This window comes from Polyodon spathula, chromosome 2 (assembly GCF_017654505.1).
Source record: "Polyodon spathula isolate WHYD16114869_AA chromosome 2, ASM1765450v1, whole genome shotgun sequence".
NCBI lineage: Eukaryota > Metazoa > Chordata > Actinopteri > Acipenseriformes > Polyodontidae > Polyodon > Polyodon spathula.
The window spans coordinates 91008452-91068482 of NC_054535.1; the positions used below are offsets into that span (position 1 = coordinate 91008452).

At 37.7% G+C, this 60031-nt stretch overlaps 1 protein-coding gene across 2 annotated transcripts; it reads right to left on the reverse strand.

Moving 5' to 3' along the window:
• Nucleotides 1-549: 549 nt before the first annotated feature.
• On the reverse strand, nt 550-31144 carry LOC121303558 (MOB kinase activator 3B). Of its 2 annotated transcripts, XM_041234333.1 has the most exons (3): nt 30679-31144; nt 10448-10650; nt 550-1469 (listed from the first exon to the last, which is right to left on the reverse strand). In XM_041234333.1, the coding sequence occupies exons 1-3, from the start codon at nt 31094-31096 to the stop codon at nt 1440-1442; spliced, it is 651 nt and encodes a 216-aa protein (XP_041090267.1). In that variant the 5' UTR covers nt 31097-31144; the 3' UTR covers nt 550-1439. The 2 variants fall into 2 exon arrangements, with proteins under 2 accessions (XP_041090267.1, XP_041090277.1); XM_041234343.1 differs by lacking the exon at nt 10448-10650.
• Between the last annotated feature and the right edge of the window lie 28887 nt (nt 31145-60031).

The window sequence follows — 60031 nt, forward strand, 5'->3', positions numbered from 1 at the left end:
GGGCATAATCTCAAGTAACACTTCTATTACAGTTCATATTTATTCTAAGAGAAAAAATATACCTAATGAATTTCTACCAGTAGGTGGTGCTAATTTAAAGGAAATGTGGAAGAAAAACACACACCTACCCAGAAGGACCAAAGGGGTAATATTGACCCCTTTGAATGAGTTTTGTTTGTAGTGTTTTGTTTAACCCTTTATTTTGTTCCTGTGTTTGTTTTGGTTTATTGTAGAAGTGCTTGAACTGCAGTTCCTGTGTCTGGGTCTACTAATCCACGGGTGCAGACCAGCCTTGCCCAGGACACTACGCCACAGACACAATAACTTGGGAAATGTACATGTGTTTTGTTTTGAAAAAAAAAAAAAAAAAGTATATATATATATATATATATATATATATATATATATATATATATATATATATATATATATATATATATAGAGCAGGAGAGGGTTAATTTAACTTAGCTCCTTGCTAAAAAATAAATAAATAAATAAATAAAATAAATGTGCAAATGCACATTTGTGTTTGTTTAATTGTTTGATTGTTCATTATTCCCCTGCACCTGGCTCTCATTGTAAATGAGAGCCAGGTGCAGGGTATTTAAAGAGAGCAGCCAGACTGTTTAGGGCTATTGTGTGGAGAGCCTGTTTGAGAGTGTGCACAAGTGTAGTGAGAAAAAGGTACTGTGTGAACCTTTTATTGTTTTCTTATTGGTAAGCAGCTTAGCTGCCCAGTTTGTTAGTTTAGTGTTTTGCTTTTGAAAAGTTTAGTTAGTGATCCAGTGGGAGCTAGGTTTTTGTTTCTGTTTTATTTAATCTTTTGTTATTTTAAATAATGAAAGTGCACAACTGCGCTAAATCTGCAAGTTCCTATGTTGGGTCAGTAAGTGAAGCTCGGTTTATATAGTCTGTCTGTCTTAAAATAATTTGTTTTCAGAAGAGGCAGTATTAGAACTATAACACAGAAAACACAGTAAGGGTCAAAATTCCATCTAGGTTCTTCTAGGAAGATAGATTTCCATTCCTAACTAACACTGTATTTCATAATCTTGCATGTAGCCAGATCAATTTCAAATATAAATGGGAGATAAACAGCTAAACTTGCTGTTCCTGTTATTTGCAAGGCACGTGTCCCAAAGATGACAAGGATTACAGGTAAGAGACTATGAAATATGTTTGATATACAGGTAAGACACAGACTTTGTTTCATTGCGGTACCTGCATAGCTCATGCTCTACTAAATAAAGCAGACCAAAACCCATGTATCTCTTTCTTAAGCGTAGCCATAAAGCACTAAATAAATTCTGCTGCTGTTTCTAAATGCTTCTGCTGGTGGTGTTGTAGATGGAACAGTGTATTGGGATCTCTCTGTCAGAAGGTTGGTTCACCTCTGCAGAAAGGTGGAATGTTTCAATTTCATTCTCTCAAGCAGGTCTTCAGTGACACATCCTCAATGTCATCTCTTTCTATAAAACACAAAAAAAATAACCAGTTACTTGACTTACGTACACAGAGTATTCAGTAGCTGTTAGGGTAATATTTTGAGCACATTTGAAAATACAGCAGCCAAGAGTGCAAAGTCTGTTCTATAGATATTCCTAAACATTTATTTAAAAGTTTAACCTTTATTAGCAGTCATTTTTTACGAGGGACAGTTTAAAGTGTTTGTTATTGACATATGGTCTAACAGTTTTGACTGGTATTTAAACCCATGACAGTTCATAGTGGTTCCTAATGTTTTTAGCTTCACAAGACAGTAATATAATGTCATTGGTTGAGCATCTCCTGCTTTCTAGTCATCTGCTCTTACTACTGGAAAATCATCACTATACCCTAATATTCAATGTGTCTAAAACAATGCAGGTGGTACAATAAACATATGTTTGGCTCGGTAGAATTTTATTTCTTCCGGTTGGTGTTTAAATCACCAGTAGATGGTGCTCATTCTTAACCATCACAGAATTAAAAACTTTAGTGCTGTGTAATAACTAGATTAACAGCTGCAGCTGTCCTGAAGGCCTAAGAAAAGGGAATATATATTTAATTACCAGTAAAGAAACATTGACAACACCCTAAGGTCTGACCACACAATCTTTTCAAAAACATAATCGGCTCTACAAATATAACAATGTAATGCTTTTGTCAATATCCTGCCTGTTCTGGTAGTCTACTGTACTTTGGGGTCTATTCCAGCAAAGATATGCTCTAACCTGTGGCCTCAATATATTTGGTCTAATTAAATAGTTTACTATATTAGAATCTGCATAAAGGTGTAATTTGTTCAATTCAACCATACAAGCCGTGGACTAGAAAGGCCTGCCTGTCATTGCTATAATCATTATGAATATAGATGTTCAAAATGCTGTTATAAGCCATTTCCTGCCCAACAACCAACATGAGCATCTGCACTGACTGTACTGAGTTCCAACACAACCTGACAGAAGTACTGGGAATACCCTGCTCTTTTGCTCTATATAACCATTCATTTTAATGTTTCTCCCTCTTGCTTACTCCATCTCTCTCTGCATAGTATTATGTATTTGCATATACTGTACACTATCCTGCAATCAGGGTCCTAACACTGTTCCATTACTTTTTGGAGAGTAGTGCACATAAGCAGGCAGGGTGACAAAACAGGCAATGGTTTCAGGGCCCAACAATAGGCCTTAAACATATACCGGTCCCTTGAACGTATATTCTTAACAGACAACATTACAGTGCACTTATATTAGAAATAACTTAAACAGGTTTTGTTTCATTTCAGTAAGTGGGAAACTACAGTACACACCATAACTATACCAGGAACTTGGAATTGGACATGTTAAGGCACAGGTTTGCTTTGAAGTAGAACAGCAGACTGATGCTTCTGTTGTCTTGTACATGAGGAGACTTGTTTGCATGCCTGTAATGCAAAACTCTTTGGATCCAGCAAGCCATGTGTATAATTGATTAACACATACCTAAGCTAAAGCATGTCGGCTATATCAACTATCTATCTCAGTTTATCTCACTTGCCTTGATTCTTTGGAAGACAATGGATAAACCAGTCTAATACTGACACTGAATGTATTTACTGAGCCACCATCGCAGTTTCAGAGAGAGTTGTTTGGTGGGCTCCTATCCAAACAGTACTCAACTCCTTAACCTCGGATCTAAAAATATGATTCCATACTGGCTCATTTGCTTTTTGCTGTCGGACAAACTTTGTGTGGCCTACCAACTAAAAGTTCGAAGGCAGATAATAAACTTCCATTACTACATTTACCATAATTTACAGTTTGCAAAAACAAAGGAAAGTCGGAATTCACTGAAACAAGTACAAGTTACTGGGATTTATTTAATTAATCAAAACCATTTTGCAGTCTTTAACAACTGGAACCCATGAGTTACAGCCATATGAATAGGGCTCACTGTTTCCAGCACTTTTCTAATACGTGGACTGACTTCTAGCTCTTACCACAGGGAATAAATGGAGAAGCTGGTGAAAGGAGTCAGTGAAAGATTTTTATTATAATAAACAAGGCATTTGTTCAGTGTGATGGATTGTTATTTGCCATATTGGACTGAGCTTTCACTGTTTGTGCCCTCATTTTGTCTGCAAGGAGATAAATAATTTTAGTGTTAACACTATAAGAAAATATTGTATGAACAGAAAGTACATTTTTGTTTCAAAAGTGTAATAGTTACCCTCTCTAAGTAAGTCATCCTAATCCTATCATACAAAGATTACCACTGCTTTCCATTGAGGAGCCAAAAAAAAAAGGACAAAACATGCTGGCAGCATAACTTGAAATTAACTTCTTCTCAAACACTTTTTGTGGCTACATGAATATCATTTTCCCTTGTAGATCATAATAATGTTGTCCAAAAAATTCAAACTCAATTATTAATTTCTTTTTTCCCTAAAAATACTACAGGTTTTCCTTACAATGCTACTGTAACTATGAAGTTCTTGCATCAACATTTCACTTTTTTACAAAATAAATGCGAAAACAAATTAGCACCTTGACAAACATATTTTCATGTTCAAATAACATTTAAAAATCTCTCTAGTGTAAAAAAATTAACCCACTCCCCCTCAAACTGCCAACTATAGAAAAGAAAGAAACTCTCTCCTGTATAGTAAAGTGTTTGTTTATTTCAGAAGTCATTTATGCATTGGTTTACCTATAACTTGTTGATCCAGTGATTTACTTACATTTTGTAATATGAACATATTAATTTTTCCCACCAAATCCATTTGAAGCAGTGGATGTTCACTTATTCAAATTAAATAAACTAAAATGACAGTCCTTTCAATACAGCAAACTGTATTACCTTCCCGACGTGGTCGACCTCCAGACATTAATGCCCTCCAATCAAGCTTCTACTATTTTATTTACAGGAAGTCTCTAAATAAGGTTCTGTTACCAAGTAACTCAAAATAGACCAATACTTTTTTTGTGTGTGTGTTAGATTCATATGTATTTTTCAACTCTAGTTGCAATATTTGTTACTGAGATCAGATATTCTGTGATACTCTTAGAAACAAGCTGTTATTAATGGTGTTACTGTAGATTTTTTTTGTGTGTGTGAGCATTAACTTGTAATGTCAGAAAACCAATGATCGGTCCTCCAACAGTTACATGAGTAAATGTTGACTAAGAAATCAATTTCACTGTACACTTACTACTGTAGAAACACTAAGCCTGGCATGTATCTAACTTTCACATTTGACAATGGTTAACAATTAAGTACAATTCTTAATGTTTAATACTTGGCAAAAGTCTAACGTTGCTATTCTCACATGGAAAAGCATATTAAACTCCAATGCAAATGGTTCTCTCATACTCCTATTCATAATTTTACTCTTGTCAGGCGGTTCCCCCTTTTTATTTCCACAATGGAGAGACAACAGGATACACACTTCTGCAGATATTTGCAAAGATTAACAGCTTTGCACATTCCAAGATTTACATTTGCAATATGACTTGCAAGGTACGTCTTTCTTCTTTAACCTTTGATTTCGTTCTGCAGTGCGTGCCGATGGGGTTCCCTGGGGGACAGATTTGCCTTCATGTGCACTACACAGGGGGAAAAACTAAAGGGATGCTTTCCTCACTTTGTTTATTTCCTTAAGTCATCATATAAACCATTGGTTAAACTATCTTGAATAGGGATTTATTTATTGAAAATGAAGAAATGTGCTGGGAAACTATTTGGGATAATCTAAGCTCGGCTTCCAAAAATCCAAACCATCAGTTGATTTAGTTTTAATTATCTTCATAGAACTTCCTTAACTCCTCGCTGACACTACCAAATGAAAATGTAAAACTTGGGGAATTATTGTATTCAAACTTATTTTTTTTGTATTCTCGCACGATCCTCCACTACAGCAAGTTTACTTTTCTGGTTGATCATGTTGCCTGTAGATCACACTGCCGTTTCTTATAGCCTTTATAACTCGCATTTATACAAACGACAAAATACATGAAAATGATGTCAATATACCATGCATTATCCTCCACCCTGGCTTGGGAGGAAAGAGAAGATGTATAGTGATTCTGGTATTGGAGGCAGAGTTTGAATTACAGTAAGAGGCTAGCCGGGTTTATTTGGGTTAAGCTTTTGCTGCAGAAAGGTAAATGTTTTATCAGAAACCCATAGTACAGTATTTCATCACTAACCTGTACCAATAGGAAGTGAAGGGTTAAGGAATGTAGGGCTGACCAGTAAACAAATCTAGCTGTTCTGATAACCATCTGTACCACAGGCCACCTTCTGTTCCTGCTGTGTATTGTTGACCAGAATTAGATTGACTTAATCACCCATCTGGAGCGGCACAGGGTCGTTGTACTGTTCAGCAAACCGACTGCATAGATAATGATAGAGAGATCTCCACAGTTTGAACACCATTTTACCTTCATCTATTTTCATTGATATAGTATATACTTAAATAGCATAAACATGTAGTACTTTTTTTTTTTTTTTTTTTGCTCAAATAGCTGCCCAACTTTTGTTCACATATCCTTGTCACAAGAAAACAAGGAGTACATTAATCCAGGGGTATCAAGCACTCCCTTAAAACAATCAGAATGAGAAAAATGTAAGAGACGGTCAGTGGAGGAAGCTTTCCACTCCTGTAAGCTTTATACACTGGTAAGGGGCTTGAGAATTGAGACCTATATCCTTGGGCACTCTACGGTGTACTGCCACCTTCAGGATGAAGAGGAGAGGCCAGTATGGTCACTGCCAGAGTGCTCCGTACCCCTGCCAGCCGCATGTCCGGAGTGCCCCGCCCCAATGCCAGCATTTCTGCTGCCAGCATTATTGTTGCTGCCAGCACTGCCGTTGCCAACGTTACCACTGCCAAAATTTCCGCTGCCGGAGTGCCCCGCACCGCTGGCAGCATTTCCACTGCCAGTGTTGCCATTACCGAAGGAAGAGACGAGGGGACCACCTTCACCACAGCCCCAACTACCACCCCTATGTCCCGACCCGGTGCTGATGGATCAGAGCCTTTGATCCAGGCTCCCAGGCACCCGGCATTGGTATCTCGACTATCTCTTGGGATGCTGCATCACCAGGCATAGTCGGCTGCCTGGTCTCCTGCTTAGCTCTCCCTGATGTCCCAGATATTGCTCCGCGGTTGCCGTGGCTATGCCGGCTGCTGCACCTGAGTGCCGGCATGTGCTCCCGGCACCCCCCGCCCATGTCACCTGGGTCCCCTGTCACAGCCTTCCAACCTGCCCACGGAAGCCCATATGGCGAAAGATGGACATGAGGGGAGGTGGGGAGTGAACACTTGCGGCCAGATGTGCTGCACATGGGTGAGAAGAATGTGGCAGGGCAAAAGTGCTGCCAGTATAAGATGTGTCCAGTCACAGGTACATTGGCCCTTGTGCCTTTTTATTTAATATGTTTTGTTTAGTGTACTGTCTTTATTATTAAACGTGTGCAAAAACGCTTAAACTGCAGCTTTTGTGTTGAGTCTTTCTGCCTGCCAAGAACATCCAGGGCTGTGACGCTGCCCTGTCGCATCATGTAACACAACTTGTAACATGTTCCAGACTGGCTGACAACACTGAGGAGGTAAAATAAAACTGTTCATATGGAAACCCAGACACACAACAAAACACAGACTTGTAATCTTTCACTAATCAGTAACATCTTGTAAAGTATTAAGACTACCCTTAAAGATTTTTAAATTGGTAGTCCAGAAATGTAAAACTGTAAACTATAAAAACATTGGGAATTTGTCAGATTTGTTATATAGTTTCTTAAAGCGTGCTTTGCTCCCCATACTGTAGCAAAGCTTGCAGATTGCATTTACTGTAACAGCTGAGTTGCTCAGTTTACACAATGAGTGGCAAGAAGGTTTCATGGAAGGAGAAAAGCCAAAGTCTAGTTTTTAAAGATGAAGTGTATAGACTATATTAAGTCATATCCCCATTGGATCAGTAGCAAAGTACACTTGTAATTAAGAATGGTGTCTCGCGCATAAGATGCAATTACATTTCTTAACATTCAATTGGTTGCCATAGTAACATACAGTAAGTGCTAACATGAAAATGTAAACAGCTAACACTTTAAAACAATTTAAATTACAAGGAAGATAAAATACACATGTGAAAAAAGTAATTCTTAATACAGTGTAGTTATAGATTAAAGGGACAGTCCATCAAAATAGGATAATTCCTAATAGGGCAGTATTTATGGGAAAATGCTGCTTTCAGTGGGAAATTGTCAGCTGGAAGCATCTTGTACATGCAGTATTTTCAAAGCCTGTTTGGTGCTTTTGTAACCCACTGACTTGTTCAGTTTTATGAAAGGTCTGTGGAGACTCTTAATCTTTCACATCACCTCTGCAATTTAAATCCACAAACAGCACAGTGTTGTTTGTTTAATCAGGGTACACTTTCTACTTACCAGCAAAAAAACAAATTTCCCATAATGACTATCCACTTATTGGGCAGAACGTAAGTGAGCCATTAATCATTCAGAAACAATACAATTTACTGTACTATATTACAGTCTATGCTCAAATGATTGCTTCAAAGTTTAAGAATACAGACACATTCCCCCATTTTCAGTTTAAAGCTTAATGCTGTACAAGCAATCACTGTTCATTTGGTTTAGATAATTAGCAAGTGTGATACTTCTTTAAAAGTGTAATGTACTGTAACAGTTCCTGTACCCTACCAAGCAATTTAGTTGTGATTGGTTAGGGAGGCAAATCCGTTAGGGAACTGTGTATTTCTTTTGAAGACATTATATACAGTACAGTAAGGTAGCATCTCCATGACAACAATGCCCACAGGTGTAAAAACACCTCCCTATGCTGGCCCTGTGATTTGTCTCAACTTATAGACACATACAAAATGTGCTTTAAACCTGACTTTTATGGCCAGATCCAAACATCCTTAGCCCTGTGTAAAATGTCGTTTCAAACTACTGATCTTCAAGTTAATATTCTGTTCATAGTATTAGCTCATACAAGGCTAAAGTGTTATCAGATTCCTTACACAGGAGCATGTGAACCTGCAGGATAGCCACCAAGAATCTCCATATAGTGCATACCGATTGAAATATAGCAGGGAAGTACGAAGGTCAAAAGGCCACAGTGCAATGTTGCTGTGGAACACTCATTCACCCCAGGGCTATATAACATGACAGGAAGAGACACTAAATCATGGGCAGCAAGATTCTAGGATTACCAACATGTGCTCTATAGATGACGCCTATGTTTTTTTTTTTTTATTGTATTATCTGCCTAATACGGGCAATGTTAGTCTTGAGGAAGGATTCAATTCAAAACAACAGAATGCAAATAGGTTAGGAATGTTTTTTTTTTGTAATTTAGTAGTCATGTATTTTTTAATATATAACTACAATATAATCAAATCTGAATTGTAAATATGTTTTGAACATCCATTTTATAACCAATGTATGCTTTTCTATAAAACATATGCATTGAATTGGTATCAAATAGTTGCCAAGGCAACATGAAACAAGGGAAACAGCGGTAGCGTTTAAGGTAAGGAAACAAAGTTCTAAATAAGTGCTGATTAACGTAAGGAAAAACACATTTAATATCAACAGTGGGGGCTTTGATGCAAAGCAACTCCATGGGGTTTGTAATATAGTTGAACTAAGCTACTGATAAATGCATGCATAAATTTATAAATAAATAGGGCCTAATGATTCTGTATTCCCTTATCAAATGATCTTCAATGGCAATATATATGGAAAGAATACAAGGAGATGTCTACTGTTGAAAGAGGAATATGGTGCACTGTTATTCAGCGCTATACTGAGGTCAGTGTTCCCAAACCATTTAATACTCTTTATGTGTTTACATTTTTACAGACACCTTAAAGCAAATAATTGTCAGTCCTAAAGCACTCCCAAACTGTGCCATGTCCTACAGCTGCAAACAGTGGTACATCTAAACAGTGCAACCCTTAAGTACTGTTCTCCTCTGGATTTGTATTGTTTAAACTTAGAGTTTAGATTTAAGATATACCCATCTCATAATAAATGCCCATGCATAGGTTAATCAAGAATTTGTGACAATGTCCATACCAAGTTTCATAAAAATATGACGTGTACATAGGTACAGTCCTATGGCCTGAATAAATAAATTTAATATAGTTGTCCTCATTCATTATTATACAAACTGTGGCAGGGCTGAGGCCCTGCACATAGGATTGCATGTTTTTTTTGTATTTTGTTTTGGGTACTTTGGACTGTACTTTGTTTTCTGTGTAAATCGCAAAACAAGCCAGTGTGAGACTTCTCGCCCGCTATGTGTTGACAGGGATTGGCAGCCAGGGACTGGACGGCTGTGGATCCCTGCCTGGCCTCTAGGCGATTCTTGGCAGTGCATCTTGTGACTAAAGGGAACCTAAACAAGGTTGTTCATGCTGTGGAACAGGGCAAAGCCATTTACAGCTACCTATGGATGTAGGAACCTAAGATCTAACCACAGAGTGTGGAACTGGGGTCAGTGTTTATTAATCCTCCTGCACAAGACAATGACTAGTTTTAGGATTTTGAATCCCCTATTCATGGCACCTTTTGTTTTTAGTTGTGTTTTGCAGTGTTCTGTTTTGCCTTTTTCTTTCATTACACTAGTTGTGTATGTGCGCCCATGCATTACTGTTGTTGGAAGCATCACAACCCCAGATGCCACAGTGGTGTTTTCAACGTCAATCCCTCTGACTCTCAATCTCTCGCAGTGGATTCCCACACCACTATTACACAAACGTATACAATTTTTTGGTGTAAATCTGTAAATCATCTGAAAACCTACAATGTACAGGGCTTGAGAACTGAGACCTATATGACAACTGTTTGGTATATTCACCCCCCTCCCCAGAAAACTTTCCAAGGAATAAGATGTAAACTTAATTTGACGAATATTTAAAGCATGCCATCATCAGTGTAATATTGTTTAACTTACCAAGGGTTCTAACTCCTTGCGGTCTATAAGGTTGAGTTCTGTCCCAAAGTAATAAAAGTGCTTGTAACAGGTGTTGACGTGTGCCTCTGCACCCATGACGATGATGCGGTCAAAATGGTGAATGTAGACGTGAACGAAGACCCGGAAAAGTCGGCACACAATCTTCTTGCAGATCTGAATGAAATTCTTTGGAAAAGGAATGCCTAGGAAAAAAAAATGCTCAGATTATGCTTTTGTGGAATCAGTGTGTTGGAGTTACTGCAAAACAGACTAGTGTCCATATCTACTGTCACAAGGTTCAACACAGATAGCCACAAGTTTGTTCAGTTTACTCTCAACGTAGCTCAACAATGCTTCAGTTACCATTTCCTTGACTGTATTTTTACAGGTAATTGGTGTGAGACCACCATAATTTGCTTTAGACAAATCGAAATATACTGTATCTAGGAGGCTTGGTGGTCGAGTGGTTAGAGAAAGGGACTTCAATCCCAGCTCAGCCCCTGCCATTGTGTGTGACCGGGAGCAAGTCACTTAACCTCCTTACTTAGCCTCCTTGTGCTCCATCATTTGGATGAGACATACAACACCTAAACTAAATATAATAATATATATTATTATATAGACATATACTGGAAACACCAACCTTATTCATCCAGCAACTGCCTCCAGCACTACTGCTGCATTGATAATGATGAATAATTGTATGACCCCACTCTGACCTTTCCCACTGGGGCTCTCACACTCCCTTCCCCCCCTTATCATTAAGTGGCAAGGGTACATTTAAAAGAACATTACATTCTATCAACCGCCTGCACATGTAAAAAAAAGAAAGGAGGACTAAAATGTACAGTATGTCTGCCCCTTGACAAAAGATACATTGTAATAATAAAGATTACATTTTAACACATACATTTGATTTTATTTTGTCTATTCTGGTCTAAATTAAAAGTCAAAATCTTAATCTATACTTTGTCTGTAAATTATCACAGTCTGATATTACACTGAAACCACAAACCTGCCAGTGTCTGTCTGCCAACAAGCCTGCCTTGCTATCAAAGCTGCTGACCTCAGCTTCAACAGCATGACAAACACAAGTGCTGCCCCTTAGCTATTAATTTGTACAAGCCAGAGTACACCTTTGAACAAAAGCCAAAACCAAAGCAAACCCCATAAAACACCCCAGTCCAACCCAGTTTTTCAACCACTAATGTTAAGCATAAACAGCTGTAGGCTTGTGTTACAGCTGACAGGTACGTAAGGCTCCTTTTTAACCATACCCTTGTCTACTACTATGAATATACATCCATCAGGGAAAGACTTATTTTATAGTTGTTATTACCTCTTAAAATACTTTTTTAACACATCCATAACTTTAAAACACACAATAGCAAATTATAATAAAATCAAGTAGACAAATGTTTGGTTAATGTAAATCTTGAACTGCACTAAGCAGTCCACTGATGTATTGCTCACAGGACATAGTTTTCTAATTTTTTTTTTATTTAAGATTTTGGCCAGGTTTGGCCACAGTCAATTCTTGGATGCGAAACTTTCAAGGAACTAACATCTTCCCTTGCTGCACTACAACCCAGCATTATATTGCTGTACAGGGGACATTGTACTTTTTTTTTGATATGATAAACCAAACCATGTCTCTTAAGGACACAAAGCTACATTTGAGATCCTTGTCACAAATAAAATATTCGGCCACCATATTGCATTGTTAACACAATTATCAAAATAGCTATAATAGGATTTATCCACATTGTAACATTTTAACTGTAAATAAAATAAGTTTTTTTTTTTTTTTTTTTTTGTGCATCCCTTGAACTAAAAAATGCATGGGAGTTAATTCCACTACACAATATCTTCTAAAAATCTGCATTGTTTTGTATTTTATCTTAAATGTAATGTTGTATTTTTGTTAGAGTTTTTTTTTACATAAATATGAAAAGATACAATTTCTAATTGCAGAGTTTTAAAAGAGTTGGAAAGAAGTTTGATTGCAATGTAAGATATACGATACGGTTTGTACACTCTGTTAGAGAAGATTATCAGAGGAGGAATAGTAACTGGTAAATGCAAGATTGCATTTCATTGCACTGACGACTGCCGTCTGACTGCTGGAATAAACACAATCGCACCTTGCTGGAGGAACTGATGCGCTCAAGACATAACATAGGTTAAGCATAAAGGAACAAAGGGACACACCAAGATAACACCATTTTAGGCAGTGTGAGCCAGAACCAGTTTTCTTTATGACACGTACATGAGACTCTCCACAGGGGATTGCTGGTTGATTGAACCCACAAAAAGAAGAAAGGAGGGTGGGGCTGAGGTCAGTGGCTACTTAATCAAGGTGCGCTCAGCACACTTCTCTCTTTCATTAAGACTAGTATTCAGAACTTGTCGATCGAGAAAGTTCTGGAGGACAAAACCTACAGTATTGCATTTTATTATTTTGTTCTGTTATGTTTTGTTTTGAACTTAAGTTTTGTACTGTGCAGTTTGCATATGAAAGTACTGTTTTGCTTTGAGCGTTCTTTTTGTTTCCAGAATTTAACCTGTACATATCGAATAAACCAAACTTATATCTGAAGAAAAGGACTGTGCATTTCTTTCATCAAGAAACAACTACGCACTACTTTTAACAAACTACGTCACTCCTAATCTGCTATTAACCACAGTACTAGCAGTAGCAGGTCACATGATATGAGCACAGGTTTTAATTGGAAGGATCCAGAGCCTAATTTTCATCAAAGGAGACAAACCTCTGTTACAAACTCTTATCTCCTATAATCGCATACAGTACAATACCAGCAATAGCAGACGACATAATCTGATCCCTGGTTTTAATTGGAGGAGCAACTCAACAGTACTGTGCAAGAGACATCGAGTTCACAGTTGCTCATACAAAATGTGTACAGTGGTACAGATTCAGGCTGAAGACAGCAAGGTACCAAGTTTGCTTCCAGTCCCAGCTTGTGCACTGGATTCCCTCTCCGTCACTCCCTACATCTGCATAAAGAGCCATCTGTGCCCTGTGCTGTCAGAGTAGGATCGACAGGAATAACACAATATGGAGCCTTGCACTCTTCAGCCAAGATCTTCACCAATGTATAAAACAGCCAGGATCATTTGGACAAGAGTTTACAGATTTGATGTATTTATTGCCACCTTGTTTACTAACGCATTTACACAGCATTTAGTGCTAGCTAATGTAGTTTTGGTAGGTTATTTGAAAACTACTCCAGTTGTCTCCTACAGTATCACAGTTTTCATAGTTGAATTATGCTGTGTTTGAGGGTGTTCATTGTGGAAGCCTAGGAAAACAACATTGGTGTTGTAAATAAGCCTATTTGGATCTACAAATGTAAAGTTAATTTGATGAAAGAATATTCAAACTGACAGTCATTCAGAATTGTTATATAGTATAATACTAAAAAGAAACAACTGAATTCCAGATAGGTACTTTTCCTAGGATTTTTTTTTTTTTTTATTTTATTTCATTCCAATTCATTTTATTTCACACATTCAAGTTTGTCATGGTATTAACACCGCTGAAAGCATTAGCAGAACATTTTAGTTTCTTGTAGCTTTTACCACTTCTAGTCAGCAAGACTCACCTGGGTTATAGTACACTGTTATTACTGGGAATGATGCTGCTACATTTTCTCTAGGTACTGTAACTACATTACAATTTGTGGAAAATAAACTGCCTCTCTCTGTATCAATAATGAAGCCCATACCTGACAGCTCACCCCAATAGAGGCTTGTTTCCTGTAACACTGTGAACAGGTCAGCGCCATGGCCCAGGGGTTACCGGCAGGGAGAGACACAGAATTGCTTAGGTTTTAGCACTATTGTGCACTTCTAATAAACAAAACACAAAGAAAAGGAGGCACAGTGGCCAAAATAAACAGTTTAAATAAAACCTAACATAACTATCCAGGCTGGGCAGAGACTTCATTAAACTATACAGAGACAAAAATGGCAGGGATGGGTTTAATCCACCACCAAAACAAATTTATATACAGGGCGGGCCTCTGTCCCACACTGTCCATCTTCTCAAATTCTTCTGGGAGGGTTGGCCCACAGTTCGACGCCTCTATACAGAGACCGAGACCCATGGACAGGGGATCCGGGCACAGTAGATGGGGTATCGGGAGCACAGGTAGACGCAGCCCCAGGCAGAGGTGCGAGCCCAGGCAACTGTTCAGTGATGTCTGGGCCACCAGGGGGAGTGAACCCGGAGATCAGATGACCAACTGTGCCTGGTGGTACAGCGACCCGGGAGTCAGGCCTAGCGACCTGAGGTCCAAACACGAAGGCCTGGTGTCTAGGAGCCCAGGTTTGTGGCACAGGGGTGGTGGTCGGGGCAGTGGTGGATGTGGTCTTCTCACCTCCTCCCCCCTTTTTGTAGCTGGCGGCTCCCACTTCTCAGGCTCTGGCAAGAGAAATTCTGTTTCTGAAAAACTCTGGTTCCGCCGCAGGCAACTCAGGCTCCGGCAACACTACCAGCTGCAACACTGCCAGGTACTCCAACAGTGGCGGTGGTGCTGGCCACTCTGGCAGTCATGGTGCTGACAGCGACAATGCTGACAGCAGCATATGGAACTCCGACAGTGGCTGCGACACTGGTCAGAGCAGGGCTTCTCCTGGTGGTGCTTGAGACAGCAGGGCTTCTCCCTGGGGTGTGGAGACAGCAGGGCTTCTCCTTGATGCACTGGCAGCGGCTTCTCCTCCTCCTCCTCCTCCTGGAGGGGGCAGTTGAAAAAGAAGTGCCCCACTCCCCTCAGATGTGGCACAAATTCCTGGCCTCAACAGCACTGAGGTAATCGTCCCAGCTGCCCTCCCCCTTCAGCATGCAGGGTCAGAGTTCCACCCCTTCTGGCATGCAGGATGGCAGCTCCTGCCCCTCTGGCTCTTGGGCAGGCAACTCCTCCTCCTCCTCTGGCCTTTTGGGCAGACAGCTTCTACTTCTCTGGCAGCTTCAAATTCCCTGGCCTTTGGAGTAGTACTGGCTCCTTTGCTCGCCTCCGGGCATGGCTGCTCCTCCCTTCCTTCCTCTGTTTGGCAGGTGGCAAATCCCCTTCACCCTGAAAGGGGCAGCACCTTGTATTAGTGACCAGGTGAGGCACAGATGAGGAACCAACCTTGGTCCTCGAGGCAAGTGAGAAAGGTCTCCAGGCGGAGGAATGTCATCTCCTTGAAGATTGGGTCCATCCATGGACTCTCCTCGAAACTGTACCCATGGTCCCCACATTCCTCACACAACGAAGCCCGTTTTGCCTCTCGCTGCTCATACAGAGTTTCTTTAAGGCCCATTTTTTTAATCAATTTTTTTAGCTGCCAGGGGCGCTATCCCATTTCTAAAATGTGAACAGGACAGCACCATGGCCCAGGTGTTACTGACAGGGACAGTGACTCAGGCAGAGAACTGTTTTAGCGATATTGCACACTTTTAATAAACAAAACACAAAGAAAATGGCACAGTGGCCAAAACAAACAGTTTAAACAAAACTGTCCAGGCGAGGCAAAGACTTCATTAAACTATACAGAGACAAAAATAAAATAGCACAAACTCGGTTCTCATGGCTTCTCTTCATACTACTCTCCCCTAACGAAGAGAAGCTGGGCTTTATATAGCATGTGGCTGAGGGATTGACTAATAATTAATTATATAATCAATCAACTTCCCACCCACACGCTCACATTTAGTTGGCAGGGATTGGTTTTAACCCCATCCCTGCCAAACTTAAATACATTAAAAAAAAAAACATTTCTTTAGCCCACCACCAAAACATTTACAGGGCAGGCCTCAACCCTGCCACAAACACCCATGAAAGCCCATAGATTTTTCAACCATATTTATAGATTGCGAGGCAGTATAATAAGTAAACAGGTAATATCATTAAACATATAGAGATTCTACAATATACTGGTGACCCTCTCCTGTGAAATAATGTTCTAACAAAAATCTAATCTGGAAATATGTGGTACAGCATTTGCTTATTATCCTGTGATTCAGTATACACCCTGTGTAACTGGCTGGGAACTACTGCTCTGGATCAGAAAGGTCTTCAAATCTTGAGTAGGTCTGTTGACAGATAGTCATCAAGCATCGTATTAGACATAAGGGTATGGGAACACCGTGAGAATTTGATATTAGCACCAAAATAAATATCAAAATTCCTTCAAAAGGTATTGGGTATGATTAATAAATTTGGCATGACTACAGAAGCTATCTGAAGAGTGCCTACCATATTTTTTCAGTAATTTTCAGTAATTTTATTTAGATTCTGCTTACAGGGAAAAAAAAATGTGGCTGTAACTTAGACACTAAATATATACTTGCATCTAAAATATCCCTTCTGAAGGCAGATGGTTAAAGGATGTCCCTTAAGAAAACACGAACCCAACATGCCAACACTGCATGCATGAATCTTGTCAGCAATTTGTCATGCACTGAAATGAAACCCTGTTTCCTTGTAAAATGGCTTGGTTGACCTCAAGGAACTATAAATAGTTTGTGGATACATTTTTAAATTCCAATATGTTTACAACTAACCAAAAAGATTGTGGAGGCTACAAAATGAAGGCTACCCTTTCATAAATAACACAAAAGCATTTCAGTAACATTGATCCCCTGACACAGCTATTTATTTATTTATTTTTTTAATTTACAGCTATCAGTGACATGTAAAGGTAGATCACCTTAACTTATACACTGTAAGCACATGCACAAATAATTTCAATAATATGCCTGTGACAGGGCAAAAGCCCTGTTATATTGCTGTTGTTCCAGTTTGACAGGGATAGGGTTAATAATATCCCTGCCAAATACATGTGCAGACTGTGTCTGGGACTTAATTGATTAATTAACAAGCAATTAAGTCCAGCCACAGGTGTGTATATAAGAAACAGTCTCTGCATGTGTGGGACAAACCCAGGGCAAGGAGTTGAGCCAAGCATGCCATGCCATGCCGAGCCAAGGCGAGCCAAAGGACTACAGTTCTCCTTTTTATTTCCTGGACTGAACAACCACAGACGATTACCTGTCAGCCCAGCATCTACAGCTGTGCCTGTTTACAAGTATACCACTTGTTTATAACCTTGCTCTGCCTGGGCTATCGTGTAGATAGTTGTACCATATTTATATATTATACCAGTGCCCGTTTATTTGATTAAACTTTATTTAAATAAATACGCACAAGAGTGCTTAAACTGCACCACAGTGCTGCCCGTCCACAGTGCCAAAAACAACAACATATCATTAAATGATCACATGGGTGCCTATGAAGTTTAACTGATTTTGTCTTAAAAGAGCGTGATGTAGTGAAATCTTTCACATCAGCAGGAATTTTAGTAGGCAGTTTTACACACGTGGCTGCTTATGACCTTGGGAAATCATGAAATGTCTTTTCTTGTAGTTTTGGGGCATTAAAGACAGGAAAGGATATATGCTGTCAGAGATTAATGAATGGACCTGCTCTGTCCCTAAGGTCCATTAACTGTGGAAAAGGTTGTTTTTACTGGAGGCAGCACACTCAGTCTTCATAAAATCATAACCCAAAAGCACAATCCCCTATAAAAAAAATATTTCACCTGTAAAGAATCATCCACCAAATAGTTGAAATATGGGAAGTTGACTGCTATACCAGATATTTGTAAGATGCTTATTTGCTAACGGAAAAAGGTTTTAATAGCATTAATGTATGTATGTATGTATGTATGTACTGTATGTTTGTATGTGTACTACTGATCTCAGATGTGTGTAAGTCTGAGCACTCAATCAAAAAGTTAATAACTCCTAGTTTGTAAAAAAATCCAAAAGTTAACAATTGTAAAACACTTTAAACACAGTATACTGTATGCAGCAATCTTGATTTTTGCACTATTCAGAACTATGAAGTTGGCAAGGAATTGTCAAATCAAGTGGTATACTTAATTGAGCTACTGAGAGATCTATTGTTCAAAATGTAGTAATTTCTAAATCTAAAGGATTTAATCCCCTTTACATCAGGTATTTGTTGAAGTCTGGTAAACAATTGTTGTTGAACTGAACTGAAGAATGGCTAAGCAACCACTAAAGCAAAAGAACTGTTAATCGACTAGTGAAATAAGCTCACTCAACAGCTTTTCACACAGAAAGCTGTAGTCATACCAGGAATATTGCAGAACCACTTCTTTAAATGTCTAGGGCTGCAGTACAACAGAGATTACAGCCTTATGGGAAACGTAGTAATTAAACCCCTCTTGCAAAGTGAGGGGGTATATAGATTTACAATGACTTCAAAAGGCCTCCTGAAATCATTTCACAGGTGCAGGAGGAGCATGTTGTTTCAGCCTGTAACAGGACTGACTGAAGGAGGTTATAGGAATGTGGTTCACATGGAAATGTTGCAGCTAAAAAACATATTACCCCTAAAACAGAAAAAAAAAACACAAATACTGTCTAAAAATGTTCAGGGTGGTGTAACTTAGATACCGGTAGTTAGAAACTAAATACAATTTATAAGATATTCCTTATTAAAAATGTCTCCTCTTGCACCTTGACCTTAAACTTCTATGTTGCCCAAAACACTGCAATTTGGTAATTTCAAGCCTAAATTGAAGTGATTGCTATACACTGGTTTTGAATGATAAAAATGCAAAAATGTATATTACTACATATATTTGGAAAGCCTATGACGCTTCATAATCAAAAGCCTTTGGATTTCTTCACAGTCTAGGCTTTGGTTGTGTGATATGAAGAGGGCTGTCATTTGCAACCCTCCTCTGACTTGTTGTGACTCAAGCCAGATTCGAGCCCAGGCTTACAAACGTGTATGTAAGGCTTGCAAACACATTTTGTTTTAGTCATTACCATTCTGAGGATTTCAAGTTATTATAAATAAAATTTCAGAGGGGCCTCCAGAGGCTCAACTAGAGAAAGCACTGCTGCTTGAAGTGCAGGGTAAATCACATGAGTAGGGTTTGAATCGCGTTTGCGCCGTTTGGCCTCTGTGATCGACAGGGACAAGGGAGGAAAAAACGTGTGTGGATAATTTGCTTCAATGTGCTTCAGTGATCTCTACCTGCCTGGCACCCAACAAGACCAGTCAAACACTTCACATGCTGGACCCCTGTCTCCAGGGTTGACAACCATTGATCATCAAAACTGTGAAGTGACATTCGAATTGGGTATTTCAAATTTGAAAGGAAAATGGGGGTATAATTCTATAACAACCTTTTCATAGGTGCTCTATCGAGACAAAATTTACCTGACGTTTTCCTTACAGGTGTGTCATCCTTATTATCCCATATAATACCATTCAGCCATAATACAATTTACTATGTTAAACATGGTAAAGAAAATGAGGCTCCCTTACAGTACTGAAACAGATGACGTGCTTAAGTTTTTCCATGAAGAAAGAGTCATGGCTGGCCTCATTAGAGCACTGCAGCACTCCATGCGTCAAGGCAAGGAAAGCTGCCACCCAGAGGGGCTGGAAGGAATGCAGCTGGGGGAGAGTTTATTGTAGCAGGCAGCACTCTGACTTCCTTCCTACCAGGAATCTCAGTGCCTGGGATCAAAGCCCTGGCAAATCATGAGCCATAACCCAGCTGCGGTCTCCAGCCCCCCCCCCCCCCCCCCCCCCCCCCATGTTCCCAAATCCTAGGCTTTATAGCCTCCCAGCTTTCGCAGGCCGCATTGCTAGAAATAATGCTCACCCTGTGTCAGACCTCTAGCAATTCCGCATGATTACACCAAACCACCAAATAATTACAGAAAACAAGACAACAAAACTAATGTCAACTGTCAGGAAGTTGTAGAAAAGCAAAAACACACATCTGAAGTTCACATTTGCAAACAATTTTCTGTGAACAACATAAGCCCCAGTTTAGAATGTTATTTAGATGATATATTAGTAGCCTGTGTGCTAATTGGAATTTGGAAACTTTTAGTTTTTGGAGGAGGGAGAGCTCCCAGACATGTCACAATCAACCACCCTTGAATTAACCATCTCTAATTCCTACATTTGCAGCTACTGTAACCCTAATTCTCAAAAATAAAACTGGGTTGATATTTCCTTGTCCAACAAGTACAAGCCCATAGTGTATGTGCAACAAATAAAGTGTGGAATATTAGGAAGAAACATTTATGGTATATTGAGAGGAACTGCTCTTTATAAAAGCAAAAAAGGGTTTAGAGCTGTAATAAACCACCTTCACAAAACTATTATAACACAGATTTGATAATTAGTTATAAATAATGTCCCTAAACAGCACTTATGCTGCATTGAATGAATGGTTGCTCTGGACAAAAAAAAAGTGAAAACAATGAAAACAATGCGAACCTCCAGAAATAAAGAAAAAAAAGCAAGCCTAAACAACGACTGACAAAGCAGCACAGCATATTAAACCACAGATTTCCACTGTTTACTTTAGTCAATTATACCTGCTCTGGCTTGTCTGTAGCCCTACACATTTATAAAACAATTCCAGATATTCGCACAAAAGAAAGATACCATTCTACACAGAGTTACATGGCAAGGTAAATTTTTAAACAGTTGAGAATTCAAAAGCACATAAGCTGTTGCTGACAGTCAAAGTCTACCCATTTGACTAGTGAGGAGCCAAGAATGGAGGGCTGTCTCTATCCTTTTTTAATTTTGGTAAATGAGAAATGTGTTGTATAAGTAGGGCATAATACTTGTGCTAAAATAGCAAGAATCTGGCAGTCGCTTAAGAGTATATTGACAGATAATTAAATGCCAAGATACCAGTCTCCGACTGTCTGGTGTTAACCATCCTATTGAGTACACATGGATAAAATGGAAATTGGAGCAAACCTACATGGCCTTCACACAATGACTCACAGTTAATGAAAGCTGAATATTTAATAATGTAAACAAAAATGTTGTTGTAGTAAAAAAAAAAAAAAAAAACTACTGTTCAGGCACAATGATGGGAATCACAGGGTGGACTGAAACAGAAAGGAAAACAGCTGTTCAAATTTAAGAGAAAGCTGTTTGAAATGTATGCTGCAGGATCACAAGCTTGGATTAGCTTGTAGAAGCAGTGCACTTCAAAGACTGACTGATCAACTACAGTTTGTGGACCTGCAAAAATTTACAAAGGGTGTCATAATTAGAGGCAGGATTTTAAAAGAAAATATGGAGACAGAGTTAACTGAGAATCTTACTGTCCATATTACAGAAAGCCACTGCTATAAGGATCGTTCCATGCTAATTGATGCGTTCTGCCCTAACGATACAATGGATAAAATATGTTTAAATACATAGATGTCCCCGTATAAACAAATGTATACATATAATTGTTAAATCTTACAGATTTGCAAAACTTAGTATTATAGAAAAATACAATCTAAAAATAGTTATGCTTATACATTTACAAAAATGTTACCATTATTTTTAGACATTAATGAATTTGGTATTATTATCATATGAAAGTCTATTTGCAGTGCTGAGTTGCTTTGTGTGTCTTTGTTTATTTTTTATTTTTATTACTTTTCAAGTATGTATTGTAATATATATTTCTTCTTTTCCTGCCCTTGATCAAAATTTAAATAATTAGTTTAACCCGGTATTATAAAACAATTAAAAACTTTAAAAAACAACATTTCTATTTCAAATTTGTTACCTACATTTTTATAAAATGAACATAGTGCTCAACCAGCTCTGATGATGACATGTAGAAGGAAACTGTCTTGTAACTGTTAAACACAGAAAACAGACACTGTAGAAATTGCTGTTTTTTTAATATATGTGTGTGTGTGTGTGTGTGTGTGTGTGTGTGTGTGTGTGTGTGTGTGTGTGTGTGTGTGTGTATAAATGTGTTTTCTACAGAGGGAAACCACCATTAAATGTTATGGAAATACATGGGATGCATGCTCACCACCAGTCTCCAAAATCCATCCAAATACATATTCTAGATATATGCATATAAATCTATGAAGCTATTCCATTTTGGATTTTGTGAAAATGATAGACTTGAGACAAACACAGTAATATTCAGACCTTTTTAAAACTTCAGACTTGGCACAAGGGGTTATTCTGGTATGTCTCTAAAAGCAATTGCTACTCTACAAATGACTTGGTATTTTTGTATGTATACACAAGTGACTGCAAAGATTTCCTTTTTAGCTACATAAAACTGTCTGCATCTGTATGTCTTGTCCCAAGAGTACTGGTAAAGGAAACCTCGTTGGATCTACACAGAATTCCAAGGATTTCTTTGAACTCTTCATCAGTGTAGCGCTCCGTACTTCCCTATGGAATATAGGTGGGGGAAAAAGCCCAATCATGCACAGTATATGGAATGCTACAAGGAATGTTCAATTAAAACAAAAGAAGGCATCCAAGAACATTTGGGGTGGTAATAATTGGTGACAAAAGACATTTAGGAAATTGGAGCTTGCATCTAAAACTCCTTTTTTTTGTATCTCAAGTAAATCATATGTTTATTCGTTAGTGAATATAGCATTGTTTCTGTAATTATAATAACTTTGCAAGTTTTAGTACAGTGTACAATAAACAGTCCCTACAATGAAGTCTAACCACAATTTTCATTTTATATATATATATATATATATATATATATATATACATATACATATACATATACATATATATATATATATATATATATATATATATATATATATATATAATACACACACACACACACACACACAAAAATGATTATGAGCACAAGCAGTATACATAGCATACGTACATACTGTCTTTATATGATTTCCTGTTTGGATTTGTGGTTGTTGGTTTCTCTGAAAGCTTGTCAGGATTAATGCCTTGTTGGAATGATTTAAAACTGTTTCATAACGGTGGGGGAAGAAAAGTTACAGATTTTTAAAACATCCCACAAACCTAACAACTGACTGTTAATAGATAATCATTTACCAAGTATATTTTGTCACCAAATAGCAATGGCGTTCTGTGCCATAAAACTGTGAGAAGGGCACATTCAACGTAGACATTTCATACTCATTTTTTTTTTTTTTAAGCTCGTTTTCAATCTAAAATAAAATATTTAAAAACAAGCTTTGAAAGCGGCCCAGTGTCACCCAGGTGTTGCTCTTCTCTCCTTCCCAGCAGGAAGACCCAACCTGACAACAGGAAGTTTCATCCCAAAACACTGTCCAAAAATGGCACAGTTGGAGCATTAGGAAACAGCACCAGCCTTTCCTGAAACAGGAACTGCAATTCCCTTACATTTTCTTTAAAACATCCCAGGTTGTGTGAGTGCTGTGTCTAATTGAGTACAGATAAAATTACAGGTCCCTTAAGAACTAAACATGTAGATTCACAAAGCACTGTTTTTTAATATACACAGAATATGAACACTTTTTTGTATCTCTTCTGGTGCAACAGAAGCATTTTGGAGTGGTGTAAAAGAATAAAACATAGGTTTACATTTTACCAAGATAATGTACCATATGCACTGTAACAACCTGGGTGATTAAATTAATGATTTTAAATCAGATGTATGAGCTTCTCAAATAAACTGAGACTTTAATGGGGTAATTAACTGCTAAATGTATATTGCATTATAAACCATACACCCATAGATGACGGGTCAAGATGAATCTTATCAAATAAATAACATAAAGACTTTTAAACTCCAAGAAGATATGAATGATGAGGAAGAGATACAACTAGGTCCCTTAATTAAAAAGGTTTGTCAGTGACAATGTCTATCAATATAATCATCAACATTATGTACATATAAAAAAGTTTTGAATGAGGCTGGATTTTCATTGATTAAAATATTAGTGTGTGCTCCCATTGGCTAGAAAGGTTGCAGTGTTTTCGGCACAGTGCGAGATTGACAGTTGGAAGTTTGCCTGGTTGATTGGAAATTTGCAGGTTCGTACAGCCTTTTGTATTAATCAATTGACAAATAATGAATTATTAAATTAACAAATGTTTATGAATTACTATATGAATTGACACATTTATTGACAAATTGCTGGACAAATTGACTAATTCACAATTTGACAAACTCACTGCTGGATAGTTTTGGCACAAATAGCACTCCATAGAGAAAGGCCTTCTCCAAACCTTGCAGCATAGCACATATTTTCAACATCCTCTATTTACATTTGTCTGGATTATCAACAGTCAGTTTAATGTAATTGAGTAAAATTAACTTTATTGTAAAATTATACATCACTTATCAGGGATTTGGTACATTGTTTAAACAATTGAATTATTTATTTAATATAGCGTTGACAAGGCTGTTCACGGCTTCATTGTATAATGATAAAATGTCGCTCGCCTCCGCTAACAAGGTGGCAGCAGTAGTTTTAGTGGTTATTTGCATTACGATTAGCAGGTCACTCATGATCTTTGCATCGTCCCTTTGGTTCACAGCCGCAACCAGCCTCCTGTAGTAACATTTCAAAGCTGCGCTGGGCTATGCAGAATCTGCATAGATTTCTGTGGGTGGTGAGTGACGTCTACAGAGCATCTGCACAATGCTGCACAGAATCGTGGAGAATTGCGGAAATCTGCACTACAAGAACACGACCAATGTCTCAGATAAAATTAGCACAGACCCGTGACTCCAGCAGGATAGCCTACTTATTATCAATGTAGTTTTGTTTAAACAAGTTCTAACAGTATTCCAATTTTCTTAGGTAAGTGAAGAAATCTTTTTTTACACACTCCACATGTGCAATAATCATTGGTAGCCTACTTGTGCAATGTTGTGATGTGTAGCTATAAATCCAATAACATATTTTACTATTAAAATTAATTAATTTATTTTTGCTATACATGTTTTATTTATCTGAAAAAATAAACGACTCATCTCTCCTCTTAAATAATAACCTGTGGTACACGATTGTGTTTTAAGCAAAAGACCGATCATTTCCCAATTCTGTTTACCATCAGTTAACAAAATATTTGTTTATTTATTTATTTAATTTTATACGTTAAAATGTTTTAACAAACTACAGCACCATGTCATTTTGAGCAAATAATAGATCTTAATACTGTTGTAGTAGAACATTGACAGTGTACAACTTTAGTGTTTTTTTTATTATTATTCTGATTGTCTTTATAAAAAAGAAACATAACAAGTTATTTGGCATAGTAAAATACAAAATTCCAGTAATTTAACTGATTTACATTAGTCTTTCTTCATTTAAGCCTTTATTTGATAACTTGCATGATGTACTGTATACCGTGATATTAAGGTTACCATGGTATTTTTTTTTTTTTAATGGTTATCATACCGTGCACATATTATACCATCCCACCTCCACACCAGATACTGATACTCTCATTAACCAAGTTTCATCACAACTGGATAAGCTATGTGTGTAAAAAGTGTGACATACAAACTTACGTATGGATGTACATTCGATTAAGGTACATTGCTGGAACCTTGCATGTCTTTAGCTATAGTATGGGATCCAAAACCAAGATAAAAAAAACACTTCTGCTAAAACCAATAATTAAATAACAGTAGATATAATCCCTCAGGGTTCCTGTTTACCTAAACGGTGAGCACATTTACACTTTACTGACTGAACATCACAGCGAGATAATAGATATTATTTTTATTCTGTCATTCAGTCAGTCTAGCAGACTGTGAATTTATAATTAAGAAAACAATTGTTTTCTCAAACTGTAATTACTTGGGCTGCTGAATGAACTACAAATGCCTAGGAGATGAAAGTCGAGACACGGTTCAGGTGGGAAAAAATATTAAGTTAGTAACACTACAGTATTTTTATCCAATTTTGCTACCAAGGCTTAGAATGTTGTTTCCTCAATGTGAGCATGCTTATACCTCCCTGGAGGGACCACCCTCTTTGGGGGTAAAGTGATCAGTGGCTGCAAAGAGGGCTAACCCCAGCACCACCGCTAGTCCTGGCTCTCCTCCTGCAGTTGCCACCCAAGGATGCCTGGCTCACACCGCCCAAGGATGCCACATCCGCATCGCCTGGGGCTGCCTGGTGCTCCGCATCGCCTGGGGCCACTGAGGGCTCCGCTTCGCCTGGGGCCGCTGAGGGCTCCGCTTCGTCTGGGGCCGCTGCCTGGCTTGCGTCACCTGGGGCCGCTACTAGTCCTGCAGGTCCGCAGGAAGCACCGGGGCCGGCACCTCAGAAAAAGGGACTGCCGGCTACAAAGAAGGGGGGTCCAAAAAGGGACCCCCGGCTACCCCTGAGGGGGGTTGTGGGGTCAGGAGACCAGTTTCCCCCCCCTGCTACAGTTTGGCTGGAGCCTGGAGAGGACCTCCCGATGGTCGGTCCCTTCTTGGTTTAGTTTTTATAAAAATCTACCCCTCCGCCCCTGTGTTATTATTTATAATATGTTAATATTTGTTTTCTTGTACATTGTTTTATTTGTGTGTATGTGATATATGTGTGTATATATATATATATATATATATATATTATATATATATATATATATATATATATATATATATATATATATATATATATATATATGATGGCGGAACGCAGTGCGTTTGTTTTATTATTGTTTTTATTTTGTTCTGGCAGAGACTAAATTGGCAGCCCGTCCTCTGCCAGTTGCTGATTTAAAACCTCATACAGAAGGTGGCCATGTCCCGAATTAAGTGATTTATTTGTTGCTAAATCGGGAGATGGTCACCTGTATAAAAAACTTGCAGCTCTCCCTGCTCAGGGTGGGTGTACGGAGAGCGAGCGAGAGGAGATTTAAAACTAAACAAAACTAGAATTCAGAAGTGCTATGAAAGCTATTGTCCAGTGTTTTGTGTTCAAGATTTATTTTTGTTTGAACCTTTATTTTTTGTGCTCTGTGAGCAAGAGTTTGTTTTTGTTAAAACCTTTTATTTATTTTTGGTGTTCTAAATAAAACAGCGCATGCTGCTCCTTTGAACTGCAGTACCTGCCTGTCTGTGTTTGTGCCGCCTTCTGGCCTGACGTCACTGCAACGCCATTTCCTGCCACATGCCTGTACATCATTTATCAGAAATACTGTAACATTTCAAAGTTGTTCCTGTAGTTTTTCAAAGTGTTCATTATGGATTGCTGGATCAAAACTCACCAGTAACTGGAAAAAAGCTTACATTTCAATAATCTTTTAAGCTGTTTAAAAAATATTTATTTCAAGTTAGGCTAAAGAGTAAGGTGACTTCCAGATTGATTTTTGAGATGTTCTAAATCACTTGAGTAGGTTGTTCCATTTTTAAAACCAATATTAGGTCATTTTGTTTTTATTTCAGTAATGTATTTTTACTGTACAAGAGGAAACAACCAGTGCACACACTCTGTTTTAGATTTCAATTACCATTTGAGTAGAATTGTGAAAACCAATCTAAACTGAATAAAAGATTTAAACAATACAGGTTGTCTTTTAAAGTGTTGTAAAACAATAAAGTTTAATTGAGGCCAGCAAGCTCCAGGACCTGCCTTACAGTTTTTCCCTGGTTTACTAATTTCGATATTTAACATTTATCAGAAAACTAAATCTGTACATTTTTTTTCTTCTAAAAACTGCACTTTTCTGTGTTTTTGGAATAGTTGTGGTCATGTAACTACACAATGATGTTACTTTACCTCACAAAATGTAAATCACCTGGCCAAGGGACATCACTGATTAGCTTTTGGGAAGGAAGATCACTCACAGAACAGGAGTTCATGGGTTACTGATTTACACAGACATTAAATAATGGTACCTCTATTATTGTGCTTTTTACTTCTTCACTTTTTTTTTTTTTTTTTTTTTTAGGTTAATTGAGGATATGCAAATATCTAGGCTCTTGCTGTAGGTCACATGAAGGGGGTTTGAATGATGTCAAATGATATGAAAAACTGCATTAGATAAACAATATTTAGTGTCTTCCAGAGTTAAACAGGTTTAGTATGATACACATTTATAAATTAATGGTGTCTCTGTTGTTTTTGTTACCAGGGAAATCAGGAAATGTAATTTGGCAGGCACAGATGGAGGCTCCAAGAATACTGTCTCTTTTTTCACTCCTTTTTCACATCTGTTACTGTGCCATAGCATTATTTTGCTGATAAAATGATAAAACAAAGTGAACCTTGATAACAAATACAAGACTTCTGACCCCAGATAAATCATTTATGCCAAGTTAACAGTGTAGTGAAACCTATAAAAATGCTTGAAAAGGCTTCAAATATACATTGAGTCAGAGTGTTATTTCAGACACAAAGGCAACAAAGCCCTGCTCTATCTAGTTTCCCCCAGGGCCCTTTGAGATCAAATACTCTTTAATTAATTATACATGGCTGTAGGTAACAGTGATACCTGCAAGTTGTACTCACTCACAGGCAATGGTCAGACCTCTCCAGAACTGATGCATTGTAAAGGGTAATGGATCTAACATGTGAGGTATTGTGTGAGTTTCTTTTCATTAAAGGTTCTTTCCATCAACCCTAGTTGTTTCCAGTGCACAACAGTTTAGTTTTAAGTTCTATGTTCATTGTTAGTCATTGCCTGACATTTTAGATTTTGTACTGGAATAATACATTTAAATCAAACTGTATTCTAATATGTTCGTTTTTGAGAAACGTACATACATAAATGCCTTATCGGAACTAACCCAGGGTTGTCATGTTGTGTACAATGCTCTTCAGTCCTGTTGTGAAACAGAACATGTGCTAACCACCTGTAACCCACTATAGTATCTCTGAAAACATAACAATTTACTATGATATGAAAGAACTTAAAGAATCACAGATAAGGTGTTCTTGAAAGGGGTGAGTATAAATGGTACGAGGTATGTTACTTTAGTTTGTATTCATGTTCTGACAATAACTTCCAGCATTGTAATCAATGAAAATAATGCAAGCAGCATCAATGGACACAAAGGGTCAACAGTACCTGTTAAGGAGTATTTCAACACATTCTTTTCATGCAAAAATTGAAAGCAAAAAGAGTGAACGATGTTAAATACTGCACATTATTTAAGGCCCCCAAAGGTAAAATACCAGGACTGTGTTCAGAGGTGAGAACAACTGGCCAGGTGCATCTGAGACATCAAAAGGGTGCTGATTGTAGATTACACTGGTAGCACCTGCCCTCGCTCTCCTGTGATGAAAGCGTTCTATGTTTCTACAGATGATGAATCTGCTTCACCTGAATCCCTTCCAGGCTACCTGTAGCTCCTGTTTTAACCCCACCATACATTTAAACATATTCAAGCAATAACTACAGTGTGCATAGAGTGTATGAGAAGATAACAGTTCTAAGAGTTATCCATTCTCAGTCTGCCTTCAACCGAATCATTGGCTAGGCAACACGCTGTTATCGTTGTGGCACCAATTGCACCATTTGTTTATCCAAACTACACTGTTAACACGATTTTGGGATAACGTGATTTTGACTTCCAATAAGATTGAATGGCGGAGTGTAACAAAGACAATGTCCTGTCACCGGCTTCTGTGTGTGTTTACAGGGAATGGCAGATGAAGATTGGTGGACTGTGGCTCCATCACTGACCAAGGGATCTGTTTAGGCAGAGCGTCTCACTATAAAAGTAGCCACTGACACACCCTAGGGCCTGATGAGCCCGAAACTAACCGTACCTTAGAGATGGCTTGTTCTTCCACAGAAGTAAGTTCTTAATGGGGTCTATAGTAAACAAATAGTAAGAAAAAGCTTAGGGGATTCTGATCCTGCAACAGTAAATCAAGGGTGTGACAGGATACAAGGTTCCTGGAGCGGGACCTCCCTTGTAGCAAGAGTAGTGTTCAGCTGCTGTTTTGGCCAACTTTTGTACAGTATTTTGTTTTGCATTTCTTTGTGGTACACTGTGCCTGTGTATTGTTCCACACATGTGGTTATATAAAAGCAACCTCAATAAGGCTCCCATCATTGGTACTGCACTCACACCTGCTTCTACATAAAGATATTCCACTTTTCATTATACTGTCTGTATTCAGTTATGACAAGGATCAAAACATACACAAAGTGCTGCAGGTAGCTTCTTATCAACGACTGAATCCAACGACACTGACAGTACATTTATTGTCTACTGTTTTGTGAAAGTGGAAATAAACTGATGATGTTACACAATGAACAAGAAACAACTAAAAGAGCACCTCCTGAGCTACAGTTTTATTTAACAACTTATATCATGTTAGCTTGACTAAATGAGTGTATTACAATGCTGTAGCTTATAGTCTTTTAACACTCAGCCTTTATGTACAAGGCACAGCTATCATCTCTTCTACTTACCTATGCTAGTGGGGAAGATCTCCTCATTGTTGATCTGCACCTCAATCCAGTCCATGAGGAGATTCATGTACTGTGGGGCTGGCAGAGCAGTGGGCTTCTTGTACTTCAGGTCGTCCTGCCACCGGTACTCATACCTGGGCCCGCCTGACATGATGGGGCAACTCTTCTCTGTGCAGAACTCGCAGATGGTCCCATAGATCAGGTTGATGCGGTTAAAGAAGTCCACCACGTGCACAGCTACCCAGTCGTTGAGGTCCTCCCCATGGGGCAGCTGAACAGCCGCCTTGATGTCCACCCCCGAGTTGAGTGAGGCCTGAGCCTTCTTGTGCAGCTCGAAACGCTGTGTGCCCGGTTCAAACTTGCGTTTGGGCCGGAAAGTCTTGTCCTTGTTGAAGACTTGCTTCAGAGTAATCGACATGGCAAAGGGGTGTGTTGTGGTGGTGGTGGTGGGGGGGGTGGGGGTGGGGGAGGACACCCCCTGCTCCTGACCTTATGGGCCTCTGTCTAAGCTTTCCCAATTTCCCTTTTTCCTCACAAAAGGACTCCTTAAAACAATATACAGAAAGGGGTTTGCCAGTGGGTGGAAAGGTCTTTACTGGCAACTTTTCAAGACATCCTCTTCTTTCCTGTAAAAATCAAGTTAATCCATAAACATTAACAGTACATGACTGGCAGATCTGTAGAAGTTTACATGTATACTGTGGCTGAATTTGGAGAACAGTACAGGTTTTATTTACATTCCCAGATTGGAAATGGGTGTAAAAACACATCTGATTAGGCGCTTCCTTTATTTTCTTTAACAAATGCAGTCTGTCATGCACTGAAACCACAAACCTGCGAGTATCTGTACATTGTTTGGTTGCGTACGCACACAGCATTAACGTGTAGCTATGTAGCTCAGAAAATAAGATAGCTGAGCAAGCAATACCAAAAAAATTGTGAGTGAGCTCTGCTGCTCGCCTTGTCTTTTCCCTTCCTCGTTTCTCCCGCACTACACTGCTGCTCCGCTCCCTCCACTGACTCCCTCTCGCTGCTCGCATGTATTTCAAACCTCTTGTATTTGCCTATCACTGTCTTGACCTTTCTGCTCCCTCCACCAGCACCAGACTAGCTGTACCCTCCTCTGCTCCCCTGCTTCCACAGCCTGCTCCTTTTCCACCCTTGCCCCTCAGTGGTGCAACAACCTACCCACGGATATCAGGACTGCTCAGTCCCAGACCACCTTCTGACGGCTCCTCAAGACACATCTGTTCGGACAGCATATGTAAACCCTCACAACTCTGGACTATGTGGCACCCAATTGTTCCAGCACTTGCATCAGCTTGTACTTGCACTGAACTCCTCCATACCTTGCTATATTCCACTACTGCTCTTAATTATAAATACGTCCTGTATCTTGATTGTACTCATAAATATCCGTATTCATGTTTTTTGTAATTAATCTTATTTTAAATTGTTCTCATCCACTTATTGTACTTACTACCTGCTTCTAACAGACTTTAATCATATAAGCAAATATTTTTACTATAAGTTAACTGCTCTTGGTCAAACTCGCTCTTAAATGTAATTATTTACAGTATTCTTTATTTTGCTCTTATTTGAATTAGATCTTATTTTTCTACTGATTTTACAGTACCTTATAACTGCTCTTATCTGTAATGTGATATTTTGTAATGTGATACTGAGTACAGTGATATTTTGTAACAATTGTACGTTGCCCTGGATAAGGGTGTCTGCTAAGAAATAAATAATAATAATAATAATAATAATAATAATAATAATAATAATAATAATAATACATGTTACCCCCCTTGTAAACGAGCTTAATTTAAATTTGTGTTTCTCATCATGTCAAACTCTCCTGCAACCTTTACCTTGAATTGCGCTTTTTTAAAAAAAGTTTGGAGCTGCAACAATTTTAAATGACACATAATACGTGTTATGTTTGGCAGGGCCTGAACTTCTGAGACTACCTAATTCTGAACAGAACCGTCATTATCTTACCGCTAGATTCTCACTAATCTTACAATCTTGGATCTCCCAGTAACCGCTGCTTCCCCAAATGCAATTAAACTAATATGTTTAAAGTTTGAGCATTTCTGTGTTTTGTCCCAGAGTTTTCAGTTTTGAATCTCATCACCATTCACCCTGGAACTGTTGTTTCACTACTGTGGTTTCAGCTGTTCCTACAGCCTGCTAACCTGGGCTTTTTGCCTGAGCAGCTGGAACTAACTTTATTAAATTGATTCATTGATTGACCAGTTCTTACATGACTGGAGTGGAGGGAACCAGGGAGATGATCTTCCCTCAAGGATAGACGTTTTAATCCATTCCATGCCAGACAAAAAAAAAAAAAAAAAATCCATTAAATGTGACATGGTCACTCACTTACCTATACATATTGTAATAATGTTTTGTGTGAATTTGCAGCTGTTGTTTTAAAAGCCTTTGACTTTTAAAAGCTTCTGACTAGCTGCCCAGTCACAGTTCGTAAAGACTACTGTACAAGATAAAATACTTACAAGAAGAGAATAATGCTAGCTGGTAGTCTATTTGACCTCCCTGATGCATTAGAAGCAAAATTGAAAGTACAACATAAAATTAGGTTTGTTATGACTGTGTTGAAAGTTTCGTCAGTCATGCATGCACATGAGCTAAGGTTTTCCAAAAACCATCAGGATTACTATATTCTGAGCGCGTTACCACACTGACTGATTTCCATTACTAAGCCCAGTACTTCCTGAAAGCTCCCAAATGACTGCATCCCTCATAAAGACAAACAATAGGGCCAGGTGTTATCATTCAACCTGCTGGGTATCCTTCCACAACTCCCTGCTGTAATTCCCTTTGATTCTGCCCTATACTCATACGAAAAACCTCAGACTTTATGAGGAGCAGGTGTGGACAGCTGTGGCTTGTGTCAATAAATCCAGCTAAAAAAATAGCAGCCAGCCTGGCGGTGCACAGCTCACTCACTATAAATAAATACAACAATTCACTGAACTGAACTGCACTTCTTCATTGGAGGACATTTTCCCTTTGCTTATCAGCTACATTTTAGAACCAACGTAAACATCCATTTCCATTCCCATAATACTCAGTTCCAGCTGTTATGTAAGGATATGAGGCTTCTGATCCTGTAGTCACACTACAGTACCTAAATAACATGCAATCAACAAGCCTTGATCAACATGTGTTATGAAGTGTGAGCAGTATTCTTTCAAAATTGAATGAATACTTTAATTTTGAGCTGGAAAACTCAAGATGCATTCATACTAGTGTACAATAGTCTTGGGACTTAAATAAACCTGATACAGTATATTAAGGAAAGCAGTGAAACAATCTTCTGCATGGCATCTTTTTGATACAGTCAAAGTTAATGAGGAACAGTCTCAGAAAGTATGGCCTTTTCTAGACTTCACTGCAGACTTGCACCCCTGAAGGAATTTAAAAAAGGTTATCGCAAATGGTGCTATGATTTAACACCTTTCCCACTGCTCCCAGAAGAGACTCATTTGTTTTGTTCAACAGAAGAGACAATACATCTCTTGGTCATTAATAGTGTGGACACTAGAGGGGCCAGTACCAGTACCTGACAGTCTATAGTCATAAAAAAATATTCTGTAAATCTAAGGGAGTTCAATTATTTTGTTTATTGTTAATGTTTTCTTTTTTATTCCAACATGTTATTGTGATGGGTTAATAAGTCCTGCTCCCCTCAGATCTGAGAAGTCTACATTTGTGCAGCTATGTACAGATGTTGCGATAGGGTATTTGAAATCACTTGGGTCCTTTAAGCCGAATGGCCTCCTCTCGTTCAGAAATGTTCTTAAATCACTTGTAATGTTAGTCTACTTGTTTCTGATCTCTGACCTGCTAAAACATAGTTTAGTTTAGCTTAGATAACAAGCAGCAGTGACCATGAAGGAATGCATCATTTTCAATAACTCGAAACACTGGGATCTATTTTAATGATTTATACCATGTCAGATCTAAATACCACCACCCTTAAACTCTATATTAATCCTGCTGGAGTGATTTATGGAACTACTTGTTAATCAATGTGACATACACTAAAAAGACAGTGAAATGAGGTTTGTCAATTTAATGATACTAAGGTCAGCCGCTGTTTAGATCATTAAAATACTGTAGACCACATTGTGTTTTGACGCTGTTGCATTTTCTAGTGTTTGTATGCAAATGCTAAATTCCTTTACTGTCTTCAACAATGGTTGAACTTTGATCTGTGCCATATCTTCCAGCTCCATTTTGGAACAGCAATCATATTTTTGTTTGTTCATTTTGTTAGTTTGTGTTTACCAGTTAAAATCCAGTTACTGTACCACGAAACACATTTCCTGCTGAAATGGATATTTTTGTATTCTATTTCCCAAGCAGTTATCTCTGATTGTAGACTTTTTTGGAATCCAACAGTGCAAGAGTTGTCATGTGACCACCATGTGAGAGCACAGTAAATCCATGTCAGAAAACACAGTAATCCAGTTAGTTCTCCTTGTTCCCTTTTCCTGCCAGTTAGAACTATACTGTAGTTACATCAACAGAGAAACAGATGTTTTTGTGGAAAAAAAGCATCCCTGCTACCATGGTTTGTAAACATGAAGTAAAATGGAATGTGAAACAGATTGTATCATTGATAAAACAATGTGGCACTAAAACTTTATTGAGAGAATCATACAATACACATGTGAACCAACTACTATAAAGTGGCTTTGTCAAAAATGCATATACCTGTTGTTTCTATCATTAATTAGACCAGAGTTTAAAGCAATGCAGCAGTGAAAAGCTAGTTCACTGGAAATGGAATTAAAGAATACCATTTAAATCAGTAAGTGTACTGCCTGTGTAACTTCAAAATGAGAGGACCTCCACATGGCAGTCATATTATGTCAGGGGTCAGTTTCATGGTTTATATAACACTGCAAATATGGCAGTTTCTGTAATACAAAACACCTGTGTAGGGAATATGAAGGCAATATCTCAGTTTTTGGTCTTTATCACTCAAAAACCAGCCAAATGACCCCAATGTGGCAACCATCTTAAGTCACGGGTTAAAGTGAAGGGAGTTGTTAGAGCTTTCACAGCTATTAAAATATGAAGTTGCTCAAATGGTTTATGAGATATTAGCAGTAGTCGGTGGAAATGACTGACACAGGTTGACAAATTCCTACAGGCTGCCCTTACAGAGATTCGTAACTACGTTTACTTTGAATATTGTTGAGCCGCTTCTATTGGCAGGCCTGCCATCTTAGGAATACACAACATTCCTACACTATGTTGAAACTATGTTTTGTGTAGAAAAAAAATAAACAGTAAATGTTTAAATAATATTTAATTTCTTAATATCCTCTTATGTGTTCCTCCATCATACTGTTTCTAAGTATATACCAAGGCTCACTAACTAATGTTTTTTTTTTTTTTTTTTTTTTGCTTGACCATACCTGTCCCAAGCCAAAGTAAAGTCAAATGTGTGAGAATTAAAAATTAAACCACAGTTTTAAACAAGAGGTGCTGGGGGTGCGGCAGTTTTGATCAATGGCTTTCAGCACCCCCACTTTAAAAAATTTTCCAGTGCTACTGCTTTTAGGAATTCTAATACTGCTGAAAATGCAAAGAAGCTTTTATAGTAATTTGCTCTTTATTTTTGGTTATGGATTTAGTCTTTAATCTTTAATTACATACTTTAATCATGTATGTGAAAATGAATGAAAAGTGTGACATTAATTACGTTTTCTCTTAGAATTTTAACACACAGACACTGTGTAATATATATATATATATATATATATATATATATATATATATATATATATATATATATATATATATATATATATATACACACACACACACACACACACACACACACACACACATACATATACATATACATACAGTGCCTTGCAAAAGTATTCAGACCCCTGACCAATTCTCTCATATTACCGAATTACAAATGGTACATTGAAATTTTGTTCTGTTTGATATTTTATTTTTAAACACTGAAACTCAGAATCAATTATTGTAAGGTGACAATGGTTTTATGTTGGGAAATATTTTTAAGAAAAATAAAAAACTGAAATATGTTGCTTGCATAAGTATTCAACCCTTGTGCTATGGAAGATCCCAGTTTGCACCGATGAAAGAAATTGCCCTAACAATTACCACACAATTACCTTACCATTGGCAACCACCTGTGAACCATTAAAGTTCCTGTCACATTTTCTGGATAAAAACCCCACTGTTGAAGGATCATTGGTAAGGCTGTGAATCTGAAGGCAAATGAAGACGAAAGAGCATTCTACAGGAGTTAGAGATAAAGGAATACAAATGCATAGATTAGGGAAAGGGGACAAAATAATATCCAAGTGTTTGGATATCACTGTGAGCACAACTGGATCAAAAATCAGGAAGTGGAAGCTGCATCACACCACCCAGGCACTGCTAAGAAAAGGCCGTCCCTCAAAACTCAGCACTCAAACGAGAAGGAGACTTGTGAGAGAAGCCACAGAGAGGCCAACAATCACTTTGAAGGAGCTACAGAATTCAGTGGCTGGGAGTGGAATAATGGTGCACCAGTCAACCATATCAAGAGCTCTGCATAACACTGGCCTGTATGGGAGGGTGGCAAGAAAGAAGCCGTTACTCAAAAAGTACCATCTGAAAGCACGTCTGGAGTTTGCCAGAAAGCATGAGTGACCCAGCTGCTACGTGGGAAAAGGTTTTGTGGTCAGATGAGACCAAGATAGAGCATTTTGGCCAAAACTCAAAGCGATATGTGTGGTGCAAACCTAACACTGCCCATGCCTCAAGACACACCATCCCTACAGTGAAGTATGGTGGTGGCAGCATCATGCTGTGGGGATGCTTCTCATCAGCAGGGACTGGGCATCTTATTACAATTCAAGGAAGAATGGATGGAGCAAAATACAGGAAAATACTGCAAGAGAATCTGCTTCAGTCCGCTAAAAAAATGAAACTTGGGAGGAAATTCACCTTTCAGCAGGACAATGATCCCAAGCACAATGCCAAAGCAACATTAGAGTGGCTCAATAACAAAAAGGTGAATGTCCTACAGCGGCCCAGTCAAAGTCCTGATCTCAATGCCATTGAGAATCTGTGGCACTATTTAAAGATTGTGGTCCACAAGCGTCGTCCAACCAACCTGAACAACCTGGAGCAAATCTGCCAAGAAGAATGGCCCAAAATCACTCCAACACTGTGTGCAAAGCTGGTACATACTTACCCCAAAAGGCTTAAAGCTATTATTGCAGCGAAAGGTGGCTCTACCAAATATTAATGTGTGGGGGTTGAATATTTCGTTTTTTTATTTTTCTTAAAAATATTTCCCCACGTAAAACCAATGTCACCTTACAATAATTGATTTTGAGTTTAAGTGTTTTAAAATAAAATATCGAACAGAACGAAATTTCAATGTACCATTTGTAATTCAGTAATATGAGAGAATTGGTCAGGGGTCTGAATACTTTTGCAAGGCACTGTATTTATATATATATATATATATATATATATATATATATATATATATATATATATATATACACACACACCACACACACACACACACACACACAGTGCCTATAGTAAGTCTACACCCCCTTTCAAAATGTTCACCTTTTATTGCCTTATAGCCTGGAATTAAAATGCATTTGTACAAAATTAATAAAAAATTAAAACTTAAATAGCTTTGTTGGATAAGTGTCCACCCTCTTGTAAATTAATTAGTTCATGTGTAACCAATCGCCTTCAAAATCACACACCAAGTTAAGTGGCCTCCACCTGTGTTAAATTATAGTGATTCACACGATTTCAGGATAAATTCAGCAGTTCCTGTAAGCTCCCTCTGCTGCACTTCAAAGCAAAGACTCAATCATGAGCACCAAGGTGCTTTAAAAAAAATTGTTGAAAGGCACAGATCAGGGGATGGGTATAAAAAAAATATCAAAGGCCTTGAATATCTCTTAGAGCACAGTCAAGACGATTATTAAGAAGTGGAAGGTGTATGGCACCACCAAGACCCTGCCTGCTGTCCCTCCAAATTGGACCAAGCAAGATGGAGACTGATCTGAGAGGCTACCAAGAGGCCAATGGCAACTTTGCAAGAGCTACAGGCTTTTATGGCCAACACTGGTCAAAGTGTGCATATGACAACAATATCCCAAGCACTTCACAAATCTGGCCTGTATGGTAGGGTGGCAAGAAGGAAGCCATTACTCGAGAAAGCCCACCTTGAATCCTATTTGAAGTACGCAACAAAACACTCAGGAGATTCTGTAGCCATATGGCAAAAAGTTTTGTGGTCTGACAAAACTAAACTTTTTGGCCTAAATGCAAAGCGTTATTTTTGGCGCAAACCCAACACAGCACATCACCCAAAGAACACCATCCCTACTGTGAAGCATGGTGGTGGCAGCATCATGTTATGGGGATGTTTCTCATCGGCAGGAACTGGTCACTTGTCAGGATAGAAGGGAAAATGAATGGAGCAAAGTACAGAGAAGTCCTTGAGGAAAACCTGCTGCCCTCTGCAAGAAAGCTGAAACTGGGACAGAAGTTCACCTTTCAGCATGACAAAGACCCAAAGCACACAGCCAAAGCTACACTGCAGTGCCTATGAAACAAAAAGGTAAATGTCCTTGAGTGGCCCAGTCAGAGCCCCAACCTAAATACAATCGAAAATTTGTGGCATTACTTGAAGATTGCTGTCCATCAACGCTCCCCAAGGAACTTGACAGAGTTTGAACAGTTTTGTAAAGACGAACGGTCAAATATTGCCAAATCTAGGTGTGCAAAGTTGGGAGAGACTTATCCCAACAGACTCACAGCTGTAATTGCTGCCAAAGGTGCTTCCACCAAGTATTAACTCAGGGGGGTGGAGACTTATCCAATTATGGTCTTTCAGTTTTTTGTATTTTTAACATATAATTTTTTTCTTAATAAAAACTTTTTTCCCCTTAACAGTGTGGAGTATGGTGTGTAGGTAAGTGGAAAAACACCCTCATTTAAATGCATGAAACTCTGAGACACTGAAACAACAAAATGTGAAAAAAGTTCAATGGGGTGTAGACTTTCTATAGGCGCTGTATAAACACACTCACAACACACAAGCACTAGCAACCATTTACACAAAATGTTTAATTTATTACATGTAGATTTACTGTCTAAATACTTGTACATTTTATATGAAACTTCTTAAAAACATAAACATGGTCATGTTTACCTTACTTGACTACAGTATCCCTAAATGATTAATAACCATAGAAAGCATTAATGGGCCCATCACATTTTTCCTGTGTTGCACCATTGGTTTGACACTCATAGGGGATACCTGTGTAAATCATAGAACTTTTACAGTAATATGCCTCAGGCTAAGCTATATTATGTAATCCAAACAAAATGATATATCCCATGTGACTCTAGTGGTGCTATGATAAAGTCACAATGTCTGCAGCATATGGAATAACATTTCATAACAAATGTCTTTTAGCAGGGTCATCAATTGTACTATGGGTTGACCTCAACATGTTTCTCACACAGTTTAATAAGGGGTTTGAGAAACATAGCTTACATATAAACACCCCTAGCAGTGGTTAAACATTACAATCTCAATGACTTGTTAAAGCATTATTTTATTTGTTTTGTCTTTTCCTCTGAGGATAATAATGGGTTACATTTCTTAGGCAAGAGAATCCCACATTTGTTTATATTGCATTGGAAGGTATCTTGTGATGATGACATCATCACACCAAGTCATCAATTAGCAGAACCATATTTTTGGTTTGTAAAAAAATTATCTTGAAACCAGACACCCTTCAAAATAACCTTAAATGGTGTTTATTTAGCTGTCCTATATTTTGCATATATCTGTTTTATATACTGTATCTATTGAGCTGTTTATAATGGTATTTTACCCCATAGATTTGGAAAGTCCTTTTTACAGTCTACTGGACAGAAAAAAAATAAGCCATAATAACAGAATACAAAGATAAAACAGAGTTCAAAATTGATCCAGTCTGTATTTCATTATGGAATGGTCTGGTGTGCTGTAACCTTATTCAAGAAGTTTAACTGACACTGGTATTATCTACATTAGAAAATGGATCAGAGATTTCCTTTAACCTGATTGGTCAATATGAGGTGCCTAATATCTGGTAATGGACCTCAAATGTTATCGTTCAAACTATATTTAATCTGTGTTCCAAGTTAATCTGCTGGAAAACACGTGAATACAGTATTCACTGATGCATTTGACCTTTTCTGCTGATGAAAGGAAATCTCCGTTCTGGTACACAACCTTTAAATGTTGTCTGTCAATGCAGACGAAGTCTGCTTCCTTGTTCTCCCTTTACATTTAATCTGTTTATTTAAATGTAGTATATTTAATAATCTTCTGTGCTAAAAAGCTGATTTTATTCTATCATTTTATTCGACAGGTTTCATTAATAGCTTGTGGTAAGGATAGGGTCACAGACCCAGCTGTTACTGGCAGGAATGAGAGACTCAGACAGAAAATGCGTTGTTTGTGTATGTTTATTTACACAAGTAAAAGAAGGCACAAGGGCCAAAATAAACAATTTAAAACAAAACAGTCTTGCAGGCTGGGTAGTCAACATTACTGCAATTTTCAAACCCATCATACATCCACTCACCTAAACTCCCCTCTCCCAAACAAAGGATTTCACCTCCCTTATATATGTGTGACCATTTTCCAGTTAGCACTCAATTGTCTAATTAGGGAATGGCCACACCTGTGATTGTTGGCAGAGACAGATTTAACACCATCCCTGCCAAACTTAGCCCTATTTACAAACTGAACAGCTGCATAAATTCCACTGCACAATATTATTGCAGTAATTATAGAAAAATGGCAAGATTTACAATGTTTGCTACATCTATAATAAACTACAGAATTGCAAAAGCTTCAGCTTGCAATTCAAATATACAGTCAAACCTGTATTAAGAGACCACTCAAGGGACAGTCTAATAGTGGTCTCTTAACACAGGTTGTCTCTTAAAAGAGGACCCATAACTTGTGAATTTTCTATTTGTCTGACATGCTTTCCTATAATTATGTATGTCTTACATACACTGTAAATGCCAGAAAATGTTACATGAACAAAAGGAAGTATGTCATTTAATAACATTCATTTAGATAATGCATTTACAAAATAAATTATTTTGTGAAAGTAATGAATGCTTGTCTGTCTCAAGTCATGCAAAATGTTTTAAATCCTTTGCAAATTTCAATGCCTGTGTCTGCCTTTCAGGTACGTGTTGATTCACTGCATCCTGAAGCCAAGGCCAGCATAAGCATTCGATCTTTTTCCGATTGCGGCGCATTGTTTTCATACTCTTAAGTATGGCTTGAATTTTTCGGTGTTCATTTTTACCTTTTAACGGTTTGCATTTTAAGTCTTAAGCCGCTACATCCTAATTATAAGAACATTCTGTTAAATTAACAGGAAGGAACAACATAACATGAAACTGACACTCTAGAAGCTACCCAGCTCCCAGGCAAGTGCGAGAACGAAATGCAAGTTAAAGTAGCATCTCGGGGGAAGTGATTAATATCACTGCTTGCTGTTGTGTTTGAATAATGAAGAAGGTGAAACAGAATCAGCAAGTCAATCAGGACATCAAGGTAAAAAGAACCGACTCAAAAAAAGGTCACGTGAACAAAAATAAAACTCTAAAACTTCAAGCCCTAGTTCTTTCCATTTCAAAATGCTGTATCTGCATTTTTCTAGTGCTGAATTTCTCAGCAGTTTTTCTGGCACTTAGTGTCTTTACAAGTTTAATAACTTTAATTCTGTCATCTAGGGAGGACCTTTTGTGGTCGCGTTAGACAGGTGGTTGCTTAATACAGTTAAATAAAAGCACAAATATCATTGGGAGGAATTTAAAGTTGTCACTTAGACCAGGTGGTCGCTAAATCAAGGTGATCGCATGAGCAGGTTTGACTATTTTTAAAAACAGTAGAAGAATATCACATCTGTCTAATCATTGCACAGAAATAAAACATAAATCTGCCTTTAACTATATAAAAACATTACGTATAGCAGGGCTCTAAATTGGCAAAGACAGGGCAAGGCCCAAATGGCCTTCAATTCAATACATTTGTAGAGGGCACCAAGGCCACTAAACTTAATTCAAGGTCAAAGTGTAGCAGGTTGGGCAATTTTGCTTAGGATTCATGTATAAAGCTAAATATTGGCCACTGAAAGAAACAACACAGTTTAACTTAATAACAACTTTTTATTTGTTCAGAAAACATTGGTTTTTGGTAAAGCTGCCTACATTTTTAATTGTAAGAACTGTCCTGTGTGGCTACTGGCCCAAGGCAGGTTTTTTATTTTATTTAAAAAAAAAAAAATTATATTATACAGCTTCTGTGCCAATTGTGTTTCAATTAAAAGATAAGTCAAATTAATTCTAACAGCAGGGACTTTAAAGTCGGATTCACAAAGAGGAAGTTTGCATAATAAACATGCTTTGTATTTGTCCCCATCCTGATAAAAACACAAAAGACTTTAAACATAAATTCATGTTTAAAGTAGAGATAATGCAAAATAAGTAATAAAAATACAAAAATGAAAAATATAAATGTATGGAAATTTGCTTATTCTATTTATTGTACACTGAAAGTGCTGAAAGACACCATATTTGATAAATGTATTTTATTAACCAGCTCCTCCACCTCTTTGTCCTACAGTAGATGAAGTTTCTCCTTGACCCCAGTCCAACAGTACATATTACAGCCTCAAAATTACTAATTTCTAATTTAACTCAACTGGTACAATAGATTTAATGTTCTCACTGTCCTCAGTGTCTTACATTTCACAGTCTGATAGATAAGCTGCATTTGATGTGAACTGTCTACTGTATAGCAAATGAATAGGATTCTCACACCACAGGAATAAACAAGAGCCCCATCTTTCTCGGTTCCTCCTTCAGTTAAAATAGAGCAGAAAAATATATGCATTGATACACTCCACATTTGTTAACTTTAGCCTTCTTGTAACCTAAATTTATAAATAAGTTGGAGACAGTATTGGGACACAGAAATGACACAGTATGCCCTTCTTACTTTCTTTCTATTAAACTACTGCAATAACCTACTACGGCAGATGCATTAATAAGCAATAAACAGCTCCCAGATTACTAAAAGAAAAGTGCTGGTCAATTAGATTAAGATACTGTAAGAGAAGCAGAAGCAGGAAACAACTCCAGCAAGTCCATAGTAAGTTCTATGTCCGATAATATCTGGTCAAGCAGGCATCAGAACCAAGTGTAACACAATATCATACAGCTGTTTCTTATTTTATCTAATATGTGGGTAACATTTAAAAACATTGAGACACAGTAATTACTAATGACTTTTCTCAACATGTGTTTGGGAAAAACCCCAATAATAAACAATCAGTATTACACTATATGGTATACCAGTACTCAGTGGTGTGGTAAACTCCCTTGTTTGGTGGAGCGGAACAGATAGATCGAAGAACAGATAAACATGAACAGATACATTGTTATTGGCCCTCAGCCAACTACAGTCCCCCATACAGTTCTTTCCCCTCTCAGGTGCTGTTCACGTGTGAGCAGGTCACAGACCCAACGGTACGCTTCACGTGATCGGTTCCGTGGGCGTCCGATCGTGGGCTTGAATGAAGGCTACTAGCACCGCCCTGTGTGCCTAGCGCTCTGTGTTCTTCGCAAATACAAAATAGCGCGAAATCCAACATATAAAACTAAATAAAACAAAAAGTTATTATAAAGCAAACATAGAATGACATCTGGAAATTGGGAGCTTTATACAGAAAAATACTTTAAATAAACACTTGCAATCGTAGTTGTCAAGGCTCAGCCGTTTCCATAGATACGATCTGTAGGTAAACGGAAGCTCTGACTAGCATTTGCGCAGATGTATAATTTGGAGCAAGTCGTTTGGGAATTCAAATTGTAGGAGGTTAAAATTGTGATGGAAGAGGAGAGGCGTTTGTTTCTAAAATGCCTAAACTGCGCATAACAACGGTGACAAAATAATCATGTGCAGATTTTACAACGGTCGGCTAAAATGAGAGTCGAAAGACACCGTCATTAAGCATTACCTGTCTATTCCTTTTGTGGAAAATATGGCTTTTTTGTTTACATTATGTATTTGTATGCTAATTGTTTGTTTTATTTCAAGTGGTGCAAACTTTGCACTGGAGCAAATGCTGTTTTGGTTTTGAATGAATATGAATGAATGAATGAATATGCTTTGTTTAGTGTTTAAATACTGAGAAACCCCAGGCTTGTTTTGTATAGTGGAGCCCTGCCTCAGTGCCTTCAGTGCAGTGGGATTAAAATACAATTGCTATCGTTTTTTTTTTTTTTAAATGGGTAGATTGATAGAACTTTGTGTGCAATTATTATGAAACCACGTCAATAGTAGGGCAGTGCAAATATATATTTTTCATTTGATCTTATAGAGGGCATGGGCAGTATTTACTGTAAACAGGCAGTTAATAAAAAAAAAAAAAAAAAAAAAAAAAAAAACTGGTAACTACGTTACCGTTAATGCCGCTAATGAGAAAAACTAAATTATTTTTCTGTGCGTGGTCTGTTGATGTCAAAATATATATATATATAAAAAAAAGCAGATAATATTAAAAAATATGTAGGTAGTTAAAACATGATGTATTTATTGTTTTTATTAATGTGTACCTGTAATAAAACGAAAGTTGTTAAAAAAAAATAAAACAAAAAATGACAAAAAAATTAAAAGACTTTCACGGGGCTCCAAGTGTGCTTAACAACAGAACATTAACCGAACATAAACAACCAATCACAGAACACACAAATAGAACACGCAGTTCAGTGGCCATAACCCGCCACGCCGTGTTCACGCTACAGTTCTGAATATATTGTAATTCTCTAATCCACTTTTGTCAGATTCCACATATGAATTTTACCAACTTACTGTAGATGTTTACGAACCATTCTACGGGTGCCGTTCTCTTTACTAAACCCCAAGGTTGCTTTGTTTTTGTTCACAAAAACACCCACATCTGTTTGCTTTGTAAGTTCACCCTAACCCTGACCTGCTTGTGTAAATAGTGTGTGGGAATGTAAGGTTGGTTGGGATGGTGTTAACTTTGTCTCTGCCAACAGGTGTGGCCTTTCTCCAATTAGGTAATTGAGTGCTACTTGTAGAACAGCCACCTGTATAAAACGGGGAGAAATCCTTTGTGTGGAAAGAGGGAGTCAGGTGAGAGTAACTGTTTTGTTGGGAACAGTAGTGAAGGCGAACGCCCAACCTACAAATTATTGTTTTGTTTGAATCTTTATTTTGGAGCTCGTGCCAAGTGACGCGCACATGTATTAACATTATCAAAACTTCATTTACCACAAGGCATGCTGTAAACCACAAGGAATTTCAGACTTCCAACCACTTCCGGCTTCTTACTCTTAGTATTTCTCAGCCTGGGCATGTCTTAAAAGCTCAGTTTCTTAGCATACTACTGTCTGATGCCTGAAGCTTGGGTTACTTAGGAACACAAAGCACAGTGGGTGTGCTGATATTTAATATCTATGACCCAAGCTGTAGGTTAAATAAATTTTTCTTCTTCATTTTTATTCAGTTCTTAAAGGGATACTTTTACTATTTTTTACTAACTATAATTCCAGCACAGCACACATTTCCCATTTCAACCACTTCCAAATGCCGATTTCTGAACTGAGGTGATCTTTTAGAAGTGGCTGAAAAATAAAAATTGAAGCTTGGTAATTAATGTCTAAGCAAAACACTGAGAGGATGATAGAGATCACACATAATAGGATATAATGCAGGTAATGCAATATGGAGGTAAAGCAGATGCTGTGCATTTTGGCGTTTGGTCTGTGCTCCCCTTGCTACAAATTCACTTTGATGTGATCAGAATTTTTTTTTTTTTTACAATAACAATGACAAAATTCTTGATTTATTAATAATGAGAAAATCATAATGGGTCTCGGCAGACTGGATGTGTAGTAAAATAGTATACAGAACTTCATAAAAAAATAATAACTTAAATATAATAAAAGAAAAACAGAAAAGGCCATACGATCTTCAATCTGGTCAGTGTATGACAGACTAGTCATCACAATGTGTGTCATTTTTATGTCTAAAGTACATCAATTTATCCTTTTTATCTAACTTGTTTGAAGAATCTAATAAACACTCTACAAAACTGTGTTTTGGTTGCATTAGGCATGTGTTAGATTAAAAGAAGCCAACGACACTCTAGAACAGTTTCACAGATATCAAAATGTAAACTGACTTTAAGATAACATTGCTTTTAAATAACTCATGGCCTTGTTAGTTTTACCTAATAACCATCATCATTATATGAACCGTGATTAATTACACAAGAGAAATCTCACTTAAAAGCTTTTACATTTCTGTACATTACAATCTCCTGAAGCACTTTCTAACGCAATCAATGGTCAATGATTAACTCTCTTTCTAATCTTTGTGCTCAAGCAGGCCATAAAACAAATTGCATTAAGATGAGTGGTTTTTCATTCCACCCTTGCAAAACTCCCACTTTCATGGGTGGCTTGGTTTAACCTCTTTAACAATGCTTATATTACTGTTTTTTCTCAATTATGCTAAAACACATTACTGTAAGACAACACTGCCAAGTAGGCAAACTACTGTCACCTGCTACCAAAAGACTGGTCAGCATGTGACATGGAATGGCAGTTAAAGGTTTTGGCAAATTAAAACCTTTTTGTGGTGTCATCCATTAATTATGCCACTCAACTGAAAATTGGAGGCATCTCAAATAGATAATGCTAGACAAATGCATCGGCCATCTGCATCCAAATGCAGTTTTCTTGCTGAAAATGTTAAAGTGCTAACAGAATTATGGCACTCAAAACACATGGCTTGCTTAACCGAGTCCTTACCAGCAAGCCACAGCCATCTGTATAATTGCCTGCTTTCAGATGTCTTCATCCGTCAAAACCATCAGGACAACACTCCTAAAAAGAGGTTGTAATTTTCCCAGTGGGACTACAGAACAGCCACTGCAAGAAGTCTGTTAGTTTAGCAAGAAGATGTATTCCACACACAGCTAGAAGTGCCTACTGCATCAAGCAGCAGCTGTGCTCAGATTGGTGTTGGGTGTATACTACCCTCTGATCCTTTGTACAATTACTTGAATTGAAATGTTTACATGCATTTAAAATCATAACTGACACATGGTGCTGAGCTGCACATATAATAGTTTCACTGTATGTTTCTCAAAAAAAAAAAAAAAAAAAAAATAGGACATGTGTTACATGCTGCTCATTTTTAATTATCTAACACTTACAAAGAAAGGTTATAAAAACCTGTACTTATTTATCTAACGTGTATCCAGCAGACAATTCGCCCTAGCTGATAATCATTCACCGAGCAATTAAAAATAACCATTGACAAATAATGAAACTCAAACTGGTTCAAACAGTAAACTGCTCATATACACTTCACTATGGCAGTCTGGTTCATTTCCACCATTACCATGTAACTGATTCATTCCACTGTGTTTAATGCTTAACCAAGTAAAAAGCATAGCTAATGCTCTATAGGTTTGAATTTTTGAACAAGCTGCCTTGCTGTATCATAAAATGCTGAGTGGTTACTTCTGACAGACTCACCTTACTTGACTTACTGTAGCTGAATAATTAGCTATGAAAAGCTAGTAGTAGTATTAGTGCTTGCAGCTGCATTAAGGGCCAGCATGTGAATGTGTGTACTAGACGGGGCAGCCAAAGCCCAATTGCCCTGTATTTAATATGGGAAAGACAATACAGCACTATTTTACTAGAACAGCACACTATGTGCAATATTGATGACAAGTGAAATTATCAAACAGGACTACTGTATATTAAAACTCTCAGATAAACATGTATACTTGAATGATCCCAGGGTGTCAGCTTCAACAACCATTACAGGGGAGTTGGTTCCAGATTCCCACGATTCTCTGTGTAAAAAAGTGTCTTCTATTTTCTGTTCTAAATGTCCCTTTACCTAATCTCCATTTGTGAACCCTGGTCCTTGTTTCTTTTTTCATGTCAAAAAAGAGACCTTTGCACCTGTAAACTATAGTGTTGACTTTATACTATACCTGCCTGCAGGCTGGACAGGGGAAGAAGAATTACTGCACACCATTCTTTCTTCTCATAGTAGAGATCCTTGAAGTGACAGCTAATTTGTCAAACAGAGTATTAACAAAAGCGAGGCATGCTCTTCAATAATGGAAGGTCTCTGGTGACTTTCCCTGGGCTTTAAAAACTACAGACACAATCTGCCAGATGATACAGTACACTGGGCCAAATCACTCTAGGCAAAGCACCTTATGCGCTCAAATTATAAGTGTAAAGAAGTATGAAAATGACATTCTGCTGGTAATTTGAAGTGTCCTTACTCCCTTGTGGTTTTAAAAATAATAATGTTAAATGTCAATGTAGGCAACATTTTAAATGCCTTGAAGTGACAATACTTTTCATTTTGATAAAAAAAAAAAAAAACTATAAGTGCATGGTGTCTAATTATTATTATTATTATTATTATTATTATTATTATTATTATTATTATTATTATTATTATTACTATAGCCTAACAATTACCTCTTGCCATTTCTCATAGTTTTCTAAAGCTTGTGATATGTGAAACAGCCTTTTCACAGCTCTTGTACAATCTTTTTCACTCCATTGCATTGCACTATACCCCTTACACAGTCTTGACTGGCAGTATAGGAGCTGTAAAATATAGTATTTATTTCAAATTTTACCCATTTAAACAAAAAAACCATGAGGTATTTCTCAAGGAAAGAAAAGCTATGCAATAAGTAATTTATAGGGAATAAACCTTGAAGACAGGAAGAGTAATTACTTTAGGCATTACTCTTTCAAATGCATCATATACCCCTTTCACACAGACGAGTTATGACAGCTCAGAACCAGCACTGATGCGGCATTTTGGTCTGTGTGAATTGCCTATACCATCACAGAGACGTCGTATTTTATGCCATCTCTGAACCACCCCTCTAGAGATGTTTCAGAGGCGGTACTGAATTATCTTAACTGCCTGTGTGAATTGCTATGCTGGCACTCAAGCGCTATATAAAGTCAACATTCCACATGACTGTATACCAATAATGTTTTTTGTGATACGATTTCATTTTTTCAGATACAATGGCTGATCAAGAATGAGGTAGTAATTGGAGTCTGAAATAATTTAAGGAACTGTTAACTTTAAGGGCGGACGAGGAGGTGAATTCACAAATAGAAGGGACGGTGCGTGATGCTGCAATTTATGGGCAAACCGCCGTTGCCATGAAAAGGATCTATTGACTGCCAGGTTTGAAAGTTGTACTCGCATGATCCCCTTGGCAGTGTGAAAGGGTTAACGGTATTATACTGGCGTACATTGCGCAATTTCGTGCTGTTGAACGGATATTTTCAAGAATTATTTTTACGTCTCTGAGATGACTCAGTAGTGTCAATTGTGTGTGAAAGTGGTAATACAGTAATAAATCCTGGTCGCCAGGGAAAAAGAACTAAATTATGGGGACCCTGGTGTATAAAACCAAATGGACCAGTGAGCCGTTGGTTTATCCCCAAAGGCTTTAATGTGGAAGGCTGTTTTAGTGAAAGCATGTCTTTGTTCAGGAAGGAAACCTGAGCTACTGTCTTTACATGACATTATTAAACTCGAAGAGATAAGCAATCATCTATACAGTCAGTGAGACAACTGCCACGCAACTCAAATCTGTTCATACGGTACGATAACCACCTGAAGCAGCAGTACGTTAAAAACGTTATTATACGTTACATACATTATTATTATCTATAATAACCTTGATAAAAAAGCATGCCTTCCCTTGCACATGTCCCGCTTCATACCTAGTGTACTGTTCTTATGTATTTAAAACAATAACCACAATATCTATACACCACCACAGTCAACCAGCTTTTCTTAAAATATCACATGAATCGTTGCCTGACACATCAAAACATATGTTTACTTTTTTGATATATTGGACATTTGACATTTCATAATGACATGATCCCACACACATTTCATTTCCTGAGTCTCTATTGTAGCTTTACACAGCACAGGACTGGAAAGTATTGTAGAGATGAAGTGGCTTGCCTAGAGAGTCACATACTGGGTCACTGCATACAATTGGAAACTCCTGGCTCATTTTTTTCCACCAGGTCACTATTGTTCTCTTAATTGATCTGCAAAAGTATGTTGTCTTCCTATAAGTACATAGAGATTATACTGCATACATCACAAAACTACTGCAAATGGACATATAATTACAGCCCTAATGGATAGCCTGTTCTAATGAATCACATAAATGCAATTTGCTGTTTACAAATAAAGTGGATGTAGTCTAGCTCAATGGTTCCCTTCTTCTTTGAGACTTGACCGCTAATATTTTACATCAGATTTCTCTTACATTTTGTTTAAAACAACTTGTTTGAATAATAACAACAAAGAAAAATAAAAAAATACAAAATGTGAGAGGAATCTGATATATGATACTGCTGTCTTTAAGCAATCATGCCGGAATTAATTTACATCCCTCCTCCATACCCTAATGCACCTATTCAGATTGAATTATTGGAAGTGGGACTTATCTAAGATCAGAACAGTCCTCCAAAACTGTACAGGTCTGTCTAGCATCTGCTGGGCTTAGTGCTTTCTGAGCTGTAAATTTGCAAGAGTTTCCATCAGGCCACCCTCCCGTTGTAGCCCAGCTTATGCAGAACCCATTGTGCTGTAATTTAGCTCATATTTGGGAAGCTGGAGATGTCTGCAAGGCTTTGTCGTGGGTTGGAATGGACGTGACAAGCAAGTGCTCATTGTGCAACTCATGTAAAAGGACATCGTGCACACCTACTCTCCGAGGCATACTGCATACAGGTATTGTGTGTATTTTGGATGATACCACTAGTTTTGGGGATGCTCATTTTAATATGGCAAGGCACACTTATATATATATATATATATATATATATATATATATATATATATATATATATATATCTATATATATATGCAATGCACATGGGTGCACATGTATTTGGATGTGTGGTGATGGAAATTGTGTTTAATTGATTGATTGAGGTGTGATTGGAACACTGGAATGTAGCCAGGTGGTAATTGAATCATTGGTTGTCAATTACTCCTGCTCACCCCCTGTAAAATAAAGGAATTCATATTGGTGTGGGTTGTGTAGCAGAGTTAGGAGCGGAGAAGGAGTGTGCTTTGAGTACAAAGTAAGTAAATGTAGAACACCATGTAGTTGTGGTTGGGTGTTGTACTTGTGCTGTGTGTGTTTAGGAGTGTTTGTTCAAACTGTTATTTTGTTCCTGTGTTTTGCTTGTTTTCTGTTTATTAAATGTGTAGACAGTGCTAAACAACAGTTTCTGGGTCTGGGTTGCTATTTCTGCAGCTGGCCAGCCTTGACTGCCAGTCACGGTACCACAATATATACCAAAGCATTCTCGTCTAAAACTTTACAGCGTTTAAAGGTAAGCACAGTAAAGCCAACAGCGTTATGGTGAAGCATATAAAACATGGAATAGTGGTCAGTACAGCGAATTGTTCAACTGTTCAAGTAAACCAATAAAGCGTTGTATAACGTGTACCAATTGTTGTCTAGCCACTTTCACTGCTAAACAACTCTGACTTATCAGCCAATTCACTTGCATTCCATGTGTATTTAGCATAATTACTGTGTTTGTGAGTCAATGCCAAACATTGTCTGCAAATGTCATTCTGCAGGCGAGTTTGGCATTTTTCACTGAATTAACTTCTGCTTCTCTTGAGCCATGATCCCACAGCTGGAAATTTTCTATAATTTCATCATCTGCCTGGAGCACAGGTCTACCTCTGGATGAACCCTGGCTCAGACATGAAAGTTTATTGTCCTTATGTAAACCATAACAGGAGAGGTGGTCTGTTCCTAAAAGAATTTTGAGTTTTCAATTCATTCACTGAAAAAGGTTCCAGCAGCATCTGCTTAAAGGTCTTCTACCTTTAAGCTTACCTTTAAGTTGCTGTTTCGTTACTGAGATTCACGTCTCACTTTGGAATATGTTATACTTTATTTATTTATTGTAAAACCAGTAAGAAGTTTATTTTAATTTTTAATTTTAAATCCTTGTTGGTTAGAAAGGAGAAGATTATAATTATTTTATAGCTTTACAATTTATTGGCCCTACATTTGAGAAATGTATAATAAAAATGTGTAAGATTAGGTTAAGGACATATTTAAACAGAAAGCATCCTGAGCAAAGTGCTTGTGTACAGAAGTGGAGTGGATCTGTTCAGTTTGTCAGTAGATATTCCTGGAGACACAGCTGTTCCTAGAGCCTTAAATTAAGTAAAAGAGAAAAGGCCCATCCTGGCCTTCTGACATGCTTGTTTTGGCTTGCCAGTCAGAATGTATGTCTTATTCCTCTTCCCGCCACCACAATTAGGGAATTAGGGAGCTGTGTGTATTTGCATAACATCCATAAGAAGCAGCTGCTGGTCTATCCTGTCCTGTCAGGTCAGTAGAAGTAAGTTCTCCTTACAGACTGCTGCACTACAGTGCCTTCTGGTGTGAACAAAAAGCAAAGAATCCACACTCTGACCTCCAGAACTAAAACGAAACAATGTCCACTCACTTCTTAACACATTTAAAACATGTTGATCTAAAAAACAACTGGGGAGGAGGCTCCCGAGCTGTGTATCCAGTAAAGGCGCTCCTCGTGGAGTGCAGGATGCGCTCTAAAGCCTGGAGTTCGCAGGTTCAAATCCAGGCTATGTCACTGGCAACCATGACCGGGGGTTCCTAGGGGATGGCGCACAATTGGCCAAGTGCCGCCCGGGTAGGGAGGGCTTAGGTCAATAGGGGAATCAACAGTTCACCGTGCACCAGCGACCCCCGGGGTCGAAAGGGTGCCTGCGGTTCTGCAGTGGAGCCATCAGATCTGTGCTGACCTCCAAAACTATAGGTCTGGTGGCTTCGCTGTGGATCCGCAGGGAGAAAAATAACATAATGGTAGGAACACATTTCGGAGGACGCGTGTTCCAGCCTCTGTTTCCAGAGTTGCCAGGGCATTACAGCGGTGAATTGGGATACAAATAACAAATGGGCATTCAGTGAGAAAACTGGGGTAAAAAACCGTTGACTATGACTAAATTTATAAAAAAAATTAATAAAATAAAAAAATACAACTGGGGATGTATATCAATCAATATTTATTTTATATAGCGCCTTTCGTAGTGGACCACCATCACAAAGTGCTTAACTGTTTCTGCATTGCCCTGTATTTTGCACTGATAAACGATATTAAATGTGCTTTACAGAGGCAAATGAATGTAAGCTAGCAGCAATTTGCAATAAAAAGTATTGTTTGCAAATAAACTGTTTAAAGTCATGTGAAAATTAACCAAACATGTTTTTTAATTTAGATTACAGCAATAATTACTCACATGATATACTGGCCTGCACTATATAAGGGCCTCCAAATGATAAACATCATATTTAATGAGACAACTGGTTTAGAAGCTTATTAAGGAAGCCTATTCATAAAAATGTTTGTTTGTTTTTTTAAACTATCATTTAAAAACTGAAACGGATACAAGCTTGGCAATGTGTGGAAAGGCCTTCCTCCAGGATTTCGTGGGGTGATGAAAATACCACCCTTGAAGATAACTGTGAACTTGAATCAGATCTGTAAGTCATGTGAACATAGAACAGGGGCAGATGTAAGATAACCGTGGATCAGAAAGATGTGTGTGAAAAGCCCCTTTACAGCTCGGGTTAAAAATCAACTCACAAACACACTGTATGGCCGATGTCACGGAACTGGGGCAATGCTCTGTTATTTTATTTTGTTTCAAATGAAGGGTGTCCAGTTCAAGGATGAAACAAAGAGGATATGCCTTGTGTAATATAAAAATTAGGAAAAATGCAGCACAACACTGTAGCTCAGTTCCCATAGTGTTCCTTAAATCAAGTGCATGCATCTATAGGTCTAACAAACTCTGAATAACGGCTTGCACCAGCAGTCTCTCACTGTTCTCCGTACACAGCAGAGTTGCATGTAATTCATGTAACGTTACATTGAGCAGATACTGTATCTATGGTACTGTAACTTACTGCCTTTGGACAAAATGCTTTTTTGGTGTTTATGTTAATGTTACAAAACTAAGGACTTGAGACCTTACTTGGTTGTTCAGTTAGTGTTGTTATAGTAACAGCAGTTGTTTAGTTAATTAAAGACTGTGAGTTATCACTTTAAAAAATAATAATGCACACACACACACACACATACACATACACGTGTGCACACAGAGAGAGGTCCCCTGGAGCATTATTTACAAAGCTTTCTTCGTCAGAAATGTAATATCATACCAGTAACAAAAAGATTACTTGATTATTTTCATGCATTCTACTTACATACCAGGGCTACTTGTAAGTGCAGCCCAGGAAGGATTTGCAATGTTAGGGATTACTTTAGGCAGAAGTAGGTGAGTAAGCTTAGTGTTTTTTAACACTACTATAAATGTGCAGTTCGGCCTGTGCTCTCCAAGAACTGGTCTTGTTAAGAATCAAGTTTGTGTACATTCCCCAACAGTTGTAGGGGGGCTTGCTATCCTGTGACTTTGAAAAAACTCCCACATCCCATAAGGCATGCTCCTTCTACTACAGTAAAATGTATTTGCTGCATAAGGATCATCAAGCAGTTATTATAGCTCAGGAAACAATTATAAATATATAAATAAATATATCAAAAAACTATTTAAAATCTGGAACAGGAGGAATCGCCTAAAAATTGGAGGAGACTTCTGGGGTAGCTGCTAAAAGTGCTTAAGAACATATTACCCATGAACAGTTGATAGATTTGCATGTTAAAAGATTAATATAAAATGTATTGGTTCTAGACTGAATACTCAGCTTAATGAACCATCCTTTTAATTATTAAGTTCCATCTTAACTTGCCCCAAAGAACAAAACTGTGGTACATTCTGGGATACTGCCAGCACCTTGCAAAGGACCATATGGACAGCTGGAAATAATTAATTTAAACGCATGGCTGAAGATGTGGTGCACACGGGAAGGCTTTACCTATCTTGATCATTGGACCACATTCTACAACAAGGACTATCTGTATAGGCGGGATGGACTGCACTTAAATAAAAAGGGAACCAATCTACTTGGAGAAAAGATCCTCAAGCAGGTTCAGAAGCATTTAAACTAGAAAGGAAGGGCGGAGAAATCAACAAAAAAACACAAGGGAGACCACACCAAAACAAAATAATCTGTTATACAATGACATTAGAAATGCGTGTAGCAAAGGAGAAGCCATACTAATGGGGGATTTCAACTTCCCCCATATAAAATGGGAAAACCCAATGGGGAGCACGACAGACAAAATTGAAATGGTGGAAATGACATATGACTGCTTCCTAACGCAATTTGTCAAGGCAACGACTAGAGGGGAGGCATGGCTTGATTTAGTCTTTTCAAATAACAAAGACAGAATAACTAAAACAGAGGTCAAAGAACCACTGGCAAACTCAGACCACAACATGGTCTCATTTGAAGTGCTTTTTAAAACCCCAAAAGTAATGACTAAAGCTAAGATTTACAATTTTAGAAAAGCAAACTATGAAGGTATGAAACAGAGACTAACAGAAGTAGATTGGAGTAAAATAGAGAAAACATCTACAGAAAAAGGATGGCTGTTCTTCAAAAATGTAGTATAAGAGGCGCAAAACAATACAATCTCTAAAGTAGACATGCCCCAGATGTCAACCTGATCCTATCCAGTTTTAAATAACTTTAGCTTAACCGAGGCAGAAGTGTTAAAGGGACTAGGAGCTCTTAAAATAAACAACTCACCTGGGCCGGTGAGATCCTCCCAATAGTACTCAAAGAAATGAAAGAAGTTATTTACAAGCTGCTAACCAAGATCATGCAGCAGTCTCTTGACACAGGGGTTGTACCGACAGACTGGAAAATTGCAAACGTAATACCGATTCACAAAAAGGGAAACAAAACTGAACCAGGTAACTACAGACCAATAAGCCTGACTTCTATTATATGCAAATTTATGGAAACTATAGATCCAAAGTGGAAAATTACCTATATGGTAACAGTATCCTGGGAAACAGTCAATATGGTTTTAGGAAAGGGATATTGTGTCTAACTAACCTGATCGATTTTTTTGAGGATGCAACATCGAAAATGGATAATTGCAAAACACATGACATGGTTTATTTAGATTTCCAGAAAGCTTTTGACAAAGTCCTGCATAAAAGATTAATTCTCAAACTGAATGAAGTTGGGATTCAAGGAAACACATATACATGGATTAGGGAGTGGTTAACATGTAGAAAACAGAAAGTACTGATTAGAGGAGAAACCTCAGAATGGAGTGAGGTAACCAGTGGCGTACCACAGGGAAAAATAGGAGGAGTGGCAAACACTGTTGCAGCAGCAAAGGTCAATCAAAATGATCTAGACAAGATTCAGAACTGGGCAGACACATGGCAAATTACATTTAATAGAGAAAAGTGTAAGGTACTGTGCGCAGGAAATAAAAATGTTTATTATAAATATCACCAAACGAGCAAGATGGGCCAAATGGCCTCCTCTCATTTGTAAACTTTCTTATGTTCTTGTGTTAATATAAAGAGATCAGGAATAACACAGTGATTAATACCTAATACTTACTATACCCGTTGAAACTTGAAGCATTGAAATACCATGACAGTGTAATCACAGAAGATGAGTTTATATACATAAATGGAAATTCCTTCAATGACAAGCAACTGGTATTGCTGGTTCAAGAGACTCGATGTTTGATGAACTGTGTCTGCTGATTCAGAAGTCCCACTTCGTCAATTTTAATTCCCTTACTGTGAAAAGTGAAAAGAGCATAGGATACTCCAGCAGCAGATGATGTGTACAACGCACTGCATAGCAAAGATGAAGAAAACACCCATTTCTACACACATACTATGACTCGAGTTCAATTTAAACACACGCTTACTCGACTATAACTGTCAGTGCAGACGCACACATTTACTAACTCTTAATAATATTAAACAAAGCTGCGGGATTATGAAGTTACTAATAACAGTGTAAACGCTAAATATATAGTTTTTAACGGAGTTCGAAATTCGGCCACCTTTTTCAGCTAACAAACCACAAATAAACTGTCTGATAAAACAATGACAGAATCGCATGTTTAAACCTCATGCAGCATAACACAGTGCAGTGCAGTGCAGTTCCACACTGGTATTTCAAGAGTGCCATCACAACGCATTATCCACGATTTAACATACCCAACAACATAAAACAAAACAAATAACGTACTAACATAAACAGTACATGTGTACTCACCAATTCAATCAAGATCTGCACTATAAAAAAAATAGATCTATATTTCCAAGGTTTAGCGCGCTCAGTGCTCTACAATAGCTAACACGGGAATGGAATACAAAGATACGATTTGCATAGCATCAGAAAAGGCTCCCACCAGCCAACAGGATTGTGTACGCGTAGCAGCAATATTGAGTAAAGTGACATCTGCTGAACCTGTTTGGAGTTGCACTGGCTGTATCTGTAGAATCAACGGCGCCGAAGCGTTTCTAAAAGTAGGTGGAGGGCCAAGGTCAGACTCATTTTCATATATTTAAATTAAATGATAGCTTTGCATGACGAATTCAGTTTTAAGCACGCCAATTGTTAAAAAAAAAAAAAAGTACAAGAAGATATTTGGGTTTAAAACGTTAAAAAGGGCTGGAACAGTCTTTGATATATTAAGCTAAGAATGCGTATTTATTTATTTATTACATTTATATAGCTCTTTTCATACAAAGTATCACAAAACACTGTAAAATACATTTAAAACCTTTTAGATTTACACAACACAATACCTTTGTATAAAAGTCCCCAGGCGTGTCATACACACTGCTATATATATATATATATATATAATATATATATATATATATATATATATATATATATATATATATATATATAATACATTTAGAAATGTAAAAGTTAGGCCTACATTAAAACTCACTAAGGTAAGAAAGCCGTTTTATAAAAGTATGTTTTCAGTGTTGATTTAAAAACTGTAACAGTCCCAGCTTCCCTGACAAAAGGGTGGGCATTGCATAATTTAGGGGCTCTGTTTGAAAAGGTCCTTCCTCCCGTGTTAATTTTGTTGACGCTAGGAATAACCAGTAGCCCTGCATCCTGTGATCTAAGACTGAGATTTGGATGGTGCAGGGACAGTAACTCCTACAAACAACCAAGCGCTAGCCCATTTGGGGTTTTATATGTTAACAGCAAAAATCTTCAAATATATTCTATACTGCATAGGGAGCCAGTGTAAGCCAATGTTAAACAGGGGTAATATGTTCACTGGTTTTAGTCAGAATTCTAGCGGCTGTATTCTGAACGAGCTGTAAGGGAGACAGCACACCTTTTGGTATACCAGAAATAAGTGCATTACAGTAATCAGTTCTAAACAAAGGCATGCATTGGTGTCTTGGCATCGGATACTGAAATAATTGGTCAAGTTTGGCTATATTTCTGAAATTGTAAAAATATACTTTTGTAACCTCCCTAATATAAGTCTCAAATGATTGATCAGGATCAAAAATGACCCCCACATTTTTCATTTCTAGTTTAAGATTTCATGAGAGATTATTACGGTCGAGCACATGTATACTGTGACTACTTGATGCAAGAGACCATGATTGGACTTGCATAAAGTTAATTAGTGGCTGCGTTTAAAAAAAAATAGCCATACCTTTCTTTGTCTTGTTGCCAAACATTTTTTCCCTCTATATAACATTACTACCATGGGAAAACTACCAATTTCGTTTAAAAAATAATTAATAATTAACGCAATGTAACAATTACGTCAAATATTGAAGCTATTTATTTATTTATTTATTGATAGTCCACTGGTGTTTGCAACAACAACACCACCACGACAACGATGACGACTACTAAATATCGTTCAATTTACATAATTAAATGTTTGTTTTGTAAAACAAACCAAAAAGAAAATAACTATGGATATCATTTACATTGATAATTGTAAACTACATAACTGAAAACTCAAAGTACATGAAATGCTAACAAATGTTTCAACAGTCTTCTACACTGTTACAAGATGACGACTGTAAAAGCATTCACTATCATCACACCCTTCGGCTTCCCTGCGCTCATTCTTTGCTATAAACATGTGCATATTTCCCAGCATTCACGGT

Bases quoted from the DNA above. Each gene is read 5' to 3' on its own strand.
- LOC121303558 (XM_041234333.1), bottom strand. From the start codon at position 31,096: ATGTCGATTACTCTGAAGCAAGTCTTCAACAAGGACAAGACTTTCCGG. The intron at 10,651-30,678 runs GTAAGTAGAAGA...TTTTTTTCCTAG, and splicing joins GATCTTCCCCACTAGCATAG to GCATTCCTTTTCCAAAGAAT. The intron at 1,470-10,447 runs GTAAGTTAAACA...TGTGTTTTATAG, and splicing joins GCAAGGAGTTAGAACCCTTG to AAAGAGATGACATTGAGGAT.